At 37.8% G+C, this 72,089-nt stretch overlaps 1 protein-coding gene across 1 annotated transcript; it reads left to right on the forward strand.

Annotated features, from left to right (window-relative positions):
- Positions 1-5,738: 5,738 nt before the first annotated feature.
- Positions 5,739-36,912, forward strand: Fdx1 (ferredoxin 1). Its single transcript, XM_026392543.2, has 4 exons — positions 5,739-6,070; positions 11,398-11,522; positions 28,304-28,433; positions 31,967-36,912. The coding sequence occupies exons 1-4, from the start codon at positions 5,886-5,888 to the stop codon at positions 32,079-32,081; spliced, it is 555 nt and encodes a 184-aa protein (XP_026248328.2). The 5' UTR covers positions 5,739-5,885; the 3' UTR covers positions 32,082-36,912.
- Positions 36,913-72,089: the final 35,177 nt, after the last annotated feature.

Below are 72,089 nucleotides of genomic sequence, written 5' to 3' on the forward strand. Positions count from 1 at the left end.
AGGTACAATACACCTCATTTCTCCAAGTTGAGGAAAGTCTTGAAACCTAAACTAATGCAGTGGTCAAAACAGTTCAGAAAGTTAAGATGACAGTAAGAATTCACTAATGGTTAGGGTTAATGCAGAACTTGTTCGATATTTAAGCCTGGGTGTAGGAGGTGAAATAATGTTTCAAGGGGAAGATGACCAGTGTCTCATTGGACGGTTCTTCTGCCCAGAGGAATCCGAGCCACTCTAAACAGCCACTCTAAACCTTAATATCACAAATAATGAAGCCATCCAAAATCTTAGTATCTCAAATAATTACAAAATAATAAAACACAAACAAAAGCAAAGTCCCCATTAGATCTAGTCCACAAGGGTTCCTGAACTAGACAAACACAAAATGTGGTTTATTTAAGGGGGTACATCAAAGGCAGGGATAAGGTTTCAAGGGTGGAGTCGTGGTTCATGGTGTCTTGTGGTCAGCAGATTGATTGACATCTTGGCAGGTCACAAACATCTCAGGTGCTGTGTGGGATCTTAGGCAGAGCTTGAGTGGGAGGTTCACCTGCATCAGGTGATCAGTTCCTGAGGGGGCGCTACAGGGAGTTCTCAATGCCAGACCTATGCCCTCAGGAGGCTACTGTGTGCAACAGTCCACACACAGCCAACAGACAGCTCATGACAGTAATGGTCCTTCACAGATGTCTGCCCTAACTCTTGGAACTTGTGGATATGTTACCTTTCATGGCAAAAGGGATTTTTCAGATAATAATTAGGGATAGGGACCTTGAGATGGGAGATTATCCTGGATTATCAGGATGGGCCCAAACTAATCACTTTAATCTTTAAAAGCAGAGAAGCTTTCCTGCTGAAGTCAGAGAGAGAAGATGAGGGAAGAAGATTCAGAAAGATGCCAGATAAGGAGTCCACCAGCTACTGTTGACTTTGAAGATGACAGAAGTGAACCAAGGAATGCAGGCAGCCTCCAGAGGCTAGAAAAGGCAGGAAAACAAATTCTATCCTAGAGCTCTGGAAAAGAGTGAGTCACTGCTGAAACCTTGACTTTAGCCCTGAGTCCTATCTCTGATTTCTGACACATAGAACCAGAAAAGAGTGAAATTTCCAGCAACAACAGAGAATGAATATACTACGGTAGCAATCTTTTATAAGGACATGGAACTTAAATGTTTTTGTTACATGTTTTTTTTTTCTCCAAAATATCATTAAAAAGAAACACGTGAAGGTTGAATAAAGAGCATCACATACTGTATATTCCCCAAGAGCAAGACAAGAGGGCAAGCAGAGAGATCAATACAACCAATATGGCAATATATTTAAATACCAGCTGTGTCTTTAAGTGTAAAAAACTTGCTCATCAAAATCTTCAGCAATATTTAAAAATCACCTTGGGATGGAATGGTAATTTCTTGGAATGAAATTTATTTAAGTCTACTTACATGCTTTTTTAAAAAAAATCAGGGGCTGGGGTTGTGGCTCAGCAGTAGAGTGCTTGCCTAGCATGTGCGAGGCCCTGAGTTTGATTCTCAGTGCCACATAAAAATAAATAAATAAAATAAAGATATTGTGTCCAACTAAAAAATAAATATAAAAAAAAATAGATTAGGAGGTGGGGATGTAGTTTAGCGGTAGAGCATGTGCAAGGCCCTGGGTTTGATTCCTAGCACTAAAGAAATAATAAATGAATGAGTGAATGAATGAATGAATGAATGAATAAAATAAAAAACCTTGAAAAAAGAAAATTCAGGTAATACTTTCCGATCTTATTCCTAAGTTATGTGGATGGTATAGAATCTTCATTTATTATTGAATATGGCATTGGAAAAACACATACAATAATACTAATAGTATAATCTTACCTTTTGTTATGGCCCAGTCTTGGGACTGAGAAGACCTAGGTTTGTATTTTGAATCAACTACTTACTAGCAGTATGGCTTCTAAGAGAGTCACTAGCACAGTAACAAGTTTTCTCATCTGTATAATAAGAGGGCAGAAATTGTTTTATTCACTGCTATGTCTCCAGCACTAGCATAGTTATTTACACACTTCTGATGTCAATAAGTATTTACTCATTTAAAGCATAATTACCATACAGAGTTGCTGAAAATAAATGGGATAAATTCCTTTAAAAGACATTATTAAATGTCTTCCCTGAGCAGGGCCCTGTGCTAGGTCCTGGGGATATGAAGATGAATAACATAGCACCCCTACTCTTTGGGAGTTTCAGTCTAGAGGAGTTACAGAGATTATGTGTGAAGAAAGAAAAAGTGCCATGAAGCTCATAGTAGGTGCTCAATAAACATTGTTTTAAAAATAGCATTTTGCACTTTAGAAAGCATTTTTTTCATAAACATTATCCCATTCAAAACAATGGATACAATGCATTTTATGAGAATAAACAAAGGTCTTGGGTGTTCAAAAGAAGATGAGATGATTTGTTGGTACGAATAGGCATAGCTTAACTCGAAAGATGGAATTAGAGAAAAATTCTATGGTTTGAATGTTTGGGTTCCCTCTAAAATCCACATTTAAATGTAATCTCCAATACTACAGGTGGAGTTAACAGGATGGAGTTAACAGGATGCATTAAGTCACAAGGGGTCTACCCTCATGGAACAAACTAACACTTTTATAAAGGGCTAGACAGAACTAACTAGGTACTTTTGCTTTTACCCTTTGTGTATGTGAGGACACAGTAACAAAGTGCCATGTTGGAAGCAAAGACTGGATCCTAACCAGATACTAAACCTGCTGGCATCTTGATTTTGGACTTCCCAGTCTCTGGAACTGTGAAAAAAAAATGAATTTCTGTTCTTTATAAATTAATTTACAACTAGTACATAAAAATATAACTATACTCCATATAATGAGGTACCATGTTTTGACATATGTATAAATTTTGTAATGTTAAATCAGGTCTAATTTGCTATAGCATAGTAAGATGATTATAGATAATAATGTACTGTACATTTAAAAAAGCTAGATGGATTTTTAAAGTTTTCACCATAAAGAAATGATAAATAGGGCTGGGGTTGTAGTTCAGTGGTAGAGTGCTTGCCTAGCATGTGTGAAGCACTGGGTTTAATTCCTAGCATCACATACAAATAAATAAAATAAAGGTCCACCAACAACTAAAAAATATTAAAAAAAGAAATGATAAATATTTAAGGAGACAGATATGTTTAACTTGATTTAATATACTGCTTATAAATTACCTGTAGAACATCAAAATATGAATGGATTTGTGTGTTAGACCTGACATAAACAACTTAAAGGATGAAAGATTTATTTTGGCTCATGGTTGCAGTCCATGGCCGGCAGGCTTTAATTACTTTGGGCCTAAATCAGGTAGAACATCATGGTGGAAGGTCAAGGTGGAGGAGAGCTGCTCACCTCCTGATAGCCAGGAAGGGTTTTAATCCATTGCTGAGGTCAGCGACCTCATAAGCCAATCCCCTCCTCAAATCTCCACCTCTGAACATTGCTGCATTTTGAACTAAGACTTCAACACATGAGCCTTTGGGAGACCTTCCAGATCCCAAACCGTAACAATTTAACAGGAGTAAAAGATAGAGTGGGGGTGGGAGTTTATAGATAAGAAAATATAAAAGCAAAAAAATAAGTAAAAGCACATCTGCAGTAATTCCATATTGCTTTATCTGTGTTCCTGAACCTTATGCTCAGCAATATTCCTGGAATTCTGCTTAATATTTGTAACTGCAATCTTTGGAAAACCTTCACCCACCTTTGAAAATTTGGAGAACATTTTTCCCTCTTTAATTTCAATGCACATACCTAATGAATCCTGCTGTTTACTAATGAAACACATGACACCATTTATTCACGAATACTTATTGAACCTTAATATGCTCAAGACCTTAATATGCATGGTGTGTTGGAATCACAGAGGCCACTAAGATAACTAAGTATTGTGTATACAAAGAAATGCCCTTGAAAGCAGAACACTGTGCCATGACCAAGCCAAAACTGGATTTGCTATAGTAAGGCTGAGAGGAGAAGGAACATGCAAATTTCTTCCAATTTTCTATAATTAAATCATCCGACCTTGGAATTTGATCTTTATAAATAAAAGTCAACTGTTATTTTAGAACCTCTTTTTGGATTACTTGCTAAGGTTTGTTGTGCCTTTTCTAATGCACCTACTGTTTTCTTGATCTGAAGACTGAGGCAATTAAAGGAGTCCAATGACTCTTCTCTCTGCTATCAGGTCCAATATGTTCTTTATATCGCCTGGAAAGATTCTTACTCAGCTTGATGTAGGACAGAAGAGGCTGGACAACTGAGAATTTTTTAGGAAGCAGGTTTATTGGCTGCAGGGTCCAGAGGGGCTATCACCTAAAAAATTCTCTGGACCTCGAGTCTGGAAATTCTTTGAACTTTATACCCAGTGGGAGGAGGGGTTTTAAAGTTTTCATGACAAGTGCTTTTTTATTTTATTTTATTTTTTAGATTAGTCAGGGGTCTTACAGGTTTTATTACAAAAGCAGAAGTAACATCATCAAGCCTGCAACCAAACTTAGCTTTTGCAAGATTCAGCAACTTAGTCCTCACAAATAGAAGTCCTATCCCACATTGAGTTTTTTGAAGAAAATTTTGCTTATTTTCTATTCTAAAGCTTTCTGACAAGAAAAGGAACTTATATGTTAGAAATACGGTGGAGATTTCTGCTTAATTATGTTAAATGTCTCTGGGTGTGGGGGTTTCTGGTCTGCTTCAAGCTATTTTGTTCTGAATATTCTTTAAAATATCTTTTATCGTGTTTTAGCATATTTGCAATAGCCACTTTGGCCTTGTGGATATCGCTTGCTGTAAGAGTACTATTTCAGCTGGAAAGATCTATTGCTCGTGGTTTGTGACGCACCGTGCACTGTGCGTGTTAGTTCGTCTAACCCTCAGAACCGCCGTGAAGCAAGAACTATCTTATCCATGAAGTAGGGAAAAAAAACTCTGATCCTGGAAAAGAATAATTTATCCAAGGTCTCAGATTGCCTAAGTGGTAGACCTTGGATTTGGACATTTGTTGTTTCTGACATCAAAGCCTTTTTTTTCCCATGATGTATTAACTGTGATAAAGAGTATTTTAAAATTCATCTTTCGGGTTTTCCTAAGTCTTTTAGAAATCTCAGTTCATCAAAAGGTTTCCTGTTAAAGTCTCTTGGATTTCACGTGCGCATTAAGCATTTATTTTCAGTCCAGGCCTAGGCTTATGACCTGTTTTCATCAGTGGCCCTAAATCTATTCATTATTGTGATGACCTATAATTTTACATTCATAATTATTTTTGTATAATACCTATTGGCATTCTGAAAATTTCTAACATTTTTTACTGTTCCTGTTGGACAATGCCCAGTATTCCCTTCGGCTGTAAAGCCATGTTAGCTTTCCCTGCATTGTTTTTTTGGCGGGATTGGGGTGGGGGGAGGCGCTGGGGAGGCAGTGCGGGACAGTGCGGAGTGGTCTTGGTTAACGGCGGGTTGTTTTACTTATCTTTCTGCTTTACACGTTCTGCCTTGAACTGATCACTTCTGCCTGGCAACTCTAAAATGCTGAGAAGCTTCCAGGTTAACTCAAAACTGACCGGTGAGTGAACTCCGCGAGCTCCAGCCCGGCCCGGAGGAGAGAGCCCGCCCCGGAGGCGTGGACACGGGCGGGGCCGGGCGGGCTCGCCGCACCTAGGGCTTTATAGGTCTCGAGCAAGTGGCGCGGAGTCGACGGCAGGCGGCCGCAGGGAGCAGGACTGCGCCCAGACGCTCCGCCCCCCGCCGCGGCCCTCGGGCGTCCTTCCGCCCAGCTCGCCGAGCCTTCACCTCCGCGCCGCTGGGGCGGCCTGCGTCCATCCAGCAGCTAGCGACCGTGGGCCATGGCCGCCGCGGGGAGTTCCCGGCTCCTGCGTATCGCCTCCGCGGCCCTGGGTGGCTCGGTCCGCCGCCCACTGCTCCTCGCCGGACCCCATGCGGGGACCAGCGGCCTGCCGGGGAACCCGGGGCCGGGCCTGGGCGGCGGCGCGCGGGCAAGCCGGCCGCTGAGCGTGTCGGCGCGGAGCAGGTGAGGCGCGGGCGGACAGTGGGGTCCTGGCCGGGGGCTGCGCTCCTTAGGCCGCCTTTTGCGATGCGGGGTCCTCGCCTGGCGCCTGCGTGCGGGGCCCTTCCAGGGACACCGGTCCCTCGCTCCGCCTCCTCCTGAGCCCTGTGGGCCGCTCAGTCCTGAAAGTGGTTGGTGTCGCCTCCCTTCTGCCCTCAAACGAAATTCCTCCTCTAACCACCCAGGCCTGGGGGGAAAATGGGATCTGGGACCCCCAGTTTTCTTTTCCAGCTCTTCCTGTGTCTGGGGAGAAACTAGCAACTTGCCACTGCTGGTTCCTAGAGTGTTTTGGATTCACAGTAACCTTTGCCCTGAACTGGCAGTGACCTTCATAGTGGTAAGGGAACAAATACGGGTGCTGGGAACATAAGGGAATAATTATATAAAATGGGCCCACTGTGCTGTCTTCCCACATGCTATCTTTTCCAAGAAGCAATTTGCCTGCAGCCCAAGTGGACAGGATATGTCGCCTTCCTCATCTAACTACCTGGTATCAGCAGGAGAAATGCAGACTTGAAATAATGTCGCTAAGAGGAACCCAAGTTACTGTGAGGTGGGAGACTTTTGTGACCCTTTTCGTGACCCAGATCCTGGAACTCAGGGAGATAAGGATAATTCCGTCTAACCATAAAACCTGTAAGAATTTTTGGTTAAGAATCCAATTTAAAATCCATCAGGCTGGGCCAAAGTGATCTAGAGTTGTGGCAGTGGGGACGTGAAAGTCTGAAGTTATCCTGCTCTTGGTCAAAAGTGAAGATGTGGACCTGGGCTGGACCCTTTAGAAACTCCTCTGGGATCCGCAATAAAATTGGAGTGCAGGAGAGCCATGCTGTCCCTCTCCTGAGAGGACCCACTCTTGGCCTTGAGAGTGTCCTCCTTTCCCATCCCATCTAATAAATTCATGCCTGTTACTCTGAAGGACCTGTCTGAAATCTTTTTGTCTTGATCTCAAGAATTGGGGTTTGAGGGTGGGGGGCTTCTGTGCTCAGTTTTCTGGAAGGTCCCAGCCCTTTAACAATGGGAAATTCTGATGTGACCTGCCAGTGCTCCTTTCTCCTGTGGTAGGGACAATCCTCAATTATGTGAGATAATACAGGTGATGAAGGTAGTCTTGTGCCTGGCAGATACTGAGAGGTCAGTAGATACCTTGTGTTAGCAGCAGCAGCAGCAGCAGCAGCTACTGCTTCTTAGGCTGATAGTGTTGAGGATTTTGTGTTAAATGTTTAAAAAGATCTGAAAAAATTTCCCAAAACATTGGAATTTTTTATTCTTGGGATTTTTTGTGAGGGTACTAGATATTGAACCCAGGGGCACTTAACCACTGTACTATCTTCCCCAGCTCTTTAAAAATTTATTTTGAGACAATTTCTTGCTAATTTGCTTAGAGCCCTGCTTAACTAAGTTGCCTCAAACTTGCCATCCTTCTACCTCAGGCTCCTGAGCTGCTGGGATTAGAGGCATGTGCCACCATGCCTGGCATCATATTTGTTTTTCAAAATCATGCCTTAGGTTTACTGGAAATAAAATTCAGTCAACTTCAGATTGTAGCAGTATGGTGGAGATTTTTATATGTTCCTCACCCAGGGTGTAGTGTGGTAGGAGGCAAGAACTGGATAGAGAGAATATGGGATTTGTATGCTGTCTTTTCCAGTTTCTTCTTGAGAAGGTACCTGAGAAGAGAGTATGGGACTGATGCATCTTATCTCCCATGAATCTGTTTTGAGGTGTATGTTCACTGAATTTTTTGTTTCATGAACTGTGAGTGAGATCATGGAGAAGACAAGTTGGATGGATTTGTCCCTATTTTTCTTACATACCTTTGACATTCTGTGTGGGTGCTTTCTTGGATGCATTCTTGAAACTTGGGTATAAATTAGGACATATTGAACATATTTATGTAACTAGCATTTAAGTGAACATGAGTGTTGTTTTCTTAATGGGTCCCCACCTTTATTATTTGGATTTGAATGTTGTATTTCCTGTCATAGACTTTGGAAGTATAACTGGGTTTTCCAGTTCTCATCCCAGACCTGTGCTGTTTGTTACTGCTTAACTACGTGTGGCTATTGGAAGTGTAAGGTAAAGTTACATAAAATTAAAGACACAGTCCACCAGTTACACTAGCCACATTTAAATACTCAGTTCTGCATGTGACTAACAGTGCCTTGTTGGACATTGCAGGTATAGAACATCTGTGTTATTGCACAATGTTCAATTGGACAGATCTATTCTAGAAGCTGTAGTTATGAGTTTGAAGTTTAACATTTAGATAATTTTGTCAGAATTAAAAAACCCAACAACTTAACTTTTATTGTAAAACACCCTGACACACCATTTGGAATGATTTAGATTGTAAAGGGTTTTCACATATATTACTTCATTTGACTATTAAGACAATCCTATTAGGTAGGAAGGGATAGATAAATGGTAATAAAATTACACATTAAGTAGCCGGCAAAACCAGTTCTAGAACTCAAGTAGTTTTTGTTTGGTTTTCGAGCACCATAATGGCTGATTTTTTTGTTGTTGTTATAGTAGGGATCAGGATTGAACCATGGCATCATACCTGCAAGGCAAACATTTGATCACCAAGCTACAATCCCAGTCTTTAGTCTATAGTTAGTGAGTTATTTGGGAGAGTTAAGGTGACTGTGTAAGTAGGAACCCTAGACTGGGTCCTTTTTCTGGGCTAGTGTGCCTGGATACAGTATATCATGGAAATGTGGTCATAAGCAGCTGCAACTTACTCTTTTAGTAGGAGGCTGCCAAGAACTGTAGCACAGCAAACACACAAATGTATGCTATGGTCAAGCAGAATACAAGATAAAAGTAATTGGTAAAGTTGAGTAAAGGGTAACAAGTGAAGAAAGTAGTTTGCAGTGATGATGGATTAATTGGTGATGATAGAAGATTAAAAAGGGTTATATTTGTTTCCCAGTGCATGAAATCTCATCCTTTTGGGGACCAGCTAAAAGCTTTTATTAGTTCTTAGAACTGGAAGAAGAACATCCAAAAAAACCCATCAATGCTAATCTTTGACAGTGAACAGATAAAAATTAATTTGGGTGAAGTACATGGGTTTACTATTTTAAGGAACACAGGATTTTCACAGACTTAATTTCTTAAAATCATTTTAATTCTTTAGTTTGCAGCTTGGTGAAGTTATTTTATCCCAGGTTTACTTATAAACAAGTGACTTCCTATGATGACCTAATGAATGTCAGAACCAGGACTAGAATCTCTACCTTTTGAATCTTAAGTGCCATATTTTTTGGACAGAAGAATTACCTTTCCTTTCTACTTTGCACTTCCTCTCCTTTACTGAACTGATTAATATCCTCACTTAACTTTTGTTTTAATAGGACTATATGCTTTCAGTACATAATAGCAGGTCATGTTCTTAGCAGTAAAAAGGCTTTGATTTTAAAGATTATCAATCAGTGTTTGTTGGGTTTTATTATGTTAGATATTTTGTGTTTGTTTTCAGAACTATATAAGAAGCCAGGTGCAGTAGTGCACGCCTGTAATTCTAGTAGCTTAGGGCTGATACAGGAGGATCGTGAGATCAGAGCCAGCCTCAGCAACGGTGAGGTGCCAAGCAACTCAGTGAGACCCTGTCTGTAAATAAAATACAAAATAGTAGTTTCTATTATGGCTTTAACTTCCAGACATTTGTTCATATCAAATCTCTAGAGTTTTCTCCTGGGCCCAGACCCATATTACCATCTGGCTTTGGAACATTTTCATCTAGTTTTTCCATTATTGAATGAAATAAGTTTAAACTTGAACTAATTTCCATCTTCCCTAAAAACTCCTCTCTTCACCCTAAACTTTATCACCTGTTTGCCCATACCAGAAATCTGAACATTATTTCCTCACTGTCTCCCAGTTTATGGCATATAAATATTCTCCAAAATCTTCAGTACTATCTCCTGAATAGCTCTTCTGTATCCATGCTTGGTCTGTGCTCTTCTAATACCCTCCACAGCATTCTCCCTGCTTCTGGAATATCTTTATTCTCAGCCACTTTACCTTGGGAAAAAAAGGCAGTTGTCTAGATTAAAATCATGATTAATGTTTGAAAGTAGGTTTTCCTTTTATTCAGTGCTGAAAATTGTACCCAGGGCCTTCCTGGTGCTAGGCAAGCACTCTACCACTTGGGTCACACCCCAGCAAGAAAACTTGTTTTTAGCAATTTAGTTATTGTTACAAAAAGAAGTGGGAGGACACAGGTCCTTTTGTGGGACACACACACACAGACACACACACACACACACACACACACACACGATCATTCTAAATTAATAGAATCTTTTTTTCAGTGTTAGGGAGGATCTTATTCAGTTACTGGGGCTTCACTTGCCTCATTTGTGAAATGAGATAATTAGATTTGATAATTTTTAGCTCTGAAATTATTTAATTATGGCTTATATTAAAATTTTATTTGATAGACTATTACCATCTGTTGCTAGTAGTGAAAATTATAACTTATTAAGTCGAAATACATCTTTTCAATTGTGATGTAAAAAGTAAAATGGTGATGGTGGAGGGTAAGGATCTAATCACTACTATAATTTGCCAAATTTTGTAGTGGCGTTGATAAGAAGGGAAGGAAATTTAAGTCAGCTTGCTGATAAGATAATATAGTAAAATGTGAAAGGATATATTTATCTTTCAAAGATTCAAGCAAGTAAACAATTAAAAACCTTTTGTAGTTCTATTGATTTTTGGGTACACAGAGTCAACCCAAATGAAATGTTCAGATACTCAAAAAACTCTGAAACTGTTATTTCTCGACTGCAGTCTCTTCTCTGCTTCTCTGGCACTTATTCTATCAGGCATCTGGATAGTGATCACACTACTGAGAGCAAAATGTTTTTGTTTTTTTTTTTAAAGCTCACCACTCACCACAAACCTAGTCTTGTCTTTCAGGAGCACATTCATTGAGTTAGTTTTTTTTTTTTTTTTTTGGTACTGGGGATTGAACCAGGGCACTTTACTGCTGAACTACATTTCAGACCTTTTTATTTTTTGAGGTAGGGTCTTGCTAAGTTGCTGAGGCTGGCCTTAAATTTGCGATCCTCTTGACACAGCCTCCTGAGTCACTGGGATTAAAGGTGTGTGCCATCCTGTTAGACCAAAATAAACTTTGGAAAGGAAAGAAAATACTGTAAAAGAGCGTATTCCTATAACGTGCACATGCTTTATTTCTTTGAATTTACAGATTAAAATGATTATTTGAAGTTGTATTTTGCAATTACTAAGAACATTGAACAACTGTTCTTTTCCAGCTCAGAAGATAAGATAACAGTCCACTTTATAAACAATGATGGTGTAACATTAACAACCAAAGGAAAAGTTGGTGACTCTCTTCTAGATGTTGTGGTTGAAAATAATCTAGATATTGATGGTTTTGGTAAGTATGGAACATTTCTTTAAATTCATAAATGAAACTATTGAATAGGGTTCAACTTTTTTCTTTGAGGAATTTTGACCTGTAGCTTATGACATAAAATATTAAGATTTAGGAGGTGCTAATATTGTGTTTTAATTATAGAGAATGGAGTGATACTGTTTTTTTATTCTTTGGAAAGAATTTAAATAGCCACATGGCCAGAAATCTACTGTGACCTTATCACCTTACTGTTTATCTGTGTGATGTGAAGCTGAGAGTAGGGAGTGGAATTTAAAGGTTGGAGATAATATCATTATTAGGTATCTTTCAATATCATGTCACAGAAGCATATTTAAATAGTTTTGATTTATGATAAGTGTCAGCTCACTTTCCTAGGAAGGGTGACTTATCAAAAAAAAGTGTTATTTACAGAGTTTTCATTTCTGTACTTCTGACATATTCCTTAACCACATGTATGAAGCCCATGTTTCAGCAGCTGCCATTTTACAGGTCCTCAGGCCTACTGATTCTCAGGATCAGTTTTGCTCAAGTACTATCTCTGTCTGGAATGGTCATTCTCAAAAGAGTGTTCTCTTGACCGTTGCCACCCACATCACCTTGGAAAAATGTAGATTCTCAGGTCCACTCCAGATTTACTGAGTCAGAATGTTAAATATTTCTTGATCTTTGACAGAAATGGGTGAACCATGCTGCTGTATGCATTGGAACTTTTGAATATTATGTAGCTGGAAAAAATTTAAATCTGAATACTAATAACTTAGAACAGTGTTAATTAAACTTTCATTTGATGAATGGTATGGTGCTGAAATACACTCTCAGATCAGTAACTTTGGGAGGGAAGTTAAACATAATTTCATACCAGAAAGAAGGCTAAACAATTATGTTGACATTCTATGCTGTTAATTAAGGAATAGATACTAATAGGGAAAGAGCTTAGAAAAATTGCATTAAAGTAGGAATGTTTTTAAGTTCACAGAAATCTCTTGAATAAGGATAATAGCAAGCAGCACTGATGATGTAGTTATAGGCAGGCACTCAGATACATACCTCAATCTGCAATAGCTGATGTTTTTATTTGCTAGAATATGCATCTGTACCCCTGCCTGCCTGCCTTTGCATTTACTTCTATGAGAGATTTAATCTCAACTTGAGTTTTGAATTATATAAAGATTTTAGGACTAGCATTCTTTAAACATATTTTTCTATTGTGTAAGTATGCCATGATTTATTTACTCTGTTGTCTTCTCTAGAAATTTAGGTGTCTTTCAATTTTTAAGTATTATAAATAACATTAAAGAGAGCGTCCTAAGAAGTTCTTTTCTATGTGTTTTGTAATTTTCTTGCAATAAATTCCTGGGGATGGAATTGCCTAGAAAAAGGTTGTTTTATAAATTGTGTGCTCAAATTATTTGCCTTTTTATCTGAAGGGTATTTATTCTTACTGGTTATCAAAAGATTGTTAAGTATACTACTTAACAAAATAATCATGAAGATGAAAATTTATTTTAAACATTTATTTAAATGGCTTTCAATCTCTTTCACATGAAGCTAAATCTTTTTCAAAATAAAGTAAAATACCTTATTTGTATAGATAATTATCACAAGCTGATTTATGTTAATTTCTTCTAAATTAAAACAAGTGTTTGGCAACTTTAATATTTAGATATCTTTTTAATTTTTTGAAAATATTTTTTCCTTCATCATTTGTGACTATGCATTGCAGTACAGTGTTTTTCAAACTGCCAGTAGTGACCATTATTGGGTCATGGGATTAATTTAGTGGCTTCCAACTAGCATTTCAAAGGAAAAAGAAGAGAACCTATAAAACACACCATCCTTTGCAAGGGTGTTTCTTTATGAAATATTGTTCTGGTATTTTACAGAGTATTTTTGTACTGGGTCATGATCTAAAATAGAATTCATGCTATGAATCATAGTCAAAAATACATATATTTTTGAAAGCTACTTATTGGCATGGTTAAGAGTAGAGGGCAGCCCTGGCTTGTGTTTTATCAGCTGTGTGACCTTTGGTTAGGCACCCAACCTCTTTATACCTTGTGTTCTCATCTGTAAGATGGAAGATAATATTAATATCTACCTCATATATTTCTGTAAAGATCAAATGAATCAATCTAAGTAAGTGCTAAATAAATATTAGCTGTTATTGTTAACATAGGTATTATTACAGATTCATTGTAGCAATTAAAAAAAACATTAGAAAAGAAATTGAAAGTTCCCATAATCACATCACGAGATAGGCACTAAAGTATTTTCTTTCAGTACCCCAGAAATATAGAAAATTTAATGCCAACACACTCTTTAGAGGGTTGATTAAAAATTCTGCTGGTGTCATAGAATTCACATATTGAGACTTAGAAGGAAGCTTTAAAGATCAAGGACTCTAGTATGTTTGGAAATTTGGTATGTATATGTAAGCTTGAAATTCACAAGAAATAGGTCTAAGACTCCTTTTTAGAATAAAGATAAAAGAAACAAAATCAAGACGTCTGGAACGTTATTTTTTATAAAGAAGAGGCAATTATGACATCACCAAAGGGCAGTTATTTCATTAATTCCTAAAGCTGAGTATAGAAGACCTTCTAAATATTGCCCTTGTCATAAGTTATAGTCAACAGATGAACAACAAACTCCACATGTGACTGACCAAATCCATAGTCTACAGCTTTTCCCTGGGTGATCTCAACCATTCTATGACCTTAATCCAAATAAACTCTTAAATTTACGTCTTTCTCCCTCTGAGTCTTGGTCTTACAGATCCAACTCCCTACTTTACATCTCTTCTTGGAACTCTAAAGGTATTTTAAACTCAACATATTTAAACAGATTTTGATCCTGCATGCCTGCCCTCTTCAGCATCTCTCATCTCATTGATGAGCACCACCCAGCTGCTCAAGCCTGAAACTGGGAGCATCTTTTATGCTTTTGCTATGTCCAGCCCATCAGCACCTCTTGTCAGTTGTGCCTCCAAGATGTGTCTCCAATGTGTACTGTTGACTCCATCCCTATGGTTGTCATTTGGGACTGGCCAGTCATCATTGCATACCTGAAGCTGCTAACCTGCTTCTACACTTGAGCCCAGAAGCCAGGGTGATTTGTCATGACACAGATATGTCAGTCTCCTGATTAAACCCAGGAGTGACTTGCCTTCCTCTTAGATCAAATCCATATTTCTTACCCTAACCTATAAGTCTCTGCATTACCTGTTCCATCCACTATTCTTCCTCTCTCCCATTTCTCATTCTTTCTCTTACTTTGGTCACACTGGCTTCTTATCTAGAGCTTGAACTTACCTAAAATTTCTGTTTTTGAGACTTTGTACATACTTTACCCTCTGCTGGGATGCATCCTCTCTCCCCCATCCCCAAATTGCCTCTTTGCTGCTTCTCATCAAGTCTCAGTTTGTATACTTCTTTACATCGTATAAGGGCAAATATCCAATTACTATGATTATGAGAAATGCTGTGGAAGACATGAGCAGATTGCTGCGATAGAGGATAATGGGTTCAGATAACAAAAAGAAACCCTTGTTCGCCCAGCCACCTAATCCTTAGCGGGGTTTCTCTTGTTACCCTGAACCAGTTATGAACTTGTTTGTAAATTACTCAGTCTGTAGCATTCTGTCATAGCATCATGAAATGGACTAAGATAGTGGTGTTTATAACTCTCTCCTCTTTACCCCACTCATCTGCCTTTGACTATCCTTTTCTAGCATTTATCACAATCCAGTAATTTACATTTCTTTGTGTATCTTGTGTATTTGTATCTCTCTCCCAGTAAACTCTGATGAGGGATAAAACCATTCCCATTGTATTCCTCACCAGATATGAAGTAATAATGAGTGAATAAATTTTAAAAAATGACAGTTGTAAATTTTGTAAACCCAGAGTCATGAACATTTTTATTGCCAACATATTATAGATCTTTGTGCATTGATAATGCACAAACATATTATAGATAATTGTGCATTGTTTTCAGAGTGAATTGCAATATTCTGTCACCAGGGGGCAGTTGCACATCTGGGATTGAATTTACTTAGCTTACTATCTCTTTTTCTTCTATGCTAGTTCTTTCCTTCTCATGTCTGTTTTAATAGAAACAATTTAAATTGGAAGATCCCAATAGTATTTATATAAATTTTATTTTATTCCCATCATACTTATTAATGTATTTATGACTATGCTAGACCAATCTTTAGAAAATTCGATTTTACATCTGTAGGTAATTTTGCATTTTTAATATATAATATTCCCATGCAGCTGTCTACTAGATTCGTATTTAGGAGTGGGGTTTAGATGTGAAGGGGTTAGGTGTGGGGGTGAACAATCTGTCTTATTAGCATCATAACAAATATACAAAATGACCTTAATATAAGATGGACGTATGCAAAACTATCTTTTCCTGTTGGAGAGCAATCAAATTACATGAAAGGAAATGAGCAATTGTTTGCAATTATCTAACTTTTTCTAAGAAGTAATTTATGACAAAAATTTTTGAAGATTTGATCAAAACCTTAGTATCATTATTCCTGTTTTCAAAAGAAAAAAATTTGATTCAGGAGAGGTTTTATTAATCACCATCTTTGAAATTAGTAACCATGCCTTACTCATCTTAGGGTAATTATAAATTATGCAGGTTTGAAGTTGTATAGATTAACCATATTAAGATTCTTACTCTTTAGCAAAATTATAAGTATTATGAAACCAAAACTATAGTCACAAGCCTTGTAATTTTGAGGTGGCAGGCCAGGTGAATTGTACATTTAACATTTATTACTGTGACTAAAGTGGTACTGCTTTAGGTTGAAAACATATCTACCATTCTTTGTCAACATTATGTGAACCACGCAGTTTACAGACATCTGAATGTCATCCTCAGCACCACATACAAATAAACATGTTGTGTCTACCGAAAATTAAAAAATAAATCTTAAAATTCTCTTTCTCTCTCTTTCTCTCTCTCTCAAAAAAAATGACAAAAAGCTGTTAAGAAAACCAAAAACCTTCATGATAGGTGTCATTATTAATTTAGAAGAAAAAGCTTCAGAATGTTAATGCAGCAACAGAAAAGCAGAACCAAAGTGTGTAAACCTTTAAGTTAAAAACCAAGCAAGGATAGTGGATAAAATGTTGACATCTGAAACTAATATCAATGTAGCTGTAATGTGTCCCTAAATCAGATTATCCTCTGTGCTAAGGTACCAACCATTTTTTATTACTGTTTTTAGTTGACAAATCATAGTTGTAAAAATTTGTGAGGTACAATGTGGTGTTTGTGATATATATATATATATATATATACACACACACACACACACACACACACACACAAACATACATACAATGTGGAATTGCTAATTAATATATCCTTCACTTTATTTTTTGTAGTAAGATTTCTGAAATTTATTCAGCAATTTTGAAATATATATTATTTCTATCTGTAATCACCATGCTGTGCAGTAGATCTCAAATATTATTCCTTCTGTGTAACTGAAACCTTGTACCTTTTGTACATGATCAGATTTCCTCTCCCCCCTTCCCTTCCTCTGGTAATTACTATTCTTCAAAGTTTGAAGCATTTTTGATTATTTGAAAGGTAGGCAAAGCAATGTTAGATGTTTTATGTCAAATGTTTCTTCTACCTAAGTGTATTTAAAGTAAAAAATGTCTGAGGATTGTAGATTTCTGGACTATAAGAACCCAGTTTTCTATGTTACATTTTGTTTCATTGAGAAACTTTGACATACTAGATTTATACAGTTTTAGGCAAGGGTGTCTATTCTCGATACTCTTATTTAACATCATATTGAAAGTCTTAGTGTACTAAGGCCAAAGAAAGAAAGAAAATTTTAAAGACACGCAGATTGAAAAAGAGATGGAAAAAGAACAGAAAAAGACATAACTATTTTTTTCCCTTCAGTAGCCACTTATTTTATTTTAGATTCTCTTTATACCCACATCTTTATCTTATTTAAATGCTTTGTTCAGAAACATGTTTCTATGATTCTCTGAAATTCTTCCTTAAAAAAAAAATAAAACACAGGTCAGATCTCAACACAAACTCCAAAAACGCTACTCAGATTATTGTCTTATTGTGGAGTTTTCCATGAGTGAATATTTCCTCCACTAAGTGCTCTATCCATGGGGTCTTGTAAATCTTTGCTACAGATCTCATGCTGTAGTGATACTTGTAACACAGTCTGACAATTGTGAGTCTCTAGTTTAGGATTAGCCCTTTTACACAGGCTGAGTTGATTTTATTGTCTCAGTTTTCTTTCTAGTACAAAGTATTCTAGTAAGTTTCTTCATAGTACAAAGAATAAGAAAAATATAATCTGTTGATGATAACCTTTTGTGGTAGGAAAAAACTTTGAAAGGAACCATAAGAGAAGGAGGGATCATGAATGTGTATTTGTTTAAAGAATAAATATGGCATTAAACTGTACAATAGGAGCTTAGCATGTAAGAATCAAAAGTTAAACTCCTATATACAACTTTTGTAAAATTTTTATTATGATACTCTTCAGCTCTGAGTTTGGCAGCTTATGCAAGGTGTGGAAACAATTGACAAGTTTCCTGAGAAGGGCAATGAATATTATTAGACAATAAAAATAAGAACTGTAAGAGAAGGTTAAAATAATCTAGACTTCCTAGGGCAGAGAGAGTAGAGGAATGCATGAAGACCTGGAATGGGAATGGTTACTTTTTACTTCAGCTGGCTAGGTGGTTAAAAAAAGAAAAAGGAATGTACTAAATTTTTCAGGAGGGATTTATTGGTATTTGAATCCTTTCTCTATTCTAAGATGATTGAAACCACATTGTATGCACGTTCTTCTTCCCTGGGCTTTTCTAACATCACACATTTTTTATTCTTCACTTCCTCAGCCATTTCTTTTGGACTTGCCTTCTCTATGAACAGTCTCTCATTTCTGCTTCTTTCTTTTCTTTCTCCTTCCTCTCCCCTATTGGTGAAATCTCATGGCTTTTGCTTCTATGTTGTTCATCTCAAATCTATCTAAAATAAAGTATGTTCTGTCATTTTCCCGCTTAAAACCAGCTTTCTATAACCTGCAGCAGATGTTTAAAACTATCACTGTTCCTAGGGCTGAATCAGGGAGAAGAGGGCCAGAAAGACAGGTGTATGTACCCCCCTTACAGGTATCACTTCTGAGGCAATACACTGTGAAAGACTTACCTGAGCATGTAAAAAAGTTACCCACTCAATGTATCAGGAAATGATATGGAGAATAATGGATTTACAGGGCAAGTTCAAGCTCCTTATATGGAGACCCTCTGTCTCTGAAGCCCTTACACATTTCCTTTCCTGACTGAGATTGTGAATTTCATTTTCCTTGCAATTCCCTTTTTCTTTTTAGTACTGGGGATTGAACCTAGGAGTACTTTACACTGAGCTATGTCCCCAGTCCTTTTTTAAAAAATTTGTTTATTTATTATAATTTGTTATACATGACAGCAGAATGCATTTCAATTCATAGTACACACATTGAGCACATTTTTTTCGTTTCTGGTGTACACAAAGTAGAGTCACACTATTTGTATCTTCATACATGTACTTAGGGTAATAATGTCCTTTTCATTTCACCATCTTTCTTACCTCCATCCCGCCTCCCTTCCCTTCCTTCCCCTTTGCCCCATCTAAAGTTCCTCCATTCCTTCCATGCTCTCCCCCCACCATCCCCATTATGGAGCAGCATCCACTATCAGAGAAAACATTTGGCATTTGGATTTTTGGGGTTGGCTTTCTTCACTTAGCTTGATATTCTCCAGCTCCATCCATTTACCTGCAAATATCATGATTTTATTCTCTTTTAATGCTGAGTAATATTCCATTGTGTATATATACCACATTTTTTTAATCCATTCATCTATTGAAGGGCATCTATGTTGCTTTCACAATTTAGCTATTGTGAATTGTACTGCTATAAACATTGATGTATCTTTGTCACTGTAGCATGCTGTTTTTAAGTCCTTTGGGTATAAACCGAAGAGTGGGATAGCTGGGTCAAATGGTGGTTCCATTTCAGGCTTTCCAAGGAATCGCCATACAGCTTTCTGTATTGGTTGTACCAATTTGCAGTTCTACCAGTAATGTATGACCTCTCCAACACTTACAGTTGTTTGTATTCTTAATAGCTGCCATTCTGACTGGAGTGAGATGAAATTGTAGTTTAGTTTTCTCTAATTGCTAGAGATGTTGAACATTTTTTTCATATATTTGTTGATTGATTGTATATTGTGTTCTGAGAAGTATCTGTTCAGTTCCTTGGTCCATTTATTGGTTGGGTTATTTGTTTTTTTGGTGTTAAGATTTTTGAGTTCTTTATATATCCTAGAGATAGTGCTCTATCTGATGTGCGTGTGGTAAAAATTTGCTCCCATTCTGTAGGCTCTGTTAACCTCACTGATTATGTCTTTTGATGAGAAGCAGCTTTTCATTTTGAATTCATCCCATTTATTGATTCCTGATTTTATTTCTTGTGCTTACCTGTGCTATAGGAATCTTGTTAAGGGAGTTGGGGCCTAATATGACATGATGAAGATTTGGGCTTACATTTTCTCCTATTAGGCACGGGGACTCTAGTTTTATTCCTAGATCCTTGATTCACTTTGAGTTGAGTTTTATGCATGGTGAGAGATAGGGGCTTAATTTCATTTTGCTGCATATGGATTTCTAGTTTTCCCAACACCATTTGTTGAAGAGACTATCTTTTCTCCAATATATGTTTTTTGGCACCTTTGTCTAATATGAGAATGTGTCCTCCATTCTGTACCATTGGTCAACAAGTCTATTTTGGTGCCAATAATGCTGTTTTTGTTCCTATTGCTCTGTAGTAGAGTTTAAGTTCTTGTATATTAATGCCACCAGCTTCACTCTTCCTGCTAAGGATTGCTTTAGCTATTCTGGGTCTCTTATTTTTCCAGATGAATTTCATGATTGCTTTTTCTATTTCTATGAGGAATGTCATTGGAATTTTGATTGGAATTGCCTTAGATCTGTGTAGTGCTTTTGGTAGTATGGTCATTTTGACAATAGTAATTCTGCCTATCCAAGAACAAGGGAAATCTTTCCATCTTTCCGACTTCTAAGGTCTTTAATTTCTTTCTTTAGTGCTTTGTAGTTTTCATTGTAGAGGTCTTTCACTCTTTTGTTAAGTTGATTCCCAAGTATTTTATTTTAATTTTTTTGGGCTATTGTAAATGGGGTAGTTTTTCTAGTTTCCCTTTCTGAGGATTTGTCACTAATGTACAGAAATGCCTTTGATTTATGGGTGTTGATTTTATATCCTGCTACTTTGCTGAATCCATTTATTAGTTCTAGAAGTTTTCTGATGGAATTTTTTGGATCCTATAGGTATAGAATTATGTCATCAGTAAATAGTGATAGTTTGAGCTCTTCTTTTCCTATCTGTATTCCTTTAATTTCTTTCATCTGTCTAATTGCTCTGGCTAGAGTTTCAAGAACTATGTTAAATAGAAGTGGTGAAAGAGGGCATCCCTGTCTTGTTCCAGTGTTTAGAGGGAACGCTTTCAATTTTTCTCCATTTAGAATGATGTTGGCCTGGGGCTTAGCATAGATAGTTTTACAATGTTGAGGTATGTTCTTGTTATACCTAGTTTTTTTTTTTTAGTATTTTGAACATGAAGGGGTACTATATTTTATCTAATGCTTTTTCTGCATCTATTAATATGATCATCTGATTCTTATCTTTAAGTCTATTGATGTGATAAATTACATTTATTGATTTCTGTATGTTGAACCAACCTTGCATCCCTGGGATAAACCCCGCTTGATCATGGTGTACTATCTTTTTGATATGTTTTTGTATTTGATTTGCCAGAATTTTATTGAGAATTTTTGCATCTCTATTCATTAGAGACACTAAAGTTTTCTTTCTTTGATGTTTTGGCATCAGAGTGATATTGGCCTCATAGAATGAGTTTGGAAGTGTTCCCTCTTTTTTCAATTTCATGAAATAATTTGAGGAGTATTAGTATTAGTCCTTCTTTAAAAGTCTTATAGAACTCAGCTGTATATCCATCTGGTCTTGGGCTTTTCTTGGTTGATAGGCTTCTGATGGTGTCTTCTATTTCATTGCTTGAAATTGATCTGTTTAACTTGTATCCTGATTCAATTTGGGCAAATCATATGACCATAGAAATCTGTTGATTCCTTCAAGATTTTCTATTTTACTAGAGTACAAATTTTCAAAATAATTTCTGATTATTTTCTGTATTTCTATAGTGTCTGTTGTGATATTTCCTTTTCATCTCGTATGTTATTGATTTTGAGTTTTCTCTCTCTCCTTCTCTTCATTAGCATAGTAAGGGTCTGTCAATTTTATTTATTCCTTCAAACAACCAACTTTTTGTTTTGTCAATTATTTCAATTATTTCTTTTGTTTCAATTTTATTGATTTTAGCTCTGATTTTAATTATTTCTTCTGCTGCTTTTGGTGTTGATTTGTTCTTATTTTTCTTGGGCTTTGAGTTGTAATGTTAAGTCATTTATTTGTTGACTTTTTCTTCTTTTAAGGAATGAACCCCATGCAATGAACTTTTCTCTTAGTACTGCCTTCATCATGTCCCAGATTTTGATGTTTTTTCAGTGTTTTCATTTACCTCTAGAATATTTTAATCTCCTCTTTGATGTCTTTTGTAACCCATTGTTCATTCAATAGCATATTATTTAGTTTCCAGGTATTGAAGTGGCCTCTAGTTTTTATTTTATCATTGATTTCTAATTTCATTTCATTATGATTAATAGAATGCAGAGTAGTATCTCTACTTTTTTGTATTTGCTAAGAGTTCCTTTGTGGCATATGGTCCATTTTAAAGAGGATCCATGTGCTGCTGAGAAGAAAGTATATTCACTCGTTGATGGATGAAATATTCTATATATATCTGTTAAGTCTAAGTTATTAATTTTATTACTGAGTTCTATAGTTTCTTTGTTTAGCTTTCATTTGAAAGATCTATCCAGTGGTGAAATAGTTCTGTTAAAATCACCCAGAATTATTGTATGGTGGTCTATTTGACTCTTGAACTTGAGAAGAGTTTGTTTGATGAATGTAGATGTTCCATTGTTTGTCATATATATATTTATAATTGTTAAGTCTTGTTGGTGGATGGTTCCCTTAAGCAGTATGAAATGTATTCCTTTTAATTAACTTTGCCTTGAAATCTACTTTATGAGGGCTATGTTTTTTTCTAACCTTTCACCCTCAGTCTATGGATGTATTTTCCTATGAGATGAGTCTCTTGAAGGCAGCATACTGTTAGGTCTTTTTATTAAATCCAGTCTGCCAGTCTATGTCTTTTGATTGGTGAGTTTAGGGCATTAAACATTCAGGGTTATTATTGAGATATGATTTGTATTCCTGGCCATTTTTTTTTTATTTTTGGTATTTAACTTGACTTGGTTTCTTCTTTGATTGGTTTTTCCTTTAGTGTATTACTCCCTTTGCTGATTTTCATTGTTGTTTTTCAACTCCTCCTCTTGGAATATTTTGCTGAGGATATTCTGTATTGAAGGCTTTCTAGTTGTAAATTCTTTTAACTATGGAAAGTTTTTTATTTTATCATCAAATCTAAAGCTTAATTTTGCTGGATATAGTATTCTTGGTTGGTATCCATTTTCTTTCAGAGCTTGGTATATGTTGTTCCAGGATTTTCTAGCTTTCAGGGTCTGAGTTGAAAAATCCGAAGATTTCCTAATTGGTTTCCTCCCTATATGTTATCTGGTTCCTTTCTCTTGTGGCTTTTAAAATTCTATATGTTAGGCATTTTCTTTATAATGTGTCTTGGGGTGGATCTGTTGTGACTTTGTACATTTGGTGCCTCTAATATTTGATATTCCAATTCATTCTTCATGTTTGGAAAATTTTCAGATATTATTTCATTGAATAGATTGTTCATTCCTTTGGTTTGGAACCCTGTGCCTTCTTCTATCCCAATAACTCCTAAATTTGGTCTTTTTATGTTATCCCATAATTGTTGAATGTTGTGCTCATGGTTTCTTACCATTTTAAGTGTGTGGTCAACGTTCTTTTTATAAGGTTATATATTTTGTCTTTATTGCCTGATGTTCTGTCTTCCAAATGATGTAATCTGTTTTTGGCTCTCTCTATTGAGTTTTTAATTTGGTTTACTGTTTCTTTCATTTCAAGGATTTGTTTGTTTTTTGTCAGAATCTCTGTCTCCTTATTGGAGTAATCTTTTGCTTTCTGTGTTTGCTTATGTAGCTGTTTATGAAAATGATCTTTAGCTGCCTATATTTTCTCTTATATCATCCTTTAATTCACAAAACATTTTAATTATATACATTCTGAACTTCTTCTCTGTCATTTCTTCTGTTTTTCTGGCCATGAATTCTAATAATGTAGTCTCTTGGTTTGTTTGGGACACTTTTTTCCCTTATTTTTTCATGTCGTTCGTGTGTTTTCCCTTCTAGCACTGTGGATCTGAGGCATTAGAGCTTTTACCCTATAGGCTTATAGTGTCCCTGCCGGGTTCCAATACCTCACCTTTAAGGGGGAGAACAATATTAACAGATCCCAATCAAACAATATACAGCCTTAACAAAGTAGCTGTTATTAAGACGTTTACAGTTTTGTCACAATATATAGCAATGGTGAGTTCAGTTATTATCTACACTATTAACAGTTAGTTTGCAAAAGGGTCTACAGTTTCTGATTGTGGACAAAGAGAGAACCGGGGATGGGGGGTAGGATGAGATGTTGAGGGGATAGGAAGTGAGGATATTATTAGATCTGAGGAAACGTGAAAGAGGAATCTAAAGAAGTTGGTTAGTAGCAGAAGAGAGAGAAAGTGATTTTGGGGAGACACAAATAAGTGGGAAGATAATAGAGTACAAAAAACCAAATATTCAGAAACATGAAATATGTAAAAATAGGAGATAAAAGAATATACAGCATAACTGTAATATACTATTCAGACATCCCAATCCTCAGTAGCCTAGTTCGTGGAAAGTACTTGGTTTCACAAATGTTGGGGATGTTTTAAGGTAGAAGAAGAGAGAGAGAGAGAAAAGAGGAAAAAATATCTCGAAGAAAGATAACAAGAATTGTTTTTGTTGGAGATCAGTATCTTTCTTGCTTTGCTTCTCATCCAATAGGTGGGTTTGTCTGTTGTTTGCTGGTATCTTCACCCTCAGCATGGTGAAGATTATTAGGGTGGGAGGGTTGGTCTTGGAGATGGAGCTCCTGGAGGTGGGATATAGTACTTGCATTCCCCGATGGGAGACTGTACCCAAAGGATCTCCTTTGGGGCCCACCTGTGTGATGTGAGCGCTGGTCTTATCTCCTTATATCGCCTGTAGACCTTACAATTCCTGGTCTCTAATTTAGTCTCTAAACCGTATCTCACCCCTTCCCTTTCTACTTCCCAGTCAGAAATCTCTCTGGAGGTCTTGTGGGCTGTGCACTGGGGGCTAAGCACCTGCTGACAGGTGTTTTGTATTGGGCAGTTCAGGGCCAGGCTTTGTAAGCTATGGACTGACTGTGCATAGCTGCAAGCATTGTGCCAGGTTAGCTGCTGCAGGGGAGAGGAGGGAGTTGGGGACTACAGGTACCTTGATATTTCTTCTAAGCCCCAGCCCAAAACAGATTACCCAACTAAAACTCAATAGAGAGAGCCAAAAACAGATTAGCCAACTAAAGGTGGTGACAAAGGTGTCCTAAGATAGAGGCGGCTGCATTCAGAGATGGGATGTCAGGTCGGGTGGGGCCAGGCAGTGGCATTGGGCAATGTGTTCAGAGATGCAGCTCTGTGGCATGCAGTGTTGTGGCTGGTGGCTGTCTCTTGATCTTATGCAGTGTTCCCAGGTGCAGGCTACTATCTGTAGGGGGCTGTAGCAGTGTTTGCAGTGCCAAGATGGAGGTAACGGGGGAGCCTTGCTTTAGTAGATGGGGGTCCATGCTGGAGTGGTGGCTGGAGGTTCTTTGCATGGGCATTGGCAGGGTGTCCTGCGTGGGAGCAGCAGCTGGGATTCCTGCAAGGGTGTTGATGCGGACGGTCCTGATGGCTGCTGGAGGTCCTGTGTGGGTAAGTAGCTGGGAGTCCTGCACTGACTCTGAGGCCTGGAAACCTGCACAGGCATGGTCGCCATTATTCCTGCATAGAAGCAGCTGTTTGGGTTTCTTTAATAAGTCACCCAGAAACAATCTTCCCACTACTTGAATTCCAGGTCCCGGAGTGACACAGAATGCAGCCTCCCTCTAGCCCGCCATCTTGGATCTCCCTCTAGCCCGCCATCTTGGATCCATTTTATTTTTTATTTTGAGACAGGTTCTCACCAAGTTGCTGAGGGTCTTGCTAAGTTGCTGAGGCTAGCCTTGAATTTAGGATTTTCCTGCCTTGGCCTCCTGAGTCACTGAGATTATAGGCATGTGCCACAGCACCTGGTTTCTCTGTTGTATGTGGCAACAAATCTCAGGATCCATATTTAATTGAAACTTTTGTATGCATTGTTTTAAGGACAAAAAGGAGACAAGATTTCCTGATATTTGTCTCACGGTATCTCTGGTTTTTTTTTCCATTTTAGTGTAGACTTTATCTGAATTGAGTATTGATGATATAAAAATAAGAATCAAGGCAAGGAGATGTTTGTTAAATTCTAATGAGAAAGTCCATTAAGAATTCAACCTTCTCTTTGTAGAGACATGAATCAACACCAGCAGGACCTTAGAGGTCATGTGCCTTACTTTCTCATTCTATGTAAGACAAGACTGACCCTTGAGGCTTAACCAGGACACAGAAAACAGTGGTGTAGTCCATCCAGCTAGAACCTGGACCCCTAACTTGAAGGTCACACTGCCCCAGTTCTTTTACTGCAATAAAGAAGTTCCTTTCCCTCTTTATATAGAATGTATATACATTTACCTTTTTATAAAGTACCTCAAACTCACAAATAAATAGAAAAGTAAGATATTTGTTTTAATAACCAGTTAAGCTTGTATATCTATAATAATATTTGTCTCACAGTATCTCAGGGTTTTTATATACTTAGATATATGTATATATATTTAAGGTGACTCAGATTATATGGCAGGAATTGGTTATCTTCAGCATTGGAAAAACTAGCTGAAATCATAACTAATCTCTAACTAGTAATATGACTTTAGTCCATTTCTTGAACTTCTTGGGTTTAATTCCTTTTATGTTTATAAAGAAAATGGAGTTACTATAAAATTTCTTGTCATTTCCAAATAATAATAATTACCAAGTAGTAAGCACTCACATTGTACTTACTTTTTAAAAAAAAATATATATTTTAGTTGTAGTTGGACACAATACCTTTATTTTATTTATTTTACGTGGTGCTGAGGATCGAACCTAGCGCCTCACACATGCTAGGCGAGCGCTGTACCTCTGAGCCCCAGCCCCAGCCACAGTACTTATTTTTAATTTACCAATAATGGTTGCCAATATATATATTTACTTACACTCAAATGTAATTCTTGAAACTACTATGTGTGGTTGATACAGTTACTGTTGGGGAAGCTGAGGCTGGGGGATAAAGCAGCCCACAGTTGCACAGTAAACAGGAGCTGTGGATGAAGCCAGGCAGCTGCCTCCTGAGCCTGTGTTCTAACTCCCTGTACTTCACTGAATGGTCTCTCTCCAGTAATCCTATTACTGCTTTGAATTTGATTTAATGAAAATGAAAATTTAGGGAAGGCTCTCATTTCTTTCTTTTTTTAGATAATAAAATGATTAACAAATGTTGGAATTTTGAGGTGGGAACAACTTATTAAAATGATTCATTCAGAGGCAAATCAAAGTTACCAATTATTAACAGTAGTTCTGGTATATATGTTATATACAGTAGTGTTTATTGGCCCCCAAAGAATTTGGGTTTAATTGAAGCTATTCCTAGTACTCTACAGTCTTTAAAATCGTGCAGTAGCTTTTTAATAATATTTAAATAACTTATTATTAAAGTTGAATTCAGCTGGAATATGATTCTGCATGACCCTGTTCCTCAATGGAATTCTAATATGTTCTAGACATGCTATCTTAAGAAAAGTCCAGCTGGCCTGAGGAAGGGGATTTGGAGCTGTGTTATGTAAGAAAAATTTGGTGAACATAGGTATGCTCAGGCTGGAGAAGGAAGTATAGTCTAAGCTATGCAGAAAGCTATTTTTCATATTTTACTCCAGGATACAGTTGGATCAGTAGGTGGAGGTTACAGAGTGGCAGACTTCAGCATGGTGGAAGCTGGACCGATGTAGAATTGGTGGCTTAATTACTTATTTGATTCTGTCCTGATTGTGATGAGAGACTGAGAAGGAAGACTATTTAACCTTATTTACCTTCAAGTTTGATTGCTTTCTTTATAAATTGAGTTGTGCTCTCGAGGAAAAGTAAATAGCTTAGGTGCTATTATATAAACTATTGCTGTATATGTTTTAATATGTACACATGTTTATATGTATACATGTCTCAGCTTAAAACTGTAAGCTCTTTAGTACTGGATCTATATAGTCTCATGTTTTCTTTCATAGCATCTTGTCCAGAGCCTTTGTGAAATACCGTATGAGTGATTTCAAAATGTGGGGTAGGGGGTGATGGTGGGGCATAATCCCTAATTCATTACTATTCTGAAAATAATTTAGTATTATAACACTGATTCTAAAATTCAGAAATATTTAAATGTTGGAAGCCAGGTTTAGATTGTATAATGTCGAGGAGGGGTATGTTCAGTGATTGCTGCTTTTTCAGGTGCTTGTGAGGGAACCTTGGCTTGCTCTACTTGTCACCTCATCTTTGAAGATCACATATATGAGAAGTTAGAAGCAATCACTGATGAGGAGAATGACATGCTTGATCTGGCTTATGGGCTCACAGACAGGTAAGCCTGAAGAGTTCTTCACTTGTACTCATAATCTGGAATGATCCACATGCTGTCACTTTGTTTATTGAAGACCACATCTGAGTTCTCCCAGCTTAGGGAACAGTCACAAGTTTTATGTACTAAATATGTGGCATTTCTCTTTCACTGTCCCATAGTTAAGACTTATACAAAACTTTCCCCTTAACAAAAGTAAAAAAATTTTAAAAATTTGAAGAATTGTAAGTTTTAGATCCTAATATATCTTCTTTAGTCTATTTTTTTACTGCAGGAATTAATATTTATCACAGTTTAGCAGGATGGAATTAAGCATAATGCTTTTTATACTGTTCTTGCAGGATAGATTTGATAATTGAACAAAATTATAGTGGAAAATTTTACCTATTTGAGAGAGCAGAAATTTTGAAGAAACAATATATAACAGTAATTATGTTAAGATGATTAGCTCTTTTTCTAAATGTATATTAATTAGAACTTATTAATTAATAGGTAGAGTTATTCTTAAATGTAATATTTACAGTAGTAGGTGACATCGAGTGATACCTTATTATTATTATTTTTAATTATCTAGTTTTGGTTGAAGTTAAGGTTGCTAGTTGATTTACTTATTCAAGGGGAAAGATAAGAAGTTGATTTACTTATTCAAGGGGAAAGATAATTAAATAATATTTAATTAAGGTGGGCTTTGTTTAACTGTGATTTGGTAACCCGAATGAAAAATAATTTTTGAAACAATTACAAGCAATTGTAATAATAATTTTATTAATTTCATGTGGAATTTGTAGCTACAATTTTGTTAAACACTTGAACATAAACTATCATTTAGTGCACACAAAGTTTTTAGGTCATTTGTGTTTATTCAGACATGTTAAATCATTTTATTTTTTTTGCTTTCATAGTACATTTCCCTCTTAATAGAGGTGAGACTGATAACCCTGAAAGAAAGACTGGGGACATATTATCTCTTTAGACACCAAAGCTTAGCAGGTGTGGCTGCCATCTACCTGTCCCTCTCATCTCTCTTCAGGCCACATTCTTTACCAACACTTCCTTTCCTTTTTTTTCCTAAAGAATAACAGAATACATCTAGTGACTGCATTAGATTCATTCTGATAATTGTGTCTTTTTTTAAAAAATTGGTTCTTTTTAGTTATACCTGACAGTAGAATTCATTTTGACATAATTATAAAAAAATAGAATATATCTTGTTTGAATTCAGTCCCCACTACCTCTTCTTCTCCTTCCCTTCTTGTGTGTGTTAATAAGAGGGTTCAGCTATAGCTAACTGCTTGCGCTTTTATTCAGAAAAGAATTTGTATGTGCATGTAATATATAATATTCTAAGTGAAAAGAAAAAGCAAATAAGGGGAATAGGAAAAGTTACATCTAGAAGAGGTACAGGTTGTAAAAAGATATAAAAAGGACTATATTAAATGCAAACCAACCACAAGCAATAATAAGATTTCCAGGTGTTAGAATAAGATAACAGAGAGCAAAGAAGAGATTTTAATGTTTCATGTCTGTTATGCTTAAGAACATGGAATTTTAGTAGAGATATTTTGTGAAGAATGAATATGATGTGTTTTATGCAGCATTTACACAGCTCTCTGGCATACTGGAATAAAATCAAAGCTAGTAACCCACATGTAACTATTTTTAGGGTACCATACATTCCAAAACAAAGAAATAGGGAAAATCAGCCTTTGAGTTTATATCCTTAGTTTGAAGTTAAGTGCTACGTAAATATACCACCATCATTAACAATGTCTATTATCAGCGTATTAGCCCTGTTTGTGGATAGACCTCCTATGGGTTCTTGCTTGCTGGTTACCTGTTTCCTTTCTTACATAGTACAGGAGCCAGGTCTTATTTTGTCATTGTCTCCAGTGCCTAACAATAGGGAATTCTTAAATGTTTGTGAAATTAATAATACATGGATAGAGAGATTAAGGAATTATCTGTGAATATACATTTGACAATTGTCATTACTCCCTACTTTCACTTTCCATGGATAATCTACATAGAGGCCTCAGATTTCTTACATGTAGGATGAAGATAATGATAGCACCTACCTCATAGGTTGTTCATTGGAGTTAATGAATAAACTCTTAGAATGGTTCCTGGTGGTATTCATTAAATGGTAGTTGTTAGTATTATATCTAATTGATACCAACTTATATGTTGTACTTACTGTAATGCCTAGGCACTTAATGAAGATTATTCCCACTTTTCAGGCTTAGACAGTATTCTCAGCATTTTATAGGTAAGAAGCAGATTTAGTTATTGTAGATTTGCACAAGGCTGCCAACTAGTGGGTGGCAGAGCTCTGATTTGAATTCAGTTATGTTGGGCCCCAGAGCCCTTGGACTTTCGCTATTTAAAGCTACTTCTCTGAATTGAAAACCAACCTTAGAAGTAGGGTTAACAACCTGTGTGTACTTTCACTGTCAGGGAAACAGGGCAGGAGTGACAGATAAAGTATCTTTCAGATTTACATGAATGTCAGGGTTTTGTGGGATTTACAGTATGGGATGCCTTGCTGTCTGTCTCCTTCTCTAGAAGTATGAGACACTGTCTGCATTGAGTAGATATTAGAGCCAGAGACCTTTAAGGAGGTAGAAGTTGTAGGAGAATGAGCAAATGGCCACAGTGCACCACTGCTTTGTCTTTTAGAACAAGACAGATCTCTTTGTGTAGCCTGTGTCCCCACAACATATTTGTTCTCTCACTAACTTTACTGTAATCTGCTCTGCTTCATAACTGTGTCACTTATTACATTAGTAGTTTCTGAGAGAGTAGCACTATCTTACAGCTTTTTGTAAACATCAGGAGTAACTAATAGTCTTTAAGGCCCACCACAGTCAGTATGGTTTTAATTATCTGGGAATTGATAATTATTTGCTAATAACCTCTTGTTATTAGCAAATAATAGATTTGCTAATAAGCTCATGTTCTCTTGTCCACTATTGTACCATTTCAATGTTTGGCCGCTCTTTCACCAAAAAACAAAATAATAATAATAGTTCTGGAGAGTCAATTAGTAACTGATAAAAACTAAAGGCTAAAATGAAGCTTTGGCACACCAGGATTTTTTGTGTTTCATATTTGTGTTCTGTTACCCTCTAATTGATCAGGCTGGTTTTTATCTGTTTTGATCTAATGAAAATTTAAAAGGTTGCCACGTGTGATGTTATACAACCTTAATCCCAGTGATTTGGGAGGCTGAGATTGGAGGATTACAAGTTTCAGGGCAGCCTGGGAAACTTGGGCAAATTAGAGAGATTCTCAGCAACTTAGTGAGACCCTCTCTCAAAATAATAATAATAATAATAATAAGAAGAAGAAGAAGAAGAAGAAGAACTGAGGTTGTAGCTCAGTGGGAAAGCACTCCTGCATTCAATTCCCAGTAACAAAAAGAAAAGAAAATTTAGAAGGTTACTTAATTTCCTGTGTTGGGTAAGAAAACATAAAAACATACTAAACAACTGCACTGACATATACTTAATAAACATACCTATCCCTTTTCTGTACAGATCACGGTTGGGCTGCCAAATCTGTTTGACCAAATCTATGGACAATATGACTGTTCGAGTACCTGAGGCCGTGGCTGATGCCAGACAATCTATTGATGTGGGCAAGAATTCCTAAACTACCATAAGAAGAAATATTTTTGTGAAATTTTACCTATTTTTATAATTTTTAACATGATTAAATGAGAACATGGTTGAATGGGTTTATTCTTATGACTAGATTTACCATTTTACTTCACCTTGTATAACTACTGAATTTTGTAGTATTAAACATGCGATTTTTACATTGGTTATAAAAATATTAGTCAAATATTAGAAAATAGCTGAGAATGATGAAAATCTTATATAGTTTACCTTATTTGTGATTAGTGACTTAAGCAAAATGTTACCACATAATCTTATGTCTGCTTATTTAGAAGGCAGGTTAAGAAAAGCTATGATTACCCCTGCTTGATGTGGGTGAAGGCAGAGATCTAAAATGGCTTGTCCAGGATGATATGACTAACTAGGAAATTTGTACTGGAACCTGCATCTTATTAAGTTAGTTTTATGTTCAGATTGATACTGGAGAAATTATGAACATCTTACTTTCAGCACTAATTAAATGTAAATGTGTGTGAAAGAATATTCAGTGAATTGCTTAATTTCCAAGATAGCTATTAACTTTATAAATAAATATTTCAAAATTTTATTCAATGAGAAATGTTTAGTATTTACTCAGACATTATGACACTGTCAAGTTGATGTCTGTTCTGACTAAACCATCTTTTCTATTTCAAGCAAAACAAACTGTCTTAGCAATCTTTCAAAAATAATGTTAATTTATAGGTTGATTCTTAGAATGGAAATCTTGTGAATTAGCCCCTGAGCCAGAGGACATGAGCAGGCTGCCGCATCCCACTGCCCAGGAGGCGCCATTCTTCTCACTTCAACGTCTGCAGCCTGGGTAGCATAGCATATGCTACAGTCCCAGAAATGAAGGAATATCTTACCAATTATATATGGAAGATATTTGTATCCTTATCTTTGCTATAAATAAATTCATTAAAGGTAATAAATGGGTAAAGTGTGCTCTTTGGATATATAATAAAAACATCAACTAATGTGGACTAATCATGAGGAAGAGCAGAACAAATTACTAAGAAAAACAGCGAGTTATAAGACTGTCAAGTGAGCTTCAAGTACTTAAATGCAGTTTGTTAATTTGCGTAAATATTGGTCAACTATAATACTTGACATACAACATTATTGTGTTTGTTAGGGATGCAGAGAAGAACAAGACAAGAATGCCTTCAGGGAACTCTTTTAGGAAAGATAAAATGTATACATATACATATAATTTGCTTGAACCAAACTGATCAATTTGCCAAATGGTATTTTAAACTAATTAATATAGAAAAGTGATTGGGAAGAACTTGAGGCATCTTATTTTCATTTAGTGTTTAATGACTGTTGATTACTTTCTGTATAGAATGCTATACTTTTAAATACTTCAAAGCAATTTTTTAATCTTAATTAGCTTTATTATTCTTGTATTCTTATATAGATTACCTGAACTCTCCAGGTGATCTATTTTAATGATATAGTTTAATGAAGATATTCAGCCAAAATATTCTAAAATTTAGAATTTGAATTATCAGATTTCAAAATAGAAAAGTTCAAATTAATGTAGTTTAATTGTATTACGTAAATAAGACTAAATTTATTAAATGGAGAATATATTCTATAATTGGTTTGTATAAGGGTTATTTTTCCAGTTTGAAAAAAAATTCTATATTTGATACAAATGCATTCCACATATCTATCTATTTCTATTTATCTATTTCTACAAAACACATTATCCTAAAACTTGGTGGCTAAACACAACAATTATCTTTTGTTATTTCAGATAGTTTCTGTGGGTGAGGAATCCAGAGTACAGGGCAGACTTGGCTTATCTCTGCCCCATAGTATCTGGTGCCCAAGTGAGAAGACTCTTAAGTCTAGGTGCTGCAGTCTTATCCCTCATATGACTGACAGGCGTCAGCTGGGGAATCTTGGAGGGCCTACTGACTGAAACACCCATGGGTGGACTCTCCATATGCCCTGGCCTTCCTTACAAAGTATTTGTGGGATTCTAAGGGCAAGCACCCAGAGAGCAGGTGTTATACTTCCAGGCAGAGGCTGTATCCTTTGGGATATACAGTATCATTTCTACCCATTCTTTTCATTAGAAGTAAGGCACTGAGTCTATCATTTGAAGGGAGGGGTATCAAAGATATTGCAGACATGTTTTCAAGTCATATAGTAATGGTTGTTTTCAGGTGAGTTTCCTGACCTTTCATTTCCAGTGAATATTGATTGGCCTTTTAACAAATAGCATTCTAAGCTTTAAAAGGAGCTAGTTTTTTTTTTAATCCTGAATTATATCCTGAAAAATTTTGTGTTATATTTAATATGATGACATGTTTGTTTTATTCTGTAACTCCCAGCATTTTTCTTGACTATTGATAAAAATGAAAGGGAAAAATAGTGGGCTCCCATTCATTGCTGTGTAATGTTAGTGTACCTTTCTTAGTCATTTTGCATGTAGAAAATCATCTTCCTTTGGCATAGTCCTCTGTAATTGTTGGTTATGTACTAATATTATATTTGGTCTTCACAGATAAAACCACAACCTGTTATTATATAAGTAATTCAGAGCCACTGAATTTAGTTTTTAAGTGAACCATGCTAGTAATTTCTAAAACATTTTTCTTTTACTATGAAAATATTGTGTCATTTTTGTTTTAGAGGACAGCTTTCCTGTTTTTGTGGTAGCTATTTAAGTATCATGTACATGTGCTTTCTTTGGTGGTCACTCAGCATTTAAAGAAGAAGTACATTTTGCTTGAAAAGTTGATTTCAAAGGAGACTTCGACTTGATAAATTTTCCCATCATTTTTTTATTTTTTAATTTTTTTATTATTAGTTGTTCAAAACATTACAAAGCTCTTGACATATCATATTTCATATATTTGATTCGGAGTTCCCATCATTTTTCTTCCATTTCACAACTCTTCCTTAAACTACCCCCAAACTTGTGACAAACCATAGTTTGGGTCAGAATTTGTTAGATGGCTTTCTTATTTTTAGGATAACTTATAATTTTTGTTAAAAATAGGACTAATGTGTTGTATGTTCATTCCTAAAAATAGTATATGAACCTAAATGTAGATCATAGTGAGACATGGAAATGTTACCTATACACTTGGTTTCAGTTAGAGAAATACTGAAGAAGTATGATCTTTGTTAAGCAACCACAGGAATCCTCTAATGTATCGACTCATCACATATCAAGTTATTTTTATCAGATTTTCCTCTGTTTATAAGTTTCTAGAAACTGAAAAATTAGAAAACCAGCTGGCAGAAGGACGCCATGATTGCTAGCAGACACAAATAAATGTGACTAAAACAGCAGAATTGGGGAGTGAAAAGATAATTTAAACCTATAGAGCAACTTCTAAGAGGAGTCCATTGGAGAGACCTTTGAGAGAGATCCCCTTGGAAATAGCTGTTCATAACAAACCATTAATATCTTATTTCTCTTTTCTTTTGACTCTCTTGCTTATCTCAGTAATATTTGCCAACTGATTTTTAGACTTACAATGCTATAAGTGTAAGCCATTGTGCCTTTCTGGTCTACCTCATCTACTAGCCATTTTGGAAATCATCAACACTCAACTTGTTTACCTGAGTAATTGCTGTGGTTTGAATGTGTCCCCAAAGTTCATGAGTTGGAAGCTTGATTCCCCAGTGCAAGTGTTAAAAGGACCTTCAAGAGGTGATCAGGTCATGAGGGCTCTGCCCTTACGAGTGGGCATTTAAATGCCTTTATCTTGGAAGTGGGTCCCTGATAAAAGGATGTTTGGGCCCCTTCCTCTCCTTCTCTTGCACACTCTTGCTCTTCCATCTGACCCCTCAAACTTGAACTTCTTGGTCTCCAGAACTGTGAATGAAATAAATGTCTGTTGTTTATAAATTATCCAATCTGTGCTATTCTGTTACAGCAGCACAATGTTACAGGAGTTTTTATCACTCTCACTGTGCCACTACTCTACTTAGATTGTCCTTTATAGAGTATTTACACATGACTTATGTAGCAATGAATGACATATAGCACCTCGTGCTTATTATATCAGCATTTTTTTCTGAATAAATAGCATATTTTAAAAAATTTAATGCTGTGCTCAGTTTTGAAACTGTAGTGTCTTTGCATAGTATTTAGCCCACAGATGTAATGTATAAATGTTCAAATTAAGCAAAACCTATAAAGAGTATGCTTGTATATTTTGGCGTGAGCATACTTTATATACAGTTATGAAAACTTGTGCTGTAAATGGGTGATAATTTCACTATTGTCTTGTATGTAAAAAATAAAAAAAGGAAATGAACAAAATAATTAAAAAAAAAGAGTATGCTTCTAAGTCTGATTCTGGCAGTCATCTATTACAGATAGGACTTCATGAACTCAATGTAGAGTGGTATACTGAGCCCAGGAATCAGGACACAGGAGTGTTTTCTCTAGAGATCATGTGATTTCCACTGTATTAAAAAGGACATTGTTTGACTTATCACCTTTCAAAAAACATAATTTGAATGAAACAGCTTAATGCAGATCTCTCTGCTGGTTTTGATATGAAGCCTGAGTGCTGAATCAGCTGCTTTCAGTGACTCCATTCACATGGCTATTCTAGATGAATGCTGCTCCTTCACTTGGAAGTGGCTAGCTAGCATCAGGCATTTCTGATGGTCCTCAGGGATTTCCCATCAACATTAGGGATTCCCTTTGGTTCTGATGAGAATTCATCAAGTCAATGGAAAGTGGATATATGATTGACAGAATATTTTCCCCAGTAAAGCAAGCAAAAGCTTGAAATATTGATAAACCTTGCTTTAATAGAGCCTTATTTGTTTCTTATCTGAACTCCAAAAATTGAACCTCAGAGATATGCCAAAATTCTTATTTGATGTGGGGGATGGACATGGGATTTACCATTTGAAGTCCTGGGTACTGTTTTTAAAATTGTCTTAAACTTGAAAATAAGACAAAAAAAAAAAAAAAAAAACATTATTGTATGTCTTCTCAAAGTTGCCCATAAAGGATTTTTCTAGCTGGGTCACCTAAGGATCACCAAATATTCTATTATGCCTTGTGGGTCAAATTTTGTTTTTTTTTTTTCAATAAAGTTTTATGGGACTGCAATCATGCTCATTCATTACCTATTGTCAGTGGCAGCTTTCATACCCTAACAGTAAAGTTGGATGGATGCAACAGAGACCCAGAGACCGTATGCCTAGAGAGGCTAAAGTATTTGCCATCTGGCTCCATACAGAAAAAGTTTGATGACCCCTGCTGTGGGGGAAGAGGACTTTGACTTACTATGAACTATTGATTTGTATTTATCCCTCTGAAGTTAACTTAAGAAAGATCATTAAGTTGCAGATGTTTTCTGTTTGGTAGAAAAGGTAACCCCAAGAGTTAAGGTTTTCTTGCCTTGTAGGGCATTATCCAGTTTAGTGTCCATCTGCAGTATTCTTATAGCATTCTTTTTATCCAATTGGACTCTGTATCAATTCCTCATGTCCTTCAGACCAAGTTCATCATTCTGCTGGTTCCCTCATGAGTTAAATAAATCTTTGACACATGCTTGCTGTGTATTTGTTTCAGAGTCTTTATCTTATAGAAAGCTATACAATGACTGCTGGAGGTCTGGCAGTGCTTCCTCATGAATGTTCCATTTTGAGATAGTCACTTAACCCCACTGGGAGAGAGGCTGCTTCTCTGTTAAGAGGAGATAATTATACTCAGTTTCAGCAAATCACTCTCTCATCCATATAATACTATCTACTGGACACAATTTTATGATTAAGTTAAAAGATATTATGTGTAAGTGCTTTATTAACTGCAAAGCACTATGTCATTATTGGCTATTGCTTTTTGACAAAATCTAAATCTTAGGTATTAAAGCATAGGTTTAACCCCATGATGTATGATTTTCAAACAGGTTTGAGGCTTTGACTTCTGTATTCAGAAGAGTTATTTTAAAAAAGGAAATGTATAAAGAGATTATCCAACATCTACTCAGCTGATGATAGTGGGAATGCTTTGTTATATTTTAGAGAAACATTCTAATGATAACCACATGTTATCCTTAAGAAGAAGTTATGATGTGAAATTTTCCAGGCTATAATAACTAGAAAAGTGAATAAATGACAGCATACAGCTGTATGTTGCATGAAGAGGCAGGAAGTAATTCATTGTCTTTTTATTTAAGAAAAAGTAAGGAGTGATACAGTAAAAGTAAAAAGGGGATGTGCCTAAGGCTGAAAATGGAAATGTAAATTGTTTACTCTCTAGAGCAGTGTCAGTTCTTTCAAACCACACAGTTCTTGGTAATATTTCAAAACAAATTGCCATATGGAAACCACTTTTGGAAGGGTAACAGTACTTGACCATTATCACCCTATTCACCACCCACTAAATGGGAACATACATAAGCATTTCAAAAAATATTGTTTACACATTTCATGACAGCCCAAATTAACTTTTCAAAGTATGATCTTTGGGTAGTCTTACCTGATAGATAAACCATCCTTTGAGAAGAAGCTGATAAGCTTTTAGGAAAGTTTCAATAATCCCAGAAGGGCTCCATTTGTAAATTTTTTTTTTTTTTTTAGTTAAACATGGCAGTCGAATGTATTTTGACATATACATGGAATATAACTTCCCATTTTTGTGGTTGTATATGATGTGTAGTTAACACTGGTTGTGTATTCAAATATGAACATAGGAATGCTATGTCCTGTTCATTCTACTATCTTTCCCATTCCAATCCTCTGCTCCCTTTCCCTTACTCCCCACTGTCTAATCCATTGAACCTTCACTCCTCCCTCCTGCTTGCCTATTGTGAGTCAGCATCTGCATATCAGAGAGAACATTTGGCCTTTGGTTTTTCAGCTTTGGCTGAGTTCACTTAGGAAAATAGTCTCTAGTTTCACCCATTTACTGGCAAATGCCATAATTTCATTTTTATTCATGGCTAAGTAATACTCCATTGTATATATACCACATTTTCTTTATCCATTCATCTGTTGAAGGGCACCTAGGTTGGTTCCATAGCGTAGCTATTGTGAATTGAGCTGCTATAAACATTGATATGACTGTGTCACTGTAGTATGCTGATTTTAAGTCCTTTGAGTATAAACTGAGGCCCAAATGAGGTCAAATGGTTGTTCCATTCCAGATTTTCTGAGGAATCGTCATACTGCTTTCCAGAGATGTTGCACCAATTTGCAGACCCACCAATGTATGAGTGTACCTTTTTCCCCACATTCTTGCCGACATTTATTGTTACTTATATTCTTGATAATTACCATTCTGATTAGGGTGAGATGAAATCTCAGTGTAGTTTTAATTTGCATTTCTCTAATTGATAGAGATGTTGAATATTTTTTTCATATATTTGTTGATGGATCCTATTTCTTTCTCTGTGAAGTGCCTGTTCAGTTCCTTTGTCCATTTATTGATGGGATTATTTGGAGGTGGGTTTTTTTTTTTTTTTTTTGGTGTTGTTTTTTGAGTTCTTCATATATCCTGGAGGTTAATGCTATATTTAGGTGCAGTTGGCAAAGATTTTCTCCAAGGGCTCCATTTAACAAACTCTGTTAACAGGAGAAGCAGCACACATTGGTTGCCCTCTGAAGAGAGCTGACCTGGCCAACCAAGTGAAATTGCCTACAAGGTTCTCAAGTATACAGCAGTGTAAGGTGATTTGGTCTTCCTAAGATCAGATTAATTACAATATCAAAGGCGACAGTTCCGGTGGTCTTTCATTTTTAAGAAGTTCAATTTCTTTTATTCATTGTTTTATTCCAGATACTTTGAGTATCTAACACAGAGTAGGTGGTCAGTAATTATTGACTGATTTTGTTGAATGAATCTCCTAAAAGGATTTTAGGGTAAATTTTAATAGGAGTTTGAGGAAGAGAAGGAAACCTTGGGTTGAAGCTTTTGAATAACATGGGTGATTAATAAGTGATTCATAAGTGTTATTATCCTAATGAGACAGCTAAACCAAGAAAGAAAAAACAAAGAGTATACCATCAATTGCTTTTGAGACTTAAGTCTTGGAATGTAGCTCTTAGGATGATGAGAAAAATTTTCAAGTGTTTTTAAATCTTACTTTTGTCAGATAGTTGAACTCTTTAGAACAAATTATTTCTTTTAAGAATGCTGACAAAATTTTTTTAAAAATGGGAAGCAAAGTGTTCATGTGCACAGCAAGGTGGTTGGACATACTTGACCTGGCACCCACGTCTTCCAGCTGTGCTGTGTGTCCTGGGGTTCACTGCCAAAGTGACTCCATCTTTAGGACAGAAAGGTTCCTTTTATTGTAGAGAATAGGGATGGCCCCAAGAAACTGACTTCCAAGCTTTTCCTTTTTCTCAAGGGACTAAGACCTTTATCCACGCACTGTACCTGTTCTCAGCCAAGGGACGAGTTTCTCTGTGTGTTAATCATGCACAGTCTTGGAGTTCTTTTGCAGCCCCTCACTATCCTGTCCTTTAGGGACATAGCTTCATCTCAGTGTGGTTAATGTGCACACCTCAAAATGCCCATTATCAAGCTCAGAGTTCATGCCAAGCAGCAGGGTAACAGTGAATTGTAAGGTGGTATTAGATAATGAAACCACCTGCTGGCACTGTTTGGTCTCTATTATTATTCAACTCTTATACCACAAGTCCAATTTTGTGGACTGACTACAGCTTTCCAAGCCAAAAGATGTTTGGAGACAGAGCAAAGGAAAAACTAAACAGGAAATTAGTAAGCCAACAGTCATCATCTAATGCAACTGCACAGAAAAGTTGAAAGATATTTTAAGTGTTTTCAAAATGTAGTAGATATCAAAGAGCCAAACCATCTGGGTGAAACATTCTATTCCTTTTCTTGGGGCATTAATTTTGATCTGGAAAAAGCTCACCTCTGCCCAAGTTAACATACTTTGCATTTAACATCTCATTCAAAACTCCCAAGCATGTCAAATCTGATTCATTAATTAGAAAATATAGAAGTGCTTAGCTAATCATGTTTTCCTTTTAAACATTTGTCCATGAGCCTTGAAAAGGAGAGTAATCCTTCCCTGTCCTACCCATACTTCCTGCAAAGATATTAAGTCCATTCCAGCTCCTTTATGCCCCATCTCTCCCCTTTCATGTCTTTCCTTTTTTAATATTTAGCCCAGTGGTTTTGCTCCTTCCAATCTGATCATCTGAAGTGCACTCCCTATTCCTGTTCCCTTCCCTGACCCTTCCCGTCTGTCTTCTGTGCTTGGTGTCTATTATATCCTCTTCCATGCCCAGGCTAATCCTGGCACTGAGTAGTTAGCAGGGGAGAACGTATCGGCAGGATTCGTTGGTCTTGGGAGTAATTTTTCAGTTTAGTCACCTGATAAGCCCAAACTGAAATGGAAAGAGAGGAACACCTAAGAATGTTTAGGGTCAGTTTCTAAAGACTCAGGTCACTTGAGAGACCATGTAGGGATTGGCAAATGAGATCATGCCCTTCCTGAGAGGAAGAGGAGGAGGAGGATGGGAGAGTGGTAGCAGCAACTATCACTTCAGCCTGTTAATAAGAAGGCAGGCCACTGTTTTCAGATGTTTTTTTCCAGAGAGGCTGGAACTCAAGTTTAATATTTTGTTTTCTTTGTTTTGTTTTGTTTTGAAATGAACCTTGGGCTATGCCAGTGAATGGTCACTAGCCTCATTGAAATTATATGCAACTTTTTTTTGTGTGTGTGGTGCTAGGAATTGAACCCAGGCCCAGTACATACTAGGCAAGTTTCTACCACTGAACTATATCCTCAGCGCTGGAACCCAAGTTTTTAAGTGAATTCTGATTTTTTTATATTTGCAGTGATATTTAAGTTGTTTTAGTTTGTTTTTTAATAGATGAGTAAAACAGCCATAATTTATATAGTGGGCTGCCAAGTTGCTACCTTTGGTCTAGAGAACCTCTTGAGAAGTGGCGTCCACTGTATCCTACTTATTAGAATTTTCATTAGAAAGCTCTGAAATGTCCACATCTCTTTTGGTGGACTTTATTTTCAAGGAACCTCACAATTGATTTGCCCACGAGAGGATTCTCTGGTCTTAGGAGGCTGGACTGTCCTGGGGTGAGCCTGTGGGTTCATGGACTGGAACAGGTCTGCAGCCCTTCTAGAGCAAATGCCTCATTCTTGGGTAGCCTCTCAGCTACACAGGTTTCTGAAGGGTCTGTGTCCTTTTCTGTAGCCATGGAATTCCCTCTTTTTCAGAAATGTTTTAAATAGTCTCCCCAAATTTTGCTTTAGTAGATCTTCTAAATCTTTAATAAGCCTGGATTAAAACCCATCCTCTAGTAGGCTGATTATTCTAACCACAAATGGATGAATAGGCTTTCCAAATGTAAAGTCTGAGCCTTTTCATACAGTATGTAAAAGAGAAGCTGAGCCTCCTGTCTTAGGTTCTAGTGGGATAAAACCCTTGCAGTCCCCTGAATACATTATGCTATTTTATCCCTGCATTTGCTTAGGTTGAGGTCTGACCGGAGCACCATCCTGTTGTTTCTTGGCCCAACTCTTTTGTTATCTTTCAAGATGTCTCTGAGCAGCCTTCTCTGAACTGCCAGCAGGAGCTAAATGCTGCCCTTTTGGGAACTCCAGGATACAGTTCCATCTTAGCATCTGTCCTAGCACATTGAAATCAATTGATGGTGTCTTTCTGCCACTAGGCTCTAAGCACATCCTGCATAACACCCTGCATGAATCACAAGAGTCAGTCGATAAATATTTGTAATTGAGATGTTGGAAAGTAGAAAAGGGGTATTTTGTACCACACAAGTCCTAGTTCTGAACAACTATAACAAACAGGCAAATGGAAACAACTCCTGAGTCACACTCAAGAGTTAAAAGACAGGCAAAGGGGCCCCTGCAATATTATGAGTTGAACTTTTTTTTTTTCTGATTTAATATAGTATTTGGCCTTGGAAGAGGAATGAAGAAAGGAAGGGAGGAGGTATATATACATTTAACAAATATAGGTGCTGGGGATTCCGAAAGAACAACAACAAAAAAACTAATAAGTCCCTGTCCTTAAAGCTTATTTTTTGATGAGGGGAGGGGAATACAAAAAAAAATAAGAATAAAGGGTGTTTTAGATATGATAAGAGCTGTGGAGGAAGGAAGGTGTTGGGAAAGGTGGGAGTGAGGAGCTGCTGTTAAAGAGTCTCTGAGGTAGGTGCCACAGGAAGGCACATGAGGATAGACAAGGCTTGCAAGCAGAAGGATTAGGAAGGGTGGTAAGAGGTGAAAGACTGGGGAACGGGTGTTTCCAAATGGTGCAGACCATGTAGGCCACTCAAGACTTGACTTTTACTTCTGGGCAATGGAAACTTCTAGAAGATTTTGAAAAAAGCAATTTGGTGCTCTGAATTACCATATGTCCATCACGGCTAGGTGTTCCTAAACTACCTCTTGCAATCTTGTAAGTTACCTTGTAATGAATGTGGTATGGTCCTCATTTTGCAGATGAGGACTTACACAGACCCTATCCAAGGTCAAATATGTGGTAAGTGAGGGAGCCAGGGACACCCTTAACCTCTCTAAGTCCCAGCTTTGTCCTCTGTGAAAAAGGAATGATAACTCTAACACCTATGTCACTGTGAAAAGCACATAATAATGTAAGTACAGTGCTTGAGGAACTCAGTGTTAATTTCCATTTGTATTCCAGGGTCACACACACAATAGCGAAGTCAACACTGAGTAGAAGATCTGCTCCATCTCTGGAGAGCCCAAACTAGGAGCATCTGTATGCTTCACAGATTTTATTCCCTCCCTTCTCTCGGCTTTTTTCTTATCTGCGTATCAAGCTCCCAAAAGGCAAACTTCAGGTGTGAATCTCTTTATTGATTCTGAGATGTTCTTAGATCATTGTTGCACACCCCCACTAACAAGGGTCACAGGGTTATTATACACATTGTGGGAATTTTATTGGTCTTGTCAAAAGGACATGGCTAAGATCTTAGAGTTTCTGAAAATGAATGCAAAATACAAAATGTCACTGCTTCCCAAGTGATGCTGGAGTGATTCTGTCTCTCTTATGTCATCCTTATTACTTTATAATTACCTTCTGACCTTTACTGACTCTGACAGTTGTGAGTCTTTAAAAAAAGAATTCAAGAATATTACCATTATGCAGTTGCCTAGAAACAGGGCCTAAAATACATCTGGCTTTAATAGAGGAGCTAAAATGAGTTTTCATTTTTTGGCATTCTCTCTCTCTCTCTCTCTCTCTCTCTCTCTCTCTCTCTCTCTCTCTCTCTCTCTCTTCCCTCCTCTCTCCCCCTCACCCACCCCTTTTGTATCAACCACAAATTGCAATAGAATTTCTCACTAATCCTTTCTGAACTGTCCAAAGCCAAGATACCCAGTGTGGAGAGTGTTTTTCCATCATGGGAAGCTTTAGCAACCCTGACTTGGTCTTATGAAGCTTAATCCCTAGCCCACTCACACAGCATGTATAGAATCTGTATTGTCAAATCCCTCGTCACTCTCTAAGACAGCTTTTGCCAGAGAACTTCAGCAGGCGAAAAAGGAGGAGATTCCATTTGTTTCTTCATTAAGGCATATTCTAGCTCAGTTTGCCAAAGGGCTACAAACATGATTTTCTGACTCACAAAAATTTCTAATTCCCACTCCAATCCCTCTTCCCAGATGTATGCTGTCTCTTCCTTCAACCCTTTTATCATCGCACTGCGTGACCAGTTTGTAGCTATTGCACATTGCAAATGCAAGCTCTTATCACCTAATAAAAAGAAAATAGTGAAGGAGAAGGAGAGTATATTTCATTTCTTCTGTGATTCAGTTTTTATCTATGGAAAAATGGTGATTTGATGAGATGTTTTCATTGGCAAAGGTCACACACAGCCTTACTAGGTCATGAGGTCCAGAAGTCTGCAGACCAGGTCTGAGGATGAGGGGTTTTGAAGAAGGCAGGGGACCTTGAGGATTAGGACAATCATGATTAGTTAAAAACTGGTCTAGAATTGGTTCCCATTGCTCCATTTCTCTCTCAGACTGTTTCTAAGCTTGCCTGATTATAAGAACCACTTGAGGGCTTATTTAAAATACTGATTCCAAGCCTCTTTGCTGAAGATTCTGATTCAGTAGGCCTGGCATGGAATTTGGGGAAGAGATTTTAATGAGTAGCACTGGATCCTTATCAAGCAAAAGTTCAGGAAACACACAGACCATTAAGGCAGCATCTGGGCACCTGGAGCTGCTGAGGAGGCTTCTAACCTTGACTTGGATACCACTGCCTTTAATACCCTGCCATAAGATGCCTTTGCTTGTTGCCCTGCACACTGCCCAGTGGACCATGCATCCTCTTCACCAGGCTTCCTGGCTCCGAAGATAGCTTAGGTTCCACTGCCCCTCATTTCTGGAATATCCTGCCTTTGCTTTTAGCAAGGGGATGTTGCTTACCAATATTTACTATAATTATTTACCTGCCACTATCCCATTTCCTGTTTTATTTGCACCCCCCACCCACACCCAGTACTTCTACCTCATACGTCACAATTAGAAATGGAAGCTCTGGGAGGGACCCTGTGTATGTTGTGTTCATGTATGCTCTCAGAGATAAGGAAAGTATTCACAAGGGGTAAATTCTGGATGTTTCTAAACAACTCAGCTTTTATTGGTAGTTTCTAAAGGCAGCCCTGGAGGACCCAGGCCATCTGCACAAACCTGCCCTTTCCTTGACGTGCCTGTGCGTAGCCTCACATGGGATGGGTGAACACAGCCCTATGGGTAGGAGGCCAAATGCTGGTCAGCTTGCAGTCCTCCATTCCTAGTTCCACATTCTGACTTTTCATAGACTAAATGAGTCCCTATATCATAGGGCTGTTGGGCTAATTAAACACAGTAATCCATGCAAAGTGCTCAACACAGTGGCTGGCACCTAGAGAGGATGAGTTGTGCTACGTGCCAAGCAGGTTCTCTGACAGGCACTGAGTATATAGCAGTGGCTAAGAGCAAAGGCTTTGGAATGAGATATGCATGATTTAGAGAGAGAGCTCTACCACCTCCTGGACCTGTGACCTCAGGTATGTTACTTAACTTCTCAGCCTCACATCCGCAAGTGCAAAGTAAGGATAAGAACTACTATTTCCTGAGCACTTATTACATGTTGAGTACTTTGCATCCATTAGCTGGTGTGATCCCCACAACCATCCTATAAGAGTATACCCACTTACACTGTTATGGTTTGGATTATGAGGTGTCTCCCAAAAGCTCACTTGTGAGACAATGCAAGAAGGTTCAGAGAGAAATGATTGGATTGTGAGAGTCTTAACCCAATCAGCTAATTAATCCCTGATGGGATTAACTGGGTGGCAGCTAGAGGCAGATAAAGTGTGACTGGGAAGTGGTTACTTGGGGGCATGGCTTTGAGGTATATAGCAGTCTCTTTCTCTACTTCCTGTTGTGAGCAGTTTCCCTCTGCCACACTCTTCCACTATGATGTTTAGCCTCACCTTGAGCCCAGAGGAATGGGGCCAGCCTTCCAAGGACTAAATCCTCTGAAACCATGAGCCCTCAAATAAACTTTCCTCTTTACAGTTGTTCTGGTCAGACCCTTTAGTTGCAGAAGCAAAAAAACAAAAAAAAAATTAAAAAAAAAAGCTGATAAAACATGTACCCATGACCCAGTTTCAACAAGTATCAAGTCCTAGTGACCATTGTTTCATTTATAACCTCTCAGCCCTGCATCCATCCCACCCATATAAATAACCTGATTGTTTTTAAGCTACACCCAGATAGAATGTTCCTTTATTTATCAATTCATTTTGTAGTTTTACTACACCTAGACTTCTTATTTAAATAGACAAACTTGGCTCTGGACAAAACACACAGCTGACATCTCCCTGTTGCATTCTTGTCTTTTGGTTTCTCAACTATCTTTCTCAGCCCATCAAAGAGCTTATCCCATCCGGGCTGCAGGTGGCACTAGAATAGGAGCAACAAAAGACAGCTAAACTCCCGCACCCAAGTGAGAAGGCTGGCGAAGCATTAGAGGGATTATCTCTTTGGCTTTGGCCACGTGCAGAGAAATCTGGAAAAGCATGCCTTGGATAAGTGTTCCAGACCACCCCCTCGAAGGGCTCTCCCTGGAGAAACCTGCCTGCACATGACACACCATCAGGAGAGCTTAGAAGAAGCCAGATGCTCCTCAGGTGGTCTGTTCACCTTTAGAGCAGCTTTGCTTTCAGTAACAACAATGAGCTTTAGCAGAATGGCAAAAAGCAAAGCACATTTTGATAAAACTGCCGCTTGGTCCTGTCACATCAGGCTGTCATTTTGGTTAACTTGTCAAAAGTTCTTAACATTCCAAATATGAAAGAATTCTAAAATGCCTGTGGAAACTGTCCCATTTTTTTTCTCCTTTCCAACATGGATGTTTTTGTCATTTGAAGACTAATAGGCTGTCTAAAAGTTCCTTTTCTTCTCTTTTTCCAGAGCTCACATTGCTTCTTAAGCAAGTAGCTCTAAATAGATGGGTTCAGCATTTCTCCAAAAAAAGAGCAATCCTTGTATAAAAGAGAATATGGTTCAGCTGCAACTTCCTGATTCTTTCTGCAGATCATATCAGCTCCTCTGGAAGGAGACTCCAGCCCTGACATAGTTACCTGGTGCATTCTTTGTTATTGCTCCAAGGCAAATCTAAGGTAAGCTTGGAGCTAGAGAGAGAGCTGTATGTATTTATTTATTTTGAGCCTACTGCTCCAATATTCCTCTTACAGTTTGGTTTCCTAGGGAGACGGTATTATGTAACGGGTGCATCAGATAACACCCACCTCTAGTCCTTCTGCTGAGGGAGGGTTCTCGCTCTCTCTCCTCTGATAAAGTGCAGACTGTCAGTGGTGAGCAGGCAAGTGCATCCCTGCTTTCTCCTGTTGCAGCGCTGCTTTAATGTCAATCCTTGGCATGGACGGAATCTCCTAAGCCTCTGGAAGGAAAGCCTGCTTATGTGACTCTGCCTAAGGACAGGCAGAAGTGTCTGCACCTCCAATCTGTAGCCAAAGCACAGTAAGCAAGTAGGTGATAAAGTTCTCCTTTAGAGGAGCTGCTGAAACTCCTGTTTTAAGACATCATTTTTATCATCAGAGGAGTTCTTCCTATTACCTCAGTTCTGATTAGCTAAAGAGTGTCTGAGCCCAATTTCACTGCTAGTTCCAAAAACATCTGAGGCAAAAATGTAGCCCTCTGGGCTGCTTCCATCTTAGCCAACAGTGCTGGATGATTGTAAGCAGTTCTCCACCTGACTTGGCATCATGCCCTGAGACTTGTGGGAGGCCAACCTTACACGTGACTGAGTTACACTCCCCGGCTGGGTGCTGACGCTCTCAGTCACAGAAATGTGGCATCCTTCATGGGTTTGAGGGTCTGTGTCTCCTGCATGAGTGTGTCTTGCTACAGCCCCATGGGTGGAGCTATGCTCACCTGTTCCTTTGTAATATAACCCCTTGCCCTGTTTAGGATAGAATCTTCTATGGAAGTGCCTTGTGTGTGTCCCCTCCTCTTACTGTGCCCTTGGGTGTGGCCTACCCAGGTGTCAGTCAACCTGCTGACAGTGGACATCATGAAGATAGACTCAGCCCCCTGAAACCTGACCCCTTGCCTCATTTGAATAGCTTCCCTCAATAAAAGGGGTCAGCACGTGTGTGTGCGCTCTCTCTCTCTCTCTCTTTCTCTCTCTCTTTTTGCGGGCTCTTAAGGAAAAGGTATTTGTGTCTCTTGTGTGATTTTTTCGAGCAGCCCAGTTAGCCCAGTTTAACTGGAGTGACCCCTGAGCCTTTTAGTCGCGAGTCAGAAACCTGGCAGAGACTGTTCCTTAGCTGTAGTAAGAAGCATGGCCATGTTCATTGACATAATTAATAGTGGCTGCTTTAACTTACAAAACTCTTAGCCTTGGTGACCTAATGCAGAAAGTTTACTTCTCATGCATGAAGTCTAGTGTGAATCTGGCTGCCCTCTTTTATCTGAAACACAAGGTCTCTGCTGCAGGGGAAAGAACAGATGGAAGGAGGACATGGCTCATAGTCCATTGGTCAGATTGAGTTACATGACCCACTCTGACTTCAGGGGAAGCTGGAGAAGGTAGGCTGGAAAACATGGAATATTTTGGAATTCCTGACTTTGTCTTCCACAATGATCATGATTTTCTGTGTTTTCTAGCAAGTTATAGTCAAAGTGTTGAATAGGTTAAAGCCAGGACAAGAACCCTGAAAACACCATCCAACACCTTCCTTTATGGTTTTTGATTCAGAGAGAATCGCTATCCACACTCCAATTACTCAGCTCCAATGTGGGATGTGGGATGGGCTCTGCATCCTGGCAGGAGGACTGTCAGGAAACAGCAATACCCTAGTCCTAAAGGAAATTATTCTGCATAAGACTAAGGACAAGAAGAATGTTTTTCTTTCCAAGTAACCTGAATCATTCCTAGTAGCAAGGGCTATGAAAACAAGCTAAGATGGTTCTCTTCTTGGTGACTGTATTTTATACATTCATTTAATTCTTTTGCAAGGTAGGGTTCCAAGTCCCAGCTGGGGATGCTGTGACTCAGTTTCTACTAGATATAAAGAAGATAGCAAAGAAAGTACTGAAAAATAAAACAGAATCCTCATGCTGTAAACAAGTCTTTACCCTGACTAATCCAGAGATTGTAAATTAGATGGCCCTATAAAAAAGTAAAAACTGGGGAAAATATAGTAAGCTTTAGAAGTCATCAGTTTTTTCTATAGCTTGGGAGTAAGAAGAGATAGGTAAGCTTTCAACATGGTGCATCAACTTGGTGTGAATGATAAGCGAGCAGTGACAGGAACACATCCTTCAAGGGCATACTGGAATCTCAGAGGGAAGATGGCTAGAGAGATGTACAATTTCTACTTTATCAAAATAATTTAATTTTAATTTTTAAATTTAATTTTTAAGTTTAAAATGAAGGAAAAGGAGAGAGGAAGAGAAAGGAGAAGACAGAGGGGATGAAGGGAAGAAAGAGGGGGAAAGAAAAAAGGAAGAAAGACCAATAGATGGAAAGGCTAACAGAAAGGCAGATGGACAGGAAAAACAGAAAGAGGGAAAAGACTTTTCTAAAACTCAGAGTTCTCAACCTCTCAAACCTGCATATCAATAAAAGGTGGTTGAGTGTATCAGTAGTTGCTGGGAAATGAGTGGAGATCCAGTGCCATGGATCCTCATATAACATGGAGTAGGGGCAAGCTGGCTGACTGGAGAGCTGTGGCTAGGCCTTTTCTTTTATCATTCCAGAAAGAAGGAGTATTTCCAAGTGATTTCTGGCTCCTGGAAGAGGCTTTTAGTCTATGACCCAGATGTCATCACAGGCCTTTCAGGGCCAAAGATCTAGATGATTATCTTTTCTGAATCCGGAGTTTTACTGCCTGTGGGTGTCCACTGCCAAATTTCTACTAGTTCCTGGAGACTTGCCTTCCCATGAGCCCTCTGCTCTTGGCTCCACAGAGTTGCTGTGGCCCTTACCATTTTGATTGAAACATGAAACTCAGCCTTTTCAACCATTTTCAAGCACAAATATACATAAGACCACAAAGGTTTATGAGCATGCATTTATGACTCTGCTGAAGAACTGGGGCTCAAGTCATATGCCCCCAATACCAGATAACATTTAAAAAATCCATTTTATAGAGATTTCAGTCTCATGGATTGGAAGACTCAATAATCTTAAGATACCAGTATTCCCTAAATTTATCTGTGGATTCAACACACTGCCAATCAAAATTCTTGGAGACAGTTTTGTAGAAACTGATAAGCCAATTCTAACATGCACCAGTAAATGCAAAAGACTTAGAGTAGGCAAGAGAATTTGAAGAGGAAGAACCAATCTTGAGGACTTACACTGCCTAAGTTGAAGACTTATTACAAATCTGCAGTAATCAAAACACTGTGATATTAGCATAACAATAAACGTGGATCAGTAGAACAGAACAGAGTTCATAGGTAGACTCACAGGTGTATGGCCAATTGCTTTTGACAAAAGAACAAAGACAATGCAGTGGAAAGAGGACAGTTTTTCAACAAATTGTGATGGAATGATATTGTCTATATGCAAAAATAGTTTTTGCTCCATACTTGTTTCATGTGCAAAAACACTAAAAATGATAGCTCTAAATAGAAAATGTAGAAGTATAAAACTTCTGGAAGAAAAAGAATAACTTTGTGACTTAGGCAAAGTTTTTTGTTTGTTCATTTTTTTTTTTTTTTGCTTGTTTCTTCTTTTAGCCATGACACCAAAATCACAATTCTCATAAGAAAAAAAAAAGATAAATGGTATTTCATCAAATTAATAACTTTTCCTGTTAATAAGATGAAAAATGAAAGGTCAAGTCACACACTGGAAGGGGATATTTACATAACGCATATCTGGACTTGTATCTAAATATATAATAACTCTCAAAAATCCAATAAAACAATAAGAAAAATGTGAGAAGAATTTTAAAGGACACTTTGTCAAGAAAGAAAGATATGCAGCTGGTAAATGAACACATAGAAATATGCTCAACAGTATTTGTCATTAGGGAAACACAAATTAAAATCACAATGAGATGCTACTTTTCAACTTTAAAATGTTTAAAATGAAAAAGACTGACAGCACCAAGTGTTGGCGAGGATGTGGAAGAATTGAAATTCTCATGGACACCTGGGACCGCTGCTCTGGAAAATAGCTTCTTAAGAATTAAACTCAAGCTAGAATCTGACCCAATCATTCCACCCCAAGTTCCACAGGGACTACATGTGCCATATGATGACTTGAACAAGATTGTTCAGAGCAGCTGGTTTTTAGTAATCGTCCCAAGCTGGAAATAACCCAAATGTCTATGAATGGGTGAGTAGATAAACATATTTAACATAAGCATCAATGAAAATGAAAAGGAATAAGGTTTTGATAAAGTTTTGATACATTCTATAGCATGAATGAATCTCAGTTACACTGGGTTAAAAAAAAGTCAATCAGAAAAGGAATACATTCTATATTTTTATATATATCTGTGGTTGGGCAGGGGGTTAGGGATCATCATGATGGTTTTAGTATGTCATGTGAATACCCTAAGTATATACTGCTTATTTTATGTAAATTATACGTCAGTAAAACTGTTGCTAAAAATACTTTCTAGACAGCCTGTTCTACACTTCTTTTTTTCGCTTTCCACCCTTTCCTCTGATTCTTCTCTCCCTTCTCCCAGCCCAGGGTCCTCCTCATCCCCACCCGCTTACTTCAACAACAGAACTCCTCTCTTGGTCTTATGCTGAGCAGTTCTGCTTTTGGATTCTGAACTTGTGACTTCTGAACCGTTCATCTTGTGGTTCAGACCAGAAGTTTTGGAGTCAAAGCACATGGATTCAAAAACTCTGCTCTCTTGCTCCTTAGCTGGGAGCTTCAGGAAGTTGCTGACCATTTCTGTACTTCAGTTGCCTTAACTATAAAATGATGGTGAAATTAATAGAACTCATGTTATATAATTTGCTGTAAGGGTCAAATGAATTAACAAATAGAGAATACCTAGAATAATTCCTGGTATGTGGTAAATATTTCATACATGATATCTATTATTTTTACTTCTAGGACTTAAAAACATTTCTCTAAGTTTAGACAATTCCTTCCTGGAGAGGAAATATGACAATAAAGCACTTAAGAAAGTTATGGTCTATCAATGCAACAGAGTAATACACATACCTTCAAAAAGATGCTTTCTGGGAGATTATTTGGGGGGAAATGCTTTATTATGGTTTAGATGTGTTGTCCCTGAAAGGCTGGTATGTGAGACAATACAAGAATGTTCAGAGGTGAATGATTGGATTATGAGAGATTTAAACTAATCAGTGGATTAGTCCACTGATAGGGATTAATTGGGTGGTAACTGTAGGGCATGGCTGGAGGAGATGGGTCGCTGGAGGTGGCTGCGGGGTTTATGTTTCAATCCTGGTGAGCAGAGCTCTAGTTCTGCTTTCTGATTGCCACGTCCTGACGGCTTTCCTCCTTCATGCCCTTCCCCTCTGATGCGCTATCTCACTTGGGCCCAGACCAATGGAGTCAGCCGTCTATGGACCTCTGGAACCATAAGCACCAAATAAATTTTTCCTCTTCTAAAATTGTTCTTTTCAGGTATTTTGGTCACAGCAATAACAACAACAACAACAACAAACAAACAAACAAAAACCCAAACTGACTAAAACATGCCTGTTTTTTCAAATTGATTTTATTATTTTTTTAAATACATGACATCAGTGGAATGCATATCAATCCTTATTACACATATAGAGCACAATTTTTCGTATCTCTGTATTTAAAGTGTGTTCACGTCAATTTATGCCATTATACATGTACTTTTTTGCATTATAAGTCTTAATACACATATATACCACAATTTTTTCATATCTCTGTTTGTATATAAGGTGTGTTGACACCCAATTCAAGTCTTCATACATGTACTTTGTATAATGATGGCCATCATATTCCACTATCCTTGCTAATCCCCTTCCCTCTCCCTTTCCCTCCCACCCTCCTTCTCTATCTAGAATTAATCTATTCCTCCAATGCTCTCCCTCCCTACCCCACTATGAGTCACCCCGCTTATATCAGAGAAAACATTTGGCATTTGTTTTTTGGGGATTGGCTAACTTCACTTAGCATTATTTTCTCCAACACCATCCATTTACCTGCAAATGCCATAAAACACGCTTGTTGAGTAGAAATAAAGCAGGCTGCATAACCACACATGCAGTGTCATCAAAAAGTTCAAATTGGGGCTGGGGTTGCAGCTCAGTGGTAGGGCACTCGCCTAGCACGTGTGAGGCATTGGGTTTGATCCTTAGCACCACATAAAGATAAATAAAGTCATTTGTATCCATCTATAACTAACTATTTTTAGTTATAGATGAACACATTTGTTTGGTGTAGCCAAATTCCTTTCCATCCTTATTCTGTGCATAATTTTTGTTTGAGCTTTTTAAAAATATATTTTTAGTTATATATGGACACAAATGACTTTATTTATCTTTATGTGGTGCTGAGGATCAAACCCACCCAGTGCCTCATATGTCCTAGGCGAGCACCCTACCAATATGGAAAGCAGGATGGAGATTCCTTGGATAACTGGAAATGGTACCATCATTTGACCCAGCTATCCCTCTCCTTGGTCTATACCCAAAGGACTTAGAAACAGCATTCTATAGGGACACAGCCACATCAATGTTTATAGCAGCACAATTCATGATAGCTAAACTATGGAACCAACCTATGCCCTTCAGTGGATGAATGGATAAAAAAAATGTGGCATATATACACAATGAAAAATTACTCAGCAATAAAAGAGAATAACATCATGGCATTTGCAGGTAAATGGATGGCGTTGGAGAAGATAATGCTAAGCGAAGTTAGCCAATCCCCAAAAAACAAATGCCGAATGTTTTCTCTGATATAAGGAGGATGACTCATAGTCGGGTAGGGAGAAGGAGCATGGGAGGAATAGATGAATTCTAGATAGGGCAGAAGGGTAGGGGGCAGGGGATTAGCAAGGATGGTGGAATATGATGGACAGCATTATCCAAAGTACATGTATGAAAACACGAATTGGTGTGAATATACTTTATATACAATCAGAGATATGAAAAATTGTGCTGTATATGTGTAATAAGAATTGTAATGCATTCTGCTGTCATTTATTTTTAAAAAATCAATTAAAAAAAAGAAAGGAATTACATGGAGTGTTAATGGTGTTATCTTCCAAAATGAAGAAAAAATTGTTTTCTTACAAAGAATCCTCTAATTTCTAGTGAATACCCCTGCAGGGGAGCTGTGTACACTGTAAATGTTTATTAGTTAAACCCTCATCGAGCCCATAGTAGCAGAAGACAACAGAACAACCCAGGGAGAGGAGTGTGTTTGATAGGGAGTGGGGAGAATAGAAGAGAAGATGTGTGGGAGGGGGAGAGGGCGCTGCTGGGAAGATGGGAAATGCCAAGGGATTTTTTGCTTTACCCTTGTACTAGGAGCCAGGAGCCTCCAGTCCCAGGCCCCAGCCCCACTAGGCACTTCCAGGAACATGTTGCTGAGAATCACTCTGGGGCCACCTCACCAGGAGACCCCCAAGCTGAGGCCCAATTGTGCCCATGGTGTCTGCTCGTAACACTTCTCATCGTCTCCAGGCCTGTGCCTGTGGAAAGGATGACCATGATTCAAGTATTAATCAGCAGCGCAAATCATTTCCTGATCCCAAACAGAAATTCAGTGACAAAATTCTGACCTAAGTTCATGCTTTGTTTGCACCTATTTAGTTGCAGGGAGAAGACAACCTTCCTCTTTTATCCTTTCTTGTTCTTCTTGTACTCTGTGATTTCCATGGTGACTCACTTGTTTTCTCATCACACACTGCTCACAAGATGAGGCCATGCAAGGGGTTATCTTGGTTCTTGGGCTCTTGCTTCTGGGCAGTTGGCCCTTTGTTGTCTGGAGGGGCTGATGATTTTGGGTGGATGTCTTTCTTAGTCATACCGATTAGACTTCCAGCCCTGTGGATGAAGCACATAAGCCACACTGACACGAGTTCTGCTAGGGAATCTACACATCAAACTTCTGTCTACCAACTTTAAATGTCCCTTGAAGTCTAGGAAACTGAAGATAGCCACAATGCCAGTGGACACTCTTCCATTGTTTCTCAAGAAGTCAAGAACATGGATCCGGGTGTGGTGATACACACCTGTAGTATCAACTAATCGGGAGGTCGAAGCAGGAGGATCACTAGTTCAAGGTCAGCCTCAGCAAGTAACAAGACCCTCAGCTGTGGTGTTGGAGATGTGGGCATCATTCTTGAAGGGAGATGACTGATTAAAAAATGCATCACAGCATTTTTATGGAGCAGCCTGGCTAGAAACCACACAAAGACAGCTGACCACAGCCTGCAGGTCTGCAGCTGGCCTATCTTGTCTGCCCATGGCCAGCTCAGGCCTGGTTGGAGGAAGAGTGTTCCTGCTCCCCACACTGCCACCCAGCTACAAGGAGTCATCACTCATGGCAACCTGAGGCTATATTCAAGAACACTTATATGTATTAAAGCATGCAAACTCATTGTTGAATTGGAAAATACACAAAGAAGAAATTATAAAACTATTAATATTTTGGAGTGTTTTTCAAAATATTTTATTATCCTTTTTTACGTAGCTGAACACACACAATGTAGAAGATTTTTGTGTCTCGTTTTTATTACATAACAAGAGTATTTTCTTCGCATTAAGAATACTTGCAATCTTAGTTTTAATGGCTACTTAATATTCTCTCCTATGATAATTTCTTTAACCATCCCTCAATGGTTGGACATTTTTCAATATTATGAATAATATAGCAATAAACACCTCCGATCATAAACCTTTTCCTATTCCAGGCTATTTCTTTAGTAGAGAGGATTTTATGGGAGTAGATAAAGCACTCACTTTGTGCCAGGTATGTACATTTTATAACAATTCTGCCAGATTTGTATCATTATTTGTATTTTACAGATAAAGGAAGGTTCAGAGGGTTACATAGCTAGTAAGTGGCAAAATTTGGATTCAGTGACAGTTAATTTAAGTCCAAAATATATTTGTTATGGTTAATTTTATGTGTCAATTTGGCTGAGCCACAGTGCTCAGATTTTTGGCCAAAGATTTTTCTCCATGCTTCTGTGAGGGTGTTTTTAGGTAAAATTTGTATTTGAACCAGTGTACTTTGAATAAAGCATACTGCCCTCCATAATATGAGTGGGCCTCATCTGATCAGTTGAAGGCCTGAATAGGAGGAGAGAAAAAGGTGGACATCCTCTAAGCAAGAGGGAATTCTGTAGTTCAAGTCCAAGTCCAATTTCAAGGGATATTGGACTTGAACTATATTATAAACTATAACCTGACAGCACGTTCATATTTTGGATTTGCCAGCTTCCATAGTCAGGTGAGCCATTTTCTTAAAATAAATCTATGCATATACTTTTCATTTATTCTGTTGTTTTTTTTTTCTGGAGAACTCAGAGTAATATGATATTCTCTGGATAAAACATTTTCAAAGTTTTTGATAGGTATTTTCAAATTGCTTCTCAAAAGGCTTAACAGTGACTATTACCATCAGTGAGGACATAAACTAGCATTCACAGAGGAGAAATGGAGAGTTGAAGCGTCTGTCATCCCCTGCATTCATCTTTGAAAATCCCACTTATGTTCTGTGTGGAAAAGAACATTTCGGTGTTGCTTAGATTCCCATTTCTTTTTCTAACTAAAGAACTCAAATGTTTCTCTATTTTTTTAACATATAAATATTCATATACCCCCCACATACACCCTTTTATTTTTTTAAGAATTGAATTTTTTACATTTAGGTTTCTAGATTTATTTTGGTGTGTTGTGCATGTCGAGGATCTGAATTGATTTCTTCCTTGATGGCTATTATACTGGCAGAATGATTTTTATTGTTGGATCCAGTGGGCTTTGGTTTTCTCATCTACAAAATGAGAGGGCTGGGCTAGAAGTGGTTCTCAACCCTTACTGTGCTTTAGAATTACCTGGAGGCACCTTTTAAAAACCAGAGTGGCTTGGGCTTCACTCCAGAGTTTTTGTTTCAGTTGATCTGGGGTGAGAACTGGGAATTACTTTTTTTTTTTCTCTCTCTTTTCTGGCCTTTTAAAATTTAATGTGAGGCTAGGTTTGAGAAATCCTGAATTACATGAGTGCTGAGGTCATTACAGCTCTAAAATCCACTCTGGAGGGGCATCTGTGACATCTTTGGACCCATTGTTCTCTAGACAACAACCCCTGATCCGCTGGTGGGTTTTGGGAAATGTGGGGAAAGAAGAGTCTCTTTCCCATTTTTTGTTCAGACCTTTTGGAGCTTCCTGAGGACACTGGCTCAGCTCACAGAGGACAGCTCTGCTATCCTGCTAGGCCTTCCAGGTACAGAGTTCACTGATTCCTCAGACTTGGATTTCTGCAAAAACTGCCAAAAAGATATCAGTAGCAGCACAAAGCATTGTTATGCTTCCTCTAAGAAAATCAGGCTCTGGTTGTTTTGCTGGCTGTTTTCTGGCCCACTGCCTGTCCTTACCCAGCTTTGCAATCCATGGCTGCTCCACACCCAGCTTTTCTGGCAGCTCTTCCACTTCACTCATCTCAACTGGGATAGGTGCTGCTTGGGAGGAGCTTCTGTAGCCTGGCTGCACATTAGATTCCCCTCCAAGGACCTTTAAAAGAAAATGCTATTTCTTGGATTCTCCCTCCCAGCAATTCTGAATTAGTCTGAGGTAGGGTAAAAGCATCAGTATTTTTATAATATTCCCCAGGTGATCTTAATGTGTCGCCAGATTTGAGATCCACTGCCCTGGGAGAAGATGATAGAGATTGAAGTTGCATTTAGAGAGAGAAACAGCATTGAGGAAGAAAATTCTAGACAAATTGGTGATTAAAAAAAAATAAGAGTAAAGAAAAAAAAAGGGGTGGGGGGTGGGGGGCGTGGAAAAGTGATATTCAAGTGCCAGAAGGATTTTAATGTAGACTTAAGTGGAAAGCATACAGGGGCTTGAGTTTCATGACAACCAGGCAGAAACTGGTGGAATGGGAAACACTGGATTAGTTCTAGCAGCATCTAGGTGGACCAAAAAACTCAGAAGCCTGGGAAACTTGGAGGGAAGTTGAACCAGCATTGGCATTTGGGAGAATAAACCCAGCAGGGACATTGTGTTAGGTGGGCAATGATTTTCTGATTCTGGGCAGGTGTACTCAGACAATGGCACAGTCAGTGCTCAGGGACAGGAAGAGGAGGATATAGCCTCACAAACTGAGTCAGAGGAGAGATCATGACCTGGTACCATCTGCAGGGAGGAGTGGGGCTGAGAATAGGGGCTGGCACAAGATCATTCTGGGGAACTTCTCCTTCTTGGGTTCCTCTTACTGAAAAAGTGAGTTCTGTGAGAACAGAGGCACACCCTTTTGTTACTAAGCTTTGTATCTCCAGTATATGCCACAGTGTCTGTTGCATTAGAATAGGTTCTCAAATATTTTATAATTGGTGGTGTCTGTTTGTAGCATGGCCTATATCTGCAAGTGGCAGGGTGGGGGCTCTTGTTGGTAGAAAGGTAACATCCTCTGCACCCTGGGATACAGGGTGTGAGGGGGTAGGTCTGGGCTGACAGGTAGGGCCTGTTGGTTTCTATACTGAGAGAAGGGTCTTGAAATGGGGAACACAGGACTATCTCTCTATGACTTCTAATCCTTGGGGCCTAGAGACTGCCCCAATCTCTCTTCAGTCCTCTCAACTCCCAGCATCTGTTTGTGGGGTGAGGACCTGAAGATGGTTTCAGAAAGGAAATGCCTGGGGTTCCCTGTCTTGACTTTCAGAAAAAAGTCAGCAAACCTTAAAAGGGGCATATTTTTCCTTCAAACATGCTTTACAGGCTTTCCCAGTGCTTTTGTAGCTGTTTGCATCCTAGCCAAAGATGCTTCACTTCAAAGACTGCTTTTCTAATTTGGAAGAGGATTTCCTCAACTTTAGAGAAGCTGGAATGAGCTATTGCCCAGGCAACCAATAGAATCCATCATATTTAGCCTCATCCACTTTAAGCATGCCCAAGTCAATTGGAGGGGTCAGAGGGAGGAGGGCCTAAGCCCTTCTAAAGAGCTAATCTCTGCTTCCATCTGCCACTTTCCTTCAGTTCTTCAGGTAAATGCAATTTGTCACGTCTGACAGCTGGCCCTGCATTTCTTCTTTCGTCCTGTGATCTGAGACTGCTCCCTTATTAACTACACTTACTGATTCAGAGAAATGGAGCTTTCAAAAAGGCTTTCAGGGAAGTTCAGAGAAATCAATCTTTTCCATCTGCTCTTCCAGATAATGGCAATGACCTCCTAACTGGTCTATGGCTTCCATTCTTACTCACTTGCAAGCCAGGCTCTTCACAGCTCAGGGTGATCTTTTTAAACTATAATCATATCATGCTACTCCCCTGCTTAATTTCCTTTAGTATTTCCCCCCCTCCATCTTATCAGGATAAAATCCTTAAGAGGGAGGCTCAGGAGGCCCTGTGACCTCAGGTCTAGCTGGCTCCCCAGCTCCACTCAGTGCTCACGCCCTGCCCCGCCCAGTCTCCTTACTGTGCTCTTTTCTGTCACTTGAATCCCTGATTAGACCATGTCATGTGGTCCTTATCAGATCCATGGATCTCAGTTCTGGAGATGCTGTCAGGAGTTCATACTTAACAGATTACCTCATGTAAAGTCACAGATATTTCATGGAAAAATCCAACACTAACAAATATGCTTAAGTCTCTAAAATGGGAATAAAACCTGGCCTCATGTTAGATCATCTGGTATTGAGAAAGATGGGAAAAGAGAGGAAACTGGAAACCAGTGGCACAAAAGACAAGAGGGGAGTTACTAAAATAATACTGCTGTGAGATTTATTCACTTATATATGAAATACTCTAATATTTGTTCTAGGTAGACTGTAATAAGTTAAGGGCCATTCCTAAGGCAATAACTTATATGCATAATATGGAAATATAGGTGAAAAACCAACAGATGAAATAATATGGCCTACTTAAGAATGCTATTTAATTAACAACTTAAAAGAAATGGTCAGGAAAAAGAAATAAAGACCACAGAGGAAATATGGAAACAAAAAGCAAGATGTTAGGTATGTTAGGTTTCTCCAGAGAAAAACAGAAGCAGAGGGAGATGGATGATAGATAGATAGACAGACAGATAAAGAAGGGTAAATTTTGGCAATTGACTCACTCAATTATAGAGATTGAGAAGTCCCATAGCATGCCATCCACAAGATACAGAGCCAGGAAAGCTGGTGGTTTGATTCATTCTGGGTCTGAAGGCCCGAGAACCAGTGAGTGGAGAAGGTAGGGACACTGGGTTAAATAGCAGAGTCCAAAGACCCGAGAATCAGGAACTCTGAATCTGAAAGCTGAAGAGAATGGATGTCCCAACTGGAGAAAGCAAATTTTCCCTTCCTCCTGTTATGCTCTGGACCCACCATGGATTGGACAATGGTGAGAGTGATCTTTACTCAGTCTACTAATTCAAATGCTAGTCTCTTCTGAAACACCCTCAGAGACACTTCCCAAAACAGTGCTTCGTCAGCTATCTGGGCATTCCTTAACCTAGTCAAGTTGACACAGAAAGGTAGGTACAAATAATCATATCAATGATGACAATAAATGTATTTATTTCCTAGAACTGACATAAGAAATGGCCATAAAATTGGCTTAAAAGAAGAGAATATATTCACTCACTGTTGAAGTGGCCAGAAGTACAAAATCAAGGTGTCAGGCAGCATTGATTCCTTTTAGGGGCTCTGAGGACCATCATCACTTCCCTCTGCTCTCCTAGCTTCTGGCAGCAATCGACTTTCCTTGGCTTGTTGCAGTATCATTTCAATCTCTGCCTTGGTTTTGCATGAGCCTTCTTCTCTTTGTATGTCAACTCTCCTTTCCTTCCCCTCCTCTTTCTCCTCCTACTCCTCCTCTTTTTAGAACTGGGGATTGAACCCAAGGATGCTCTACCACTGAGCTACATCCCCAGCCCATTTTATTTTTATTTTGAGAAAGGGTTTTGCTAAGTTGCTCAGGCTGGCCTTGAATTTGCAATTCTCCTGCCTCAGTCTCCCATGTCGCCCACCATACCTTGGTTGTCAACTCCTTATAAGGACATTAGTCGTTGCACTTAGGTCTGTCCTAATCCAGCTTGCTTTCATCTTAACTAATTACCATCTGCAAAGACCCTCTTTCCAAATAAGATCTCATTTGAGATTCTTGAAGGACATGAATTTAAGGGGATACCACTTAACCCACTACAAATATTAGTGGACTTAACACCACTTAAAAGGTGGGGATCTCTCTGGGGTTGAAGCTTAGTGGTAGAGCACTTGCCTAGCATGTGTGAAGCACTGCGTTCTAACCTCACCACTAAATAAAAATAAATAAATAAAATAAAGGTATTGTATCCATCTACAACTAAAAATATTTTTTAAAAGGGCAGGGATTATCAAGGTTTTTAAAAATTAAGACAACTATAAGTTTTTTTTATAAGATGTGTATATTAAACATAAAGGCACAGATAAGTTAAAAGTGAACAATGCAAAGAAAAATCTAATGTGAAAATTGGTAAGACTATAACAATATAAAAAAGTGGATTTCAAGGTAAGGAAAGTGACTGTGTTAGGGGACAGATAGATGCAGATGGTGGGAACATGAGGTTAAGGGAATAATGCTATAAAATGGGCCCACTGTGCTGACCCCCATATATTCTTTTTTTTTTTTTTTTTGGTATCAGGGATTGAACCCAGAGGCTCTTAACCACTGAGCCACACCCCCAGCCTTTTTTTGTATTTTATTTAGAGAGACATTGTCTCACTGAGTTGTTTAGAGCCTTACTAATTTGCTGCAGTTGGCTTTGAACTTGTGATCCTCCTGCCTCAGCCTCTTGAGCCACTGGGATTACACCACCATGCCTGGCCCATATGCTATCTTTTCCAAGAGGCAATTTACCTGCAGCTGTGCCAGGCTATTTCATATTCCCCAGTAAACTGCCTGTTATCTGCAGGAGAAATGCAAACTTGAAATAATGTTGAGAAGAGAAAGGGGAAGAGTTTTGTGACCAGATTCTGAAACTCAGGGAGATAAGGATATTTCCTCTTAACAATAAATCTGTGGGAATGTATGATTAAGAATACAGTTAGAACCAGTCAGCAAGGGTCAAGGTGACCTAGAGTTGCCAGGGCAGTGGGTTCTGAAAGTCTGATGTCATCCTGCTGTCAGTTAAGGGTCAAGAGGTTGGGGGTGACACAAAGTGGCAGACTGAATACTTCCCCAGTAGCAACTCCAAACTACCTCTTCACCCTGCATCTTGTAGGGAGGGGGAAGCTTCTTTTGAGATGAAGTGCTGGAGCTAAATTGTGCATTAGATCTCATTGCTGCTGAAGTTGCCTGTGGGCGACTTGCTGGCTAATGTGCATCCTTACATATCTTAATGCCAGTCTTTGCTTTATACAATACAAAGTTGGTGGTTTTGTTTGGTATGATGGAGTATTTTTGTTGTTTAGTTTTGTCTTTGTAGATTGTATGCCAAGATAGTATTTTATAAGTGAAAGGCATTGGGTTTTTTTCTTTAAAGAATATTATTTCTTATAAAGCTATCTTTCTTATAAAGATTTCTTATAAAGCTATCTTTCTCTAAGGGTATCATTAGACCTTTCTACATTTTCTTCATGGAGCATAATGTTGCATGTCTCCAAATTTTAATGCCTAAAGAGGTAGTTTTGCTTCCTAATTTATTATTATTATTATTATTATTATTATTATTATATTCTGTCTCTTGTGTTGCAGAGCTTTTTATATGTTCCTAAACCAGTTAATCCTGTGAAATAAATATTTCCCAGAACCCAGAAGAATCTCTGTGTTTTACAGTGGGGAATGCCATATTTAATTCACCAGCATTAATTTTCTAATAACTGGCTGAGCACTTTATTCTTCTGGTGAGCTTTCTGAATATTTATTTTTCTGATTATAAATATTCTGTGTCAGTAGCATTTTTATTATTACTTCTTCACTGTAGAACATTGACTTTTCATCTCCCTAGATGTACATTTTGAAGTGATATACTTGGCAAAACACAGATGAAAATCATATAGTACATGACTCTAAAAACTCCTCTACTTGAATCTCCCACTTTAAAAATTTTAGTAATAGGTTTAGATTCATAATATTTCTCTAGACTTGCAAGGGATAAATATTGCCCACTGAAATAGCAATCTAAAAATGATCCCCTCTGCTTTAAGTTATAGTAACATATGTATTTCCCATTAAGGTTACATTTAGAGTTTTGGTCTTTGTTTGTTTGTTTGTTTTCCATGTGCTAGGTATCAAACCCAGAGCCTCACACATGCTAAGTCAGCACTCTGCCTCTGAGATACATCCCCATCTCTTTTTGTTTTTATTCTGAGACAGGGTTCTCATTCAGGCTGTCTTTAACTTGATGTCTTCCTGCCTTGGCCTCCCAAGTAGTTGGGATTACAGGTGTGCACAATATTTAGAGTTTAGAACTAAAACCTATTAATTTGGTCAAGAGTATTAAAACAAACATAACTAACAGTTTAAATCTGCAAAACATTAGTGTAGCCTCATGTTTAAAATCATCCACAACAAAAATATATGTTTTTCAAGGAGTACTATATTAGAAGCACTTTCATAGGAAATAATTTCTTCCTTCTCCCTGTTGAGTATGAATCTAAAAACACATTGATACTTTGTGGCATTTGGAGTTCAGTCTTCCCCATTGAAGGGAAAAAGAAACATACTGAGTAGTTTTACACAAATCTAACCTGGCTTTAATTTGTGTCCCTCACCCCTAAATGTTGAAAGGTGTCTGATTTGAATTCTTTATGTATTAATTATCTATTAATATCTATCTTCTGTTTCTTAAAGTTTTTAGTTCATATTCATAAAAATATTATGAATCTAAACCCATTTCTAAAATTTCTTTTGCTTTTGGATAACATTTTCTAATTAAAAAATCACATGAGAAATATATTTTTTAAAAAGAGAGAGAGAGACAAGAGGTTGACCTGAGTGGGACTCTCTGAAAACGTTCCTGGAACCTCCCAATAAAACTGGAATAAAGTAGAGGCATGCTGTTCCTCTCATAACTGAGCAGACCCATAGTCTCCCTTGAGAGTGTACCCTTTCCCTTTTCCTATTCCTGTAATAAACTCATGCCTGTTACTGAGAGATGGGTCTGAAGTCTTTCTGACTTGATTGCAAGAAATGGGGTTTGAAGGGGTCTTTATGCTGCCTCAGTTTCCCAGAAGGCCCCAGCTCTATAACAACTAGAACTAAAGAGGGATATTCCATAATGATAAGACTCAACTCATCAAAAAAGACAAAAAATACTCAAAGTGTATGTGCCTAATAACAAAGAATAACAAAGCTCCAAATGTGCAAAATAAAAACAGATGGAACTGGGGGAAAAAACAGGCAAATCTATAATTATGATTGGAAATTTCAATATTTTTCTTTTATCAAATTACAAAAGAAATAGGCAAAAAAAATCAGTAATTATCAATGGAAGGTTTGAACAACAGTATCAATCAACTTGCCCTGATTGTTTTTATAAAACTAACACTCAACAGCTGAAAAATACAAATTCTTTTCAAGTGCACATGAGACATTCATTAAAATAGACCTGGGACATAAGACAATCTTTGATATTTTTATATGAAGTTTTGATAGCTACCATTTAATAGTTTTTTATATACCTTTGCCTGAATTTCTGATGAATTATGTTTTTGTGTTCCCAGGTTTCTATTGATTCAAATTACATTAGCCATTGATTTTGAGCTCACCCCTTAGTGCATTTGTATCTCATCTCTCCTTTCTATAAAAGATTTGATAATTCCTTCATTCACTTTTGCACCTACCAAATAGTCATTGAGTGCCACTGTTTGCCAGGCACTGTTTCTAATGCTGAAAATACAACAGTGAGCAAAATGTGAAAATTCTTGTTCTCATGGAGCTAACCTGCTGATGGGAAAAGTAACACTGCCCTCACACAAGAGGATGCAGTATTCATGAAAACACTTTTACATTTTACAGTAAGACGTGAATGTGGTTAGGAAGACACTAAAATATCCCCCATACCTCCATATGGCAACCCCTAAGGCCTGACCCCAGACCTTATATTTCTGATTTATTTGACCTAAAGCATTATATTGAAGAAGAAGAACAAGGAAAATTCATTGTAATTTCCCATTTATCACATGAGATCCTGAATGAACTAGGTACTGGTCAAATTTTTTTCATATATATATGACAGTAGAGTGTTTTTTGACACATTATACATACATGGAGTACAACCCATTCCAATCAGAATCCGATTCTTGTGGTTGTACGAAATGTGGAATTTCAATGGTAATATATTCATTTATCAGCAAAGGAAAGTTATGTTCAATTCATTCTACTATCTTTCCTATTCCATCCTCCTCCCTTCCTTTCATGCCCCTTTGTCTAAGCCAAAGATTTTCTATTCCTCCCTCTCTACCCTTCCTTGTTGTGGGTTAACATCCACATATCAGAGAGGACATTCAGCCTTTGTTTTTTTGGGATTGGCTTATTTTTACTTAGCATATTTTCCAGCTCCACTCATTTACTGGAAAATGCCATAATTTCATTCTTCTTTATGGCTGAGTAATAGTCCATTGTGTATACATACCACATTTTCTTTATCCATTCATCTGTTGAAGGGCACCTAGGTTGGTTCCATAGCATGGCTATTTTGAATTGAGCTGCTATAAATGTTGATGTGGCTGCGTCACTTCTATGCTGATATTAAGTCTTTTGAGTATATGCTGAGGAGAGGGATAACAAGATCAAATGGTGATTCCATTCCAAATTTTCTGAGGAATTTTCACACTGCTTTTCAGAGTAGTTGCACCCATTTGCAGTTCCACCAGCAATGTATGAGTGTACCTTTCCCCCCCCCACATCCTCAGCAACATTTATTGTTGCTTGTATTCTTAATAATTGCCATTCTGACTGGAGTGGGAAGGAATCTCAATGTAGCTTTAATTTGTATTTCTCTAATTGCTAGAGAACATCTTTTGATGTTGTTGAACATCTTTTCATATATTTGTTGACTATTTGTATTTTATCTTCTGTGAAGTGCCTGTTCAGTTCCTTTGTCCTTTTATTGATTATTTGTTTTTGTTTTATTGGTGTTAATATTTTTGTGTTCTTTTTATATCCTGGAGATTAATGCTCTATCTGATGTACAGGTGGCAATGATTTTCTGCAGAATCTCTCTTCACATTCTTGATTGTTTCCTTTGCTGTGAAAAAGCTTTTTAGTTTGATATCATCCCATTTATTAATCCTTGATTTTCTTCTTGTGCTTTAGGAGTCCTGTTGAGGAATCTGTTCCTAGGCTGACATGATGGAGATTTGGGCCTACTTTTTCATCACGTAGGCCCAAGGTCTCTGGTCTAATGCCTAGGTCTTTGATCCACTTTAAATTGAGTTTTCTGCTGGGTGAGAAATAGGGGGTTCAATTTCAAATGAAAACTACAGATCACTAAACAAAGAAATTGAAGAAGACCTTAGAAAATGGAAAGATCTCCCATGTTCTTGGGTAGGCAGAATCAATATTGTCAAAATGGCCACACTACCAAAAGCACTATACAGATTTAATGCGATTCATATTAAAATTCCAGTGACATTCTTCATAGAAATAGAAAAGGCAATCATGAAATTCATTTGGAAAAATCAGAGACCCAGAATAGCCAAAACAATTCTTAGCGAGAAAAATTATGCAGGAGGCATCACAATACCAGACCTTAAATTATACTACTGAGTTCTCTGTATTTTACTATAGCTAGCTACAGTATCCTAGAGTTATCTCCAGTCAATCCATTCAAACTGGGATTGACTGATTAGGTGACAGCATCTTATCATTTCACCTCTGAATATTCCTACATTAACATAGGAGCTTTTTAGGGTCACTGTACATTCAAACCCTAACACAAGGGAAATTGCCAGTGAGGATCAAGTCGAAAATAGAGACACCACAAAGGTCCTGTGCTGGGTACTGAGTAGAGAGCAGAAGAGAAGACAGGAATCTTTATCTTCAAAACCCCCAAATGCCACTGGAGTCTCCAATTAGACCACAATCTTGGTTAAGGCAAGGAACAAGACAATCAGGGGTTCCCTGTATTCCGTACCAACCTCACTGCAATGTTTAAGGCATCATTTACTAGCCTCCATTCCATGTATTTAGATTTAGAAGAAATCTCCATGGGGTGTTTATGTGAGGGGACCTTTGCAGAGAAGGCCATACTGACCTGGGCTCAAGAATACTGGGCACTGGGAGGATGAAGCCACTGTGAGAGAGACTGATGGAAAGACTGAGCAGATATGAATAGCAGGGGGAGCGGAGTGCACAGTCTGTCAATCTCAGGAGATTGGCTGAGTAGGTGGGATGAGGACAGGCTGAATGTCATGAATAGTGGAAAGCCTCATGGCAGGGTGTCTGAGAGCAGGTTTGGGATCAGTGAAAAAATAAGTAGAGCAGATTAAGAGGAAGATTGTGGCATCAGATTTTTATTAGCAGCATTCCTGACCTGGGCCCACTCTTGTCAGCGTTGGTGAAATTTCCTGAATCAGAGTGTTCAGCCTCCTCCTCTGCACAGTCTGAGGTTTAGAGACTTCCTCATTTTGCACAAGGATAACAAAATCTTCGAGGGGCCTGGCTTTGCACCCTCAAATTATGCATTTTTCCTTTTCTGTTTTCAGTCTAATTAGCTAAATCTGCCTAGTATAAGAGTACCCAATCATAGTAAACTCGAGCTCATTCAAACGCGGCTTGGCATGAAATTCCTGGGCCTCTGGTTACAGCAACAGGGCTTGTGTTAGGATGTGCCAGTATAGATGGGGCATGAAGCATCTGAATTGATCAGGGCTCCCAAATAGTTCTGCAGTACCCGAGTTTCAATAAGTATGAAATAATGGCAGGGTCCAACTAAAAACACTGATTGCAGCAGGAGCTTTAATGAGTGTGGGGCCTCTTCTCTGCCTTTAATTTCCCAGTAGCAACTGTGGATTTGGGGTGGGGCTGGGCAGGGACAAGCCTTAATTGACCCAAGACTATTGGTGTAACCCCATCTGCTTTGGTACACAGAAAACTCAGGAGTGATCAGGGGATTCTGACAAAATAAAAGTCTAGGACTTTGGTTCAGTGGTTGGGGAATACAAAACTCTTCTTGATTTTGTATGTGTGTGAATTCTGTGCTGGACACTGCTCTATCTTTTACTCTACTGAAGAGAGCCATCTAAAGGTGAGGCCAATGCTTGAAGGGGGTGAAACTGAAAGACTAGGGAAAAAATGGAAGGAGAATCCGATCAAATTACATGTAAAGTCTACCTTGCCTTTGGCATTTACAATCATATGCGTCAATACTTTTCCTCTAAGCTAATTTATCTTGACTTTTCCCCTTACTTATCCCCAAAAGTTATTTATCTTGGACTTTCCTTTGCTTGTCTTATATTAAGAAAATATAGTGGTAAAAGGAGTAAAAGTTGAAGCCCCCTTTATTTCCTCACTGCTGATTCACATATATTCTCCCTGTCAATTTCCTGTGCATTTACATTATTCTGTATTATAAATAACATCCTCAGGGTATATCAGAAATTACACCACAGCCTCCTCCCTCCACAGATTTTTAGCTAGTGCAAGGGTGTCATAACTCATAATTCCAGTTATACCTATTTTCAATCAAGGATTTGTAATCTGTTAAAGATACAGTCCTGGGTTTACCCCAAACTTCCCTGTAAAGCAATAAAATCTTGTAAAATTCTCATGCAAAAGGGGTGGGGCTCTCATCAGACAGGATTTTCTTTCTTTCTTTCTTTTTTTTAATCACTGAAATAAAACCGCACATCTGGACCAGATAATCTGAAAATTTCTGGAACCAAGCTATCTGGAAAACTCCCAGATAAAAATCCCATCAAGCATTTGATGGGGAAATAAATTCCCAGCAGAGATAAAACTATCCTTCAAAACCAGAATTGAAGTGTAAAGGGCAATATTAGAAGGTTTTAATGGTTTAATTCATAGAAGTTCCATTCACCATTGTGAAAACATGCAACAGGAACACTCAGAGAAGGAAAACTGAGTTTTTTGTTCTTATTTTAGTGAGAAAGTTGCTATTCAAAAGTTGCCAGGTGCACCTCTGTTTTAGTTGAGATACGTCACCTTGGAAAGAAGCATTTGAACACTCTCTTTAAATTATTCAGTTACAAATTACACTGGGTAAAGAGCAAAACCTTCTTTTTAACTTGATAGGTGTTGCCCCTGAAGGAATCTAGGATGCTTTATTCAGATAACCCACTATCATATAATAAGTGCCTTTAGAATTCTTTTGTATAATCACAGACCTATACCACCGTCACTACTATCTAATTACATAATATTTTCACTTCTCCACAAAGAACCCTCTACCTATTGGTGGTCACTCCTTACATGAGCACCAGCCAACCACCAATCTGCTTTTCTGGATATTCCTTATAAATGGGATCCATAAAATGTATGGTCTTCCATTCTCTATCTTTTTTCACTTTTTAAGTGTATTCAAGGTTGTATGAAGCATGTATCAGGACTTCATTCCTATTTTTGGTAATCATCTCTTCACTTTTATACATAGTTTTATTAACTAAGTATGAATGCCTAAACAAGATAATTTCCTTTTGTCTCTTTTTATAATTGTGGTAAAATAATCATAAGACAAATTTATCATTCTGATCCTTTTAAAGTGCATAATTCAGTGGTATTAAGTTCATTGGTATTGTTTTGCATTACATTGCCACTATCCATATCTAGAACCCTTTTACCACCTTTAATGAAACTCTGTGTCCTGTTAACAACAATGACTTTCCATTCTCCCTTCCTCAGATCCTCTGCCACCCACCTTTCTAGTTACTTCATTAAAGTGTTTTTATTTGTTTTGTTTTGTTTTGCTTTTGATACCAGGATTGAACCCAGGGGCAGTTAATCACTGAGCCATATCTCCAGGCATTTTTATTTATTATTTTGAGACAAGGTCTTGCTAAATTGCTTAGGGCTTCACTAAGGTGCTGAGACTGGCTTTGAACTTGCAGTCTTCCTTCCTTAGTCTTCTGAGTCTCTGGGCATATAGGTATGAGCCACCACTCCCAATCTTTCATTTAAGTGAAATCATACAATGTTTGTCCTAATCTTTCATTTAAGTGAAATCATACAATGTTTGTCCGTTTGTGGTTGGCTTATTTCATTTAGCATAATGTCTTCAAGTTTCATCCATGTTGTAGAACGCGTGAGAATTTCCCAATGTAGGGTATATACCACATTTTGTTTATACTTTCCTTTGTTGGTGAACATTTGGGCTGCTTCCACTTTTGGGCTGTGGTGAAGAGTGGTATTCTGTAAGAACACTGGTATCTGTTGAGTTCCTGTTTGCAATTGTCTTGGCCCGTGTCTATTGATAAAATTTCTGGGTCATATGGCACATTCTACACTTAATTTTTTGAGGAACCATCAAACTTTTCCAAAGCTGCCTTTCTCTGAGGCACAAAAGCTTTTAAATTTTGCTAAGTCTTATTGGTCTATTCTCTCTTTTTTTCTTTTTAGTTATGTATGGACAAATATCTTTATTTTGTTTATTTATTTTTATGGCGCTGAGGATCAAACCCAGGGCCCCGCATATGCTAAGGCAAGTGCTCTATCACTAAGCTGCAACCTCAGCCCCGTTATTTATCTAGTCTTTCTCTTATTGTCTGTGTTTTTGGTGTCATTTCCAACAAATAATTGTCAGATACAATGTCATGATTTCTCTGTGTTTTAGTCTAAGTGTTTTATAATTTGAAACCTTAGGTCTCTGATCCACTTTTATTTGATTTTTGCAAATAGTGGTAAGCAAGGATCCAACTCTATTCTTTTGCATGTGGATATTCAGTTTCCCCAGTACAATTTATGGAAAAGATTGCCCTATCCCCATTGAATGATCTTAGAACTCTTATTGAAAATGGCTTGACCATATATGTGATGTTTTATTTCTGGTCTTTTGATTTCTGACCCACTGGTCTGTATATCTGTCTTCAAGCCAGTGCCACAGGGTTTGGATTATTACTGTAGCTTTGTAGCAAAATTTGAAATCAGGTAGTTTGAATCATTCAATTTTATTAGTTTTAGAGATTGTATTAGCTATTTAGGGATCTAGGAGGTTCCATATGAATTTTAGGAGAGTTATCTATTACTGCAAAAAATGTGTTGGGGATTTTGAATCATAGATTGCTTGGGTTATCTGTACAATGTTTAATGGGAGTGGTGAAACAGGCATCCTTGTCTGATTCCTGATTGAAGAAGAAATGCTTTCAGTCTCTTGTCACTGAATCCGACTCCATGTGTTATACTAATAAAACATAAATGTTG

The sequence above is a fragment of the Urocitellus parryii genome, chromosome 4 (assembly GCF_045843805.1).
Source record: "Urocitellus parryii isolate mUroPar1 chromosome 4, mUroPar1.hap1, whole genome shotgun sequence".
NCBI lineage: Eukaryota > Metazoa > Chordata > Mammalia > Rodentia > Sciuridae > Urocitellus > Urocitellus parryii.

Excerpts from the sequence above, each read along its gene's own strand:
- Fdx1 (XM_026392543.2), top strand. The coding sequence starts at position 5,886 with ATGGCCGCCGCGGGGAGTTCCCGGCTCCTGCGTATCGCCTCCGCGGCC. Across the intron at positions 11,523-28,303 it reads TCTAGATATTGATGGTTTTG|GTGCTTGTGAGGGAACCTTG; the intron begins GTAAGTATGGAA and ends CTGCTTTTTCAG. Across the intron at positions 28,434-31,966 it reads GCTTATGGGCTCACAGACAG|ATCACGGTTGGGCTGCCAAA; the intron begins GTAAGCCTGAAG and ends TTTTCTGTACAG.